Genomic DNA, 72089 nt, shown 5'->3' on the forward strand with positions numbered 1-72089 from the left:
AAGAAGATCTCACACAGCTGGGACTGCACAGCTGCCACACTGTGTAGAGGTTACAGAACAACGTCCTCCCTACAGAATTCATTAGTTTCAGAAAATTCTCGTATTGGAAAGAAGGGGTCGAAGTTTTTGTATATAGGAAAGATGAAGCACGAGTGAGACCTGGAAAGGAAAAAAGATCTCACACGTCTGGGACTGCACAGCTGCCACACTGTGTAGAGGTTACAGAACAACGTCCTCCCTACAGAATTCATTAGTTTCAGAAAATTCTCGTATTGGAAAGAAGGGGTCGAAGTTTTTGTATATAGGAAAGATGAAGCACGAGTGAGACCTGGAAAGGAAAAAAGATCTCACACGTCTGGGACTGCACAGCTGCCACACTGTGTAGAGCTTACAGAACAACGTCCTCTCTACGGAATTCATTAGTTTCAGAAAATTCTCGTATTGGAAAGAAGGGGTCGAATTTTTTGTATATAGAAAAGATGAAGCATGAGTGAGACCTGAAACAGAAAGAAGATCTCACACAGCTGGGACTGCACAGCTGCCACACTGTGTAGAGGTTACAGAACAACGTCCTCCCTACGGAATTCATTAGTTTCAGAAAATTCTCGTATTGGAAAGAAGGGGTCGAAGTTTTTGTATATAGGAAAGATGAAGCACGAGTGAGACCTGAAACGGAAAGAAGATCTCACACAGCTGGGACTGCACAGCTGCCACACTGTGTAGAGGTTGCAGAACAACCTCCTCCCTACAGAATTTATTAGTTTCAGAAAATTCTCGTATTGGAAAGAGGGGTCGAAATTTTTGTATATAGGAAAAATGAAGCATGAGTGAGACCTGAAACGGAAAGAAGATCTCACACAGCTGGGACTGCACAGCTGCCACACTGTGTAGAGCTTACAGAACAACGTCCTCCCTACAGAATTCATTAGTTTCAGAAAATTCTCGTATTGGAAAGAAGGGGTCGAAGTTTTTGTATATAGGAAAAATGAAGCACGAGTGAGACCTGAAACGGAAAGAAGATCTCACACAGCTGGGACTGCACAGCTGCCACACTGTGTAGAGGTTGCAGAACAACCTCCTCCCTACAGAATTTATTAGTTTCAGAAAATTCTCGTATTGGAAAGAGGGGTCGAAATTTTTGTATATAGGAAAAATGAAGCATGAGTGAGACCTGAAACGGAAAGAAGATCTCACACAGCTGGGACTGCACAGCTGCCACACTGTGTAGAGGTTACAGAACAACGTCCTCCCTACAGAATTCATTAGTTTCAGAAAATTCTCGTATTGGAAAGAAGGGGTCGAAGTTTTTGTATATAGGAAAGATGAAGCACGAGTGAGACCTGGAAAGGAAAAAAGATCTCACACGTCTGGGACTGCACAGCTGCCACACTGTGTAGAGGTTACAGAACAACCTCCTCCCTACAGAATTCACTAGTTTCAGAAAATTCTCGTATTGGAAGGAAGGGGTCGAAATTTTTGTATATAGGAAAGATGAAGCACGAGTGAGACCTGAAACGGAAAGAAGATCTCACACAGCTGGGACTGCACAGCTGCCACACTGTGTAGAGCTTACAGAACAACGTCCTCCCTACAGAATTCATTAGTTTCTGAAAATTCTCGTATTGGAAAGAAGGGGTCGAAATTATTGTGTATAGGAAAGATGATGCATGAGTGAGGCCTGAAACGGAAAGAAAATCTCACACAGCTGGGACTGCACAGCTGCCACACTGTGTAGAGCTTACAGAACAACGTCCTCCCTACAGAATTCATTAGTTTCAGATAATTCTCGTATTGGATAGAAGGGGTCGAAATTTTTGTATATAGGAAAGATGAAGTATGAGTGAGACCTCAAACGGAAAGAAGATCTCACACAGCTGGACCAGTACAACTGCCACACTGTGTAGAGGTTACATAACAACCTCCTCCCTACAGAATTCATTAGTTTCAGAAAATTCTCATATTGGAAAGAAGGGGTCGAAATTTTTGTATATAGGAAAGATGAGGCATGAGTGAGACCTGAAACGGAAAGAAGATCTCACACAGGTGGGACTGCACAGCTGCCACACTGTGTAGAGCTTACAGAACAACGTCCTCCCTACAGAATTCATTAGTTTCAGATAATTCTCGTATTGGATAGAAGGGGTCGAAATTTTTGTATATAGGAAAGATGAAGTATGAGTGAGACCTCAAACGGAAAGAAGATCTCACACAGCTGGACCAGTACAACTGCCACACTGTGTAGAGGTTACAGAACAACCTCCTCCCTACAGAATTCATTAGTTTCAGAAAATTCTCGTATTGGAAGGAAAGGGTCGAAATTTTTGTATATAGGAAAGATGAAGCATGAGTGAAACCTGAAACGGAAAGAAGATCTCACACAGCTGGGACTGCACAGCTGCCACACTGTGTAGAGGTTACAAAACAACGTCCTCCCTACAGAATTCATTAGTTTCAGAAAATTCTCGTATTGGAAAGAAGGGGTCGAAGTTTTTGTATATAGGAAAGATGAAGCATGAGTGAGACCTGAAACGGAAAGAAGATCTCACACAGCTGGGACTGCACAGCTGCCACACTGTGTAGAGGTTACAGAACAACGTCCTCCCTACAGAATTCATTAGTTTCAGAAAATTCTCGTATTGGAAAGAAGGGGTCGAAGTTTTTGTATATAGGAAAGATGAAGCATGAGTGAGACCTGAAACGGGAAGAAGATCTCACACAGCTGGGACTGCACAGCTGCCACACTGTGTAGAGGTTACAGAACAACGTCCTCCCTACAGAATTCATTAGTTTCAGATAATTCTCGTATTGGATAGAAGGGGTCGAAATTTTTGTATATAGGAAAGATGAAGCATGAGTGAGACCTCAAACGGAAAGAAGATCTCACACAGCTGGACCAGTACAACTGCCACACTGTGTAGAGGTTACATAACAACCTCCTCCCTACAGAATTCATTAGTTTCAGAAAATTCTCATATTGGAAAGAAGGGGTCGAAATTTTTGTATATAGGAAAGATGAGGCATGAGTGAGACCTGAAACGGAAAGAAGATCTCACACAGGTGGGACTGCACAGCTGCCACACTGTGTAGAGCTTACAGAACAACGTCCTCCCTACAGAATTCATTAGTTTCAGATAATTCTCGTATTGGATAGAAGGGGTCGAAATTTTTGTATATAGGAAAGATGAAGTATGAGTGAGACCTCAAACGGAAAGAAGATCTCACACAGCTGGGACTGCACAGCTGCCACACTGTGTAGAGCTTACAGAACAACGTCCTCCCTACAGAATTCATTAGTTTCAGAAAATTCTCGTATTGGAAAGAAGGGGTCGAAGTTTTTGTATATAGGAAAGATGAAGCATGAGTGAGACCTGAAACGGGAAGAAGATCTCACACAGCTGGGACTGCACAGCTGCCACACTGTGTAGAGGTTACAGAGCAACCACCTCCGTACAGAATTCATTAGTTTATAATTGGGTTGATAGCCATAACGGAAAATTTATTGTGTTGGAAAGAAGAGGTCGAAATTTTAGGTGGATAGGAAAGATGAAGAATGATTGATATCTGAAACGGAGAGAAGATCTCACACAGCTGGGACTGCACAGCTGCCACACTGTGTAGAGGTTACAAAACAACCTCCTCCCTACAGAATTCATTAGTTTCAGAAAATTCTCGTATTGGAAAGAAGGGGTCGAAGTTTTTGTATATAGGAAAGATGAAGCATGAATGAGACCTGAAACGGAAAGAAGATCTCACACGGCTGGGACTGCACAGCTGCCACACTGTGCAGAGGTTACAGAACAGCCTCCTCCCTACAGAATTCATTAGTTTCAGAAAATTCTCGTATTGGAAAGAAGGGGTCGAAGTTTTTGTATATAGGAAAGATGAAGCATGAGTGAGACCTGAAACGGAAAGAAAATCTCACACAGCTGGACCAGTACAACTGCCACACTGTGTAGAGGTTACATAACAACCTCCTCCCTACAGAATTCATTAGTCTCAGAAAACTCTCGTATTGGAAAGAAGGGGTCGAAGTTTTTGTATATAGGAAAGATGAAGCATGAGTGAGACCTCAAACGGAAAGAAGATCTCACACAGCTGGACCAGTACAACTGCCACACTGTGTAGAGGTTACATAACAACCTCCTCCCTACAGAATTCATTAGTTTCAGAAAATTCTCATATTGGAAAGAAGGGGTCGAAATTTTTATATATAGGAAAGATGAAGCATGAGTGAGACCTCAAACGGAAAGAAGATCTCACACAGCTGGACCAGTACAACTGCCACACTGTGTAGAGGTTACATAACAACCTCCTCCCTACAGAATTCATTAGTTTCGGAAAATTCTCGTATTGGAAAGAAGGGGTCGAAGTTTTTGTATATAGGAAAGATGAAGCATGAGTGAGACCTGAAACGGAAAGAAGATCTCACACAGCTGGACCAGTACAACTGCCACACTGTGTAGAGGTTACATAACAACCTCCTCCCTACAGAATTCATTAGTTTCAGAAAATTCTCGTATTGGAAAGAAGGGGTCGAAGTTTTTGTATATAGGAAAGATGAAGCATGAGTGAGACCTCAAACAGAAAGAAGATCTCACACAGCTGGACCAGTACAACTGCCACACTGTGTAGAGGTTACATAACAACCTCCTCCCTACAGAATTCATTAGTTTCAGAAAATTCTCGTATTGGAAAGAAGGGGTCGAAGTTTTTGTATATAGGAAAGATGAAGCATGAGTGAGACCTGAAACGGAAAGAAGATCTCACACAGCTGGACCAGTACAACTGCCACACTGTGTAGAGGTTACATAACAACCTCCTCCCTACAGAATTCATTAGTTTCAGAAAATTCTCAAATTGGAAAGAAGGGGTCGAAATTTTTGTATATAGGAAAGATGAAGCATGAGTGAGACCTCAAACGGAAAGAAGATCTCACACAGCTGGACCAGTACAACTGCCACACTGTGTAGAGGTTACAGAACAACCTCCTCCCTACAGAATTCATTAGTTTCAGAAAATTCTCGTATTGGAAGGAAAGGGTCGAAATTTTTGTATATAGGAAAGATGAAGCATGAGTGAAACCTGAAACGGAAAGAAGATCTCACACAGCTGGGACTGCACAGCTGCCACACTGTGTAGAGGTTACAAAACAACGTCCTCCCTACAGAATTCATTAGTTTCAGAAAATTCTCGTATTGGAAAGAAGGGGTCGAAGTTTTTGTATATAGGAAAGATGAAGCATGAGTGAGACCTGAAACGGAAAGAAGATCTCACACAGCTGGGACTGCACAGCTGCCACACTGTGTAGAGGTTACAGAACAACGTCCTCCCTACAGAATTCATTAGTTTCAGAAAATTCTCGTATTGGAAAGAAGGGGTCGAAGTTTTTGTATATAGGAAAGATGAAGCATGAGTGAGACCTGAAACGGGAAGAAGATCTCACACAGCTGGGACTGCACAGCTGCCACACTGTGTAGAGGTTACAGAGCAACCACCTCCGTACAGAATTCATTAGTTTATAATTGGGTTGATAGCCATAACGGAAAATTTATTGTGTTGGAAAGAAGAGGTCGAAATTTTAGGTGGATAGGAAAGATGAAGAATGATTGATATCTGAAACGGAGAGAAGATCTCACACAGCTGGGACTGCACAGCTGCCACACTGTGTAGAGGTTACAAAACAACCTCCTCCCTACAGAATTCATTAGTTTCAGAAAATTCTCGTATTGGAAAGAAGGGGTCGAAGTTTTTGTATATAGGAAAGATGAAGCATGAATGAGACCTGAAACGGAAAGAAGATCTCACACGGCTGGGACTGCACAGCTGCCACACTGTGCAGAGGTTACAGAACAGCCTCCTCCCTACAGAATTCATTAGTTTCAGAAAATTCTCGTATTGGAAAGAAGGGGTCGAAGTTTTTGTATATAGGAAAGATGAAGCATGAGTGAGACCTGAAACGGAAAGAAGATCTCACACAGCTGGACCAGTACAACTGCCACACTGTGTAGAGGTTACATAACAACCTCCTCCCTACAGAATTCATTAGTCTCAGAAAACTCTCGTATTGGAAAGAAGGGGTCGAAGTTTTTGTATATAGGAAAGATGAAGCATGAGTGAGACCTGAAACGGAAAGAAGATCTCACACGGCTGGTATTGCACAGCTGCCACACTGTGTAGAGGTTACAGAACAACCTCCTCCCTACAGAATTCATTAGTTTCAGAAAATTCTCGTATTGGAAAGAAGGGGTCGAAATTTTTGTATATAGGAAAGATGAAGCATGAGTGAGACCTGAAACGGAAAGAAGATCTCACACAGCTGGGACTGCACAGCTGCCACACTGTGTAGAGGTTACAGAACAACCTCCTCCCTACAGAATTCATTAGTTTCAGAAAATTCTCGTATTGGTAAGAAGGGGTCGAAGTTTTTGTATATAGAAAAGATGAAGCATGAGTGAGACCTGAAACGGAAAGTAGATCTCACACAGCTGGGACTGCACAGCTGCCACACTGTGTAGAGCTTACAGAACGACGTCCTCCCTACAGAATTCATTAGTTTCAGAAAATTCTCGTATTGGAAGGAAAGGGTCGAAATTTTTGTATACAGGAAAGATGAAGCACGAGTGAGACCTGAAACGGAAAGAAGATCTCACACAGCTGGGACTGCACAGCTGCCACACTGTGTAGAGCTTACAGAACAACGTCCTCCCTACAGAATTCATTAGTTTCAGAAAATTCTCGTATTGGAAGGAAGGGGTCGAAATATTTGTATATAGGAAAGATGAAGCACGAGTGAGACCTGAAACGGAAAGAAGATCTCACACGGCTGGGACTGCACAGCTGCCACACTGTGTAGAGCTTACAGAACAACGTCCTCTCTACGGAATTCATTAGTTTCAGAAAATTCTCGTATTGGAAAGAAGGGGTCGAATTTTTTGTATATAGAAAAGATGAAGCATGAGTGAGACCTGAAACAGAAAGAAGATCTCACACAGCTGGGACTGCACAGCTGCCACACTGTGTAGAGCTTACAGAACAACGTCCTCCCTACGGAATTCATTAGTTTCAGAAAATTCTCGTATTGGAAAGAAGGGGTCGAAGTTTTTGTATATAGGAAAGATGAAGCACGAGTGAGACCTGAAACGGAAAGAAGATCTCACACAGCTGGGACTGCACAGCTGCCACACTGTGTAGAGGTTGCAGAACAACCTCCTCCCTACAGAATTTATTAGTTTCAGAAAATTCTCGTATTGGAAAGAGGGGTCGAAATTTTTGTATATAGGAAAAATGAAGCATGAGTGAGACCTGAAACGGAAAGAAGATCTCACACAGCTGGGACTGCACAGCTGCCACACTGTGTAGAGGTTACAGAACAACGTCCTCCCTACAGAATTCATTAGTTTCAGAAAATTCTCGTATTGGAAAGAAGGGGTCGAAATTTTTGTATATAGGAAAAATGAAGCATGAGTGAGACCTGAAACGGAAAGAAGATCTCACACAGCTGGGACTGCACAGCTGCCACACTGTGTAGAGCTTACAGAACAACGTCCTCCCTACAGAATTCATTAGTTTCAGAAAATTCTCGTATTGGAAAGAAGGGGTCGAAATTTTTGTATATAGGAAAAATGAAGCACGAGTGAGACCTGAAACGGAAAGAAGATCTCACACAGCTGGGACTGCACAGCTGCCACACTGTGTAGAGGTTACAGAACAACGTCCTCCCTACAGAATTCATTAGTTTCAGAAAATTCTCGTATTGGAAAGAAGGGGTCGAAATTTTTGTATATAGGAAAAATGAAGCACGAGTGAGACCTGAAACGGAAAGAAGATCTCACACAGCTGGGACTGCACAGCTGCCACACTGTGTAGAGGTTACAGAACAACGTCCTCCCTACAGAATTCATTAGTTTCAGAAAATTCTCGTATTGGAAAGAAGGGGTCGAAATTTTTGTATATAGGAAAAATGAAGCACGAGTGAGACCTGAAACGGAAAGAAGATCTCACACAGCTGGGACTGCACAGCTGCCACACTGTGTAGAGGTTACAGAACAACGTCCTCCCTACAGAATTCATTAGTTTCAGAAAATTCTCGTATTGGAAAGAAGGGGTCGAAATTTTTGTATATAGGAAAAATGAAGCACGAGTGAGACCTGAAACGGAAAGAAGATCTCACACAGCTGGGACTGCACAGCTGCCACACTGTGTAGAGCTTACAGAACAACGTCCTCCCTACAGAATTCATTAGTTTCAGAAAATTCTCGTATTGGAAAGAAGGGGTCGAAATTTTTGTATATAGGAAAAATGAAGCACGAGTGAGACCTGAAACGGAAAGAAGATCTCACACAGCTGGGACTGCACAGCTGCCACACTGTGTAGAGGTTACAGAACAACGTCCTCCCTACAGAATTCATTAGTTTCAGAAAATTCTCGTATTGGAAAGAAGGGGTCGAAATTTTTGTATATAGGAAAAATGAAGCATGAGTGAGACCTGAAACGGAAAGAAGATCTCACACAGCTGGGACTGCACAGCTGCCACACTGTGTAGAGGTTGCAGAACAACCTCCTCCCTACAGAATTTATTAGTTTCAGAAAATTCTCGTATTGGAAAGAGGGGTCGAAATTTTTGTATATAGGAAAAATGAAGCATGAGTGAGACCTGAAACGGAAAGAAGATCTCACACAGCTGGGACTGCACAGCTGCCACACTGTGTAGAGGTTACAGAACAACGTCCTCCCTACAGAATTCATTAGTTTCAGAAAATTCTCGTATTGGAAAGAAGGGGTCGAAATTTTTGTATATAGGAAAAATGAAGCACGAGTGAGACCTGAAACGGAAAGAAGATCTCACACAGCTGGGACTGCACAGCTGCCACACTGTGTAGAGGTTACAGAACAACGTCCTCCCTACAGAATTCATTAGTTTCAGAAAATTCTCGTATTGGAAAGAAGGGGTCGAAATTTTTGTATATAGGAAAAATGAAGCACGAGTGAGACCTGAAACGGAAAGAAGATCTCACACAGCTGGGACTGCACAGCTGCCACACTGTGTAGAGCTTACAGAACAACGTCCTCCCTACAGAATTCATTAGTTTCAGAAAATTCTCGTATTGGAAAGAGGGGTCGAAATTTTTGTATATAGGAAAAATGAAGCATGAGTGAGACCTGAAACGGAAAGAAGATCTCACACAGCTGGGACTGCACAGCTGCCACACTGTGTAGAGGTTACAGAACAACGTCCTCCCTACAGAATTCATTAGTTTCAGAAAATTCTCGTATTGGAAAGAAGGGGTCGAAATTTTTGTATATAGGAAAAATGAAGCATGAGTGAGACCTGAAACGGAAAGAAGATCTCACACAGCTGGGACTGCACAGCTGCCACACTGTGTAGAGCTTACAGAACAACGTCCTCCCTACAGAATTCATTAGTTTCAGAAAATTCTCGTATTGGAAAGAAGGGGTCGAAATTTTTGTATATAGGAAAAATGAAGCACGAGTGAGACCTGAAACGGAAAGAAGATCTCACACAGCTGGGACTGCACAGCTGCCACACTGTGTAGAGGTTACAGAACAACGTCCTCCCTACAGAATTCATTAGTTTCAGAAAATTCTCGTATTGGAAAGAAGGGGTCGAAATTTTTGTATATAGGAAAAATGAAGCACGAGTGAGACCTGAAACGGAAAGAAGATCTCACACAGCTGGGACTGCACAGCTGCCACACTGTGTAGAGCTTACAGAACAACGTCCTCCCTACAGAATTCATTAGTTTCAGAAAATTCTCGTATTGGAAAGAGGGGTCGAAATTTTTGTATATAGGAAAAATGAAGCATGAGTGAGACCTGAAACGGAAAGAAGATCTCACACAGCTGGGACTGCACAGCTGCCACACTGTGTAGAGGTTACAGAACAACGTCCTCCCTACAGAATTCATTAGTTTCAGAAAATTCTCGTATTGGAAAGAAGGGGTCGAAATTTTTGTATATAGGAAAAATGAAGCACGAGTGAGACCTGAAACGGAAAGAAGATCTCACACAGCTGGGACTGCACAGCTGCCACACTGTGTAGAGCTTACAGAACAACGTCCTCCCTACAGAATTCATTAGTTTCAGAAAATTCTCGTATTGGAAAGAGGGGTCGAAATTTTTGTATATAGGAAAAATGAAGCACGAGTGAGACCTGAAACGGAAAGAAGATCTCACACAGCTGGGACTGCACAGCTGCCACACTGTGTAGAGGTTACAGAACAACGTCCTCCCTACAGAATTCATTAGTTTCAGAAAATTCTCGTATTGGAAAGAAGGGGTCGAAATTTTTGTATATAGGAAAAATGAAGCATGAGTGAGACCTGAAACGGAAAGAAGATCTCACACAGCTGGGACTGCACAGCTGCCACACTGTGTAGAGCTTACAGAACAACGTCCTCCCTACAGAATTCATTAGTTTCAGAAAATTCTCGTATTGGAAAGAAGGGGTCGAAATTTTTGTATATAGGAAAAATGAAGCACGAGTGAGACCTGAAACGGAAAGAAGATCTCACACAGCTGGGACTGCACAGCTGCCACACTGTGTAGAGGTTACAGAACAACGTCCTCCCTACAGAATTCATTAGTTTCAGAAAATTCTCGTATTGGAAAGAAGGGGTCGAAATTTTTGTATATAGGAAAAATGAAGCACGAGTGAGACCTGAAACGGAAAGAAGATCTCACACAGCTGGGACTGCACAGCTGCCACACTGTGTAGAGCTTACAGAACAACGTCCTCCCTACAGAATTCATTAGTTTCAGAAAATTCTCGTATTGGAAAGAGGGGTCGAAATTTTTGTATATAGGAAAAATGAAGCATGAGTGAGACCTGAAACGGAAAGAAGATCTCACACAGCTGGGACTGCACAGCTGCCACACTGTGTAGAGGTTACAGAACAACGTCCTCCCTACAGAATTCATTAGTTTCAGAAAATTCTCGTATTGGAAAGAAGGGGTCGAAATTTTTGTATATAGGAAAAATGAAGCATGAGTGAGACCTGAAACGGAAAGAAGATCTCACACAGCTGGGACTGCACAGCTGCCACACTGTGTAGAGCTTACAGAACAACGTCCTCCCTACAGAATTCATTAGTTTCAGAAAATTCTCGTATTGGAAAGAAGGGGTCGAAATTTTTGTATATAGGAAAAATGAAGCACGAGTGAGACCTGAAACGGAAAGAAGATCTCACACAGCTGGGACTGCACAGCTGCCACACTGTGTAGAGGTTACAGAACAACGTCCTCCCTACAGAATTCATTAGTTTCAGAAAATTCTCGTATTGGAAAGAAGGGGTCGAAATTTTTGTATATAGGAAAAATGAAGCACGAGTGAGACCTGAAACGGAAAGAAGATCTCACACAGCTGGGACTGCACAGCTGCCACACTGTGTAGAGCTTACAGAACAACGTCCTCCCTACAGAATTCATTAGTTTCAGAAAATTCTCGTATTGGAAAGAGGGGTCGAAATTTTTGTATATAGGAAAAATGAAGCATGAGTGAGACCTGAAACGGAAAGAAGATCTCACACAGCTGGGACTGCACAGCTGCCACACTGTGTAGAGGTTACAGAACAACGTCCTCCCTACAGAATTCATTAGTTTCAGAAAATTCTCGTATTGGAAAGAAGGGGTCGAAATTTTTGTATATAGGAAAAATGAAGCATGAGTGAGACCTGAAACGGAAAGAAGATCTCACACAGCTGGGACTGCACAGCTGCCACACTGTGTAGAGGTTGCAGAACAACCTCCTCCCTACAGAATTTATTAGTTTCAGAAAATTCTCGTATTGGAAAGAGGGGTCGAAATTTTTGTATATAGGAAAAATGAAGCATGAGTGAGACCTGAAACGGAAAGAAGATCTCACACAGCTGGGACTGCACAGCTGCCACACTGTGTAGAGCTTACAGAACAACCTCCTCCCTACAGAATTCATTAGTTTCAGAAAATTCTCGTATTGGAAAGAAGGGGTCGAAATTTTTGTATATAGGAAAAATGAAGCATGAGTGAGACCTGAAACGGAAAGAAGATCTCACACAGCTGGGACTGCACAGCTGCCACACTGTGTAGAGGTTGCAGAACAACCTCCTCCCTACAGAATTTATTAGTTTCAGAAAATTCTCGTATTGGAAAGAGGGGTCGAAATTTTTGTATATAGGAAAAATGAAGCATGAGTGAGACCTGAAACGGAAAGAAGATCTCACACAGCTGGGACTGCACAGCTGCCACACTGTGTAGAGCTTACAGAACAACGTCCTCCCTACAGAATTCATTAGTTTCAGAAAATTCTCGTATTGGAAAGAAGGGGTCGAAGTTTTTGTATATAGGAAAAATGAAGCACGAGTGAGACCTGAAACGGAAAGAAGATCTCACACAGCTGGGACTGCACAGCTGCCACACTGTGTAGAGGTTGCAGAACAACCTCCTCCCTACAGAATTTATTAGTTTCAGAAAATTCTCGTATTGGAAAGAGGGGTCGAAATTTTTGTATATAGGAAAAATGAAGCGTGAGTGAGACCTGAAACGGAAAGAAGATCTCACACAGCTGGGACTGCACAGCTGCCACACTGTGTAGAGGTTACAGAACAACGTCCTCCCTACAGAATTCATTAGTTTCAGAAAATTCTCGTATTGGAAAGAAGGGGTCGAAGTTTTTGTATATAGGAAAGATGAAGCACGAGTGAGACCTGGAAAGGAAAAAAGATCTCACACGTCTGGGACTGCACAGCTGCCACACTGTGTAGAGGTTACAGAACAACGTCCTCCCTACGGAATTCATTAGTTTCAGAAAATTCTCGTATTGGAAAGAAGGGGTCGAAATTTTTGTATATAGGAAAGATGAAGCACGAGTGAGACCTGAAACAGAAAGAAGATCTCACACAGCTGGGACTGCACAGCTGCCACACTGTGTAGAGGTTGCAGAACAACCTCCTCCCTACAGAATTTATTAGTTTCAGAAAATTCTCGTATTGGAAAGAGGGGTCGAAATTTTTGTATATAGGAAAAATGAAGCATGAGTGAGACCTGAAACGGAAAGAAGATCTCACACGGCTGGGACTGCACAGCTGCCACACTGTGTAGAGGTTACAGAACAACGTCCTCCCTACGGAATTCATTAGTTTCAGAAAATTCTCGTATTGGAAAGAAGGGGTCGAAGTTTTTGTATATAGGAAAGATGAAGCACGAGTGAGACCTGGAAAGGAAAAAAGATCTCACACGTCTGGGACTGCACAGCTGCCACACTGTGTAGAGCTTACAGAACAACGTCCTCCCTACAGAATTCATTAGTTTCAGAAAATTCTCGTATTGGAAAGAAGGGGTCGAAGTTTTTGTATATAGGAAAGATGAAGCACGAGTGAGACCTGGAAAGGAAAAAAGATCTCACACGTCTGGGACTGCACAGCTGCCACACTGTGTAGAGGTTACAGAACAACGTCCTCCCTACAGAATTCATTAGTTTCAGAAAATTCTCGTATTGGAAAGAAGGGGTCGAAGTTTTTGTATATAGGAAAGATGAAGCACGAGTGAGACCTGGAAAGCAAAAAAGATCTCACACGTCTGGGACTGCACAGCTGCCACACTGTGTAGAGCTTACAGAACAACGTCCTCTCTACGGAATTCATTAGTTTCAGAAAATTCTCGTATTGGAAAGAAGGGGTCGAATTTTTTGTATATAGAAAAGATGAAGCATGAGTGAGACCTGAAACAGAAAGAAGATCTCACACAGCTGGGACTGCACAGCTGCCACACTGTGTAGAGGTTACAGAACAACGTCCTCCCTACGGAATTCATTAGTTTCAGAAAATTCTCGTATTGGAAAGAAGGGGTCGAAGTTTTTGTATATAGGAAAGATGAAGCACGAGTGAGACCTGAAACGGAAAGAAGATCTCACACAGCTGGGACTGCACAGCTGCCACACTGTGTAGAGGTTGCAGAACAACCTCCTCCCTACAGAATTTATTAGTTTCAGAAAATTCTCGTATTGGAAAGAGGGGTCGAAATTTTTGTATATAGGAAAAATGAAGCATGAGTGAGACCTGAAACGGAAAGAAGATCTCACACAGCTGGGACTGCACAGCTGCCACACTGTGTAGAGGTTACACAACAACGTCCTCCCTACAGAATTCATTAGTTTCAGAAAATTCTCGTATTGGAAAGAAGGGGTCGAAGTTTTTGTATATAGGAAAGATGAAGCACGAGTGAGACCTGGAAAGGAAAAAAGATCTCACACGTCTGGGACTGCACAGCTGCCACACTGTGTAGAGGTTACAGAACAACCTCCTCCCTACAGAATTCACTAGTTTCAGAAAATTCTCGTATTGGAAGGAAGGGGTCGAAATTTTTGTATATAGGAAAGATGAAGCACGAGTGAGACCTGAAACGGAAAGAAGATCTCACACAGCTGGGACTGCACAGCTGCCACACTGTGTAGAGCTTACAGAACAACGTCCTCCCTACAGAATTCATTAGTTTCAGAAAATTCTCGAATTGGAAAGAAGGGGTCGAAGTTTTTGTATATAGGAAAGATGATGCATGAGTGAGGCCTGAAACGGAAAGAAAATCTCACAGAGCTGGGACTGCACAGCTGCCACACTGTGTAGAGGTTACAGAACAACGTCCTCCCTACAGAATTCATTAGTTTCAGAAAATTCTCGTATTGGAAAGAAGGGGTCGAAGTTTTTGTATATAGGAAAGATGAAGCACGAGTGAGACCTGGAAAGGAAAAAAGATCTCACACGTCTGGGACTGCACAGCTGCCACACTGTGTAGAGGTTACAGAACAACCTCCTCCCTACAGAATTCACTAGTTTCAGAAAATTCTCGTATTGGAAGGAAGGGGTCGAAATTTTTGTATATAGGAAAGATGAAGCACGAGTGAGACCTGAAACGGAAAGAAGATCTCACACAGCTGGGACTGCACAGCTGCCACACTGTGTAGAGCTTACAGAACAACGTCCTCCCTACAGAATTCATTAGTTTCTGAAAATTCTCGTATTGGAAAGAAGGGGTCGAAATTATTGTGTATAGGAAAGATGATGCATGAGTGAGGCCTGAAACGGAAAGAAAATCTCACACAGCTGGGACTGCACAGCTGCCACACTGTGTAGAGGTTACAGAACAACGTCCTCCCTACAGAATTCATTAGTTTCAGAAAATTCTCGTATTGGAAGGAAGGGGTCGAAATTTTTGTATATAGGAAAGATGAAGCACGAGTGAGACCTGAAACGGAAAGAAGATCTCACACGGCTGGGACTGCACAGCTGCCACACTGTGTAGAGCTCACAGAATAACGTCCTCCCTACAGAATTCATTAGTTTCAGAAAATTCTCGTATTGGAAAGAAGGGGTCGAAATTTTTGTATATAGGAAAGATGAAGCATGAGTGAGACCTGAAACGGAAAGAAGATCTCACACAGCTGGGACTGCACAGCTGCCACACTGTGTAGAGGTTAAAGAACAACGTCCTCCCTACAGAATTCATTAGTTTCAGAAAATTCTCGTATTGGAAAGAAGGGGTCGAAGTTTTTGTATATAGGAAAGATGAAGCATGAGTGAGACCTGAAACGGAAAGAAGATCTCACACAGCTGGGACTGCACAGCTGCCACACTGTGTAGAGGTTACAGAACAACCTCCTCCCTACAGAATTCATTACTTTCAGAAAATTATCGTATTGGAAAGAAGGGGTCGAAATTTTTGTATATAGGAAGGATGAAGCATGAGTGAGACCTGAAACGGAAAGAAGATCTCACACAGCTGGGACTGCACAGCTGCCACACTGTGTAGAGCTTACAGAACAACGTCCTCCCTACAGAATTCATTAGTTTCAGAAAATTCTCGAATTGGAAAGAAGGGGTCGAAGTTTTTGTATATAGGAAAGATGAAGCATGAGTGAGACCTGAAACGGAAAGAAGATCTCACACAGCTGGGACTGCACAGCTGCCACACTGTGTAGAGGTTACAGAACAACGTCCTCCCTACAGAATTCATTAGTTTCAGAAAATTCTCGAATTGGAAAGAAGGGGTCGAAGTTTTTGTATATAGGAAAGATGATGCATGAGTGAGGCCTGAAACGGAAAGAAAATCTCACAGAGCTGGGACTGCACAGCTGCCACACTGTGTAGAGGTTACAGAACAACCTCCTCCCTACAGAATTCACTAGTTTCAGAAAATTCTCGTATTGGAAGGAAGGGGTCGAAATTTTTGTATATAGGAAAGATGAAGCACGAGTGAGACCTGAAACGGAAAGAAGATCTCACACAGCTGGGACTGCACAGCTGCCACACTGTGTAGAGCTTACAGAACAACGTCCTCCCTACAGAATTCATTAGTTTCTGAAAATTCTCGTATTGGAAAGAAGGGGTCGAAATTATTGTGTATAGGAAAGATGATGCATGAGTGAGGCCTGAAACGGAAAGAAAATCTCACACAGCTGGGACTGCACAGCTGCCACACTGTGTAGAGGTTACAGAACAACGTCCTCCCTACAGAATTCATTAGTTTCAGAAAATTCTCGTATTGGAAGGAAGGGGTCGAAATTTTTGTATATAGGAAAGATGAAGCACGAGTGAGACCTGAAACGGAAAGAAGATCTCACACGGCTGGGACTGCACAGCTGCCACACTGTGTAGAGCTCACAGAATAACGTCCTCCCTACAGAATTCATTAGTTTCAGAAAATTCTCGTATTGGAAAGAAGGGGTCGAAATTTTTGTATATAGGAAAGATGAAGCATGAGTGAGACCTGAAACGGAAAGAAGATCTCACACAGCTGGGACTGCACAGCTGCCACACTGTGTAGAGGTTAAAGAACAACGTCCTCCCTACAGAATTCATTAGTTTCAGAAAATTCTCGTATTGGAAAGAAGGGGTCGAAGTTTTTGTATATAGGAAAGATGAAGCATGAGTGAGACCTGAAACGGAAAGAAGATCTCACACAGCTGGGACTGCACAGCTGCCACACTGTGTAGAGGTTACAGAACAACCTCCTCCCTACAGAATTCATTACTTTCAGAAAATTATCGTATTGGAAAGAAGGGGTCGAAATTTTTGTATATAGGAAGGATGAAGCATGAGTGAGACCTGAAACGGAAAGAAGATCTCACACAGCTGGGACTGCACAGCTGCCACACTGTGTAGAGCTTACAGAACAACGTCCTCCCTACAGAATTCATTAGTTTCAGAAAATTCTCGAATTGGAAAGAAGGGGTCGAAGTTTTTGTATATAGGAAAGATGAAGCATGAGTGAGACCTGAAACGGAAAGAAGATCTCACACAGCTGGGACTGCACAGCTGCCACACTGTGTGGAGGTTACAGAACAACGTCCTCCCTACAGAATTCATTAGTTTCAGAAAATTCTCGAATTGGAAAGAAGGGGTCGAAGTTTTTGTATATAGGAAAGATGATGCATGAGTGAGGCCTGAAACGGAAAGAAAATCTCACAGAGCTGGGACTGCACAGCTGCCACACTGTGTAGAGGTTACAGAACAACGTCCTCCCTACAGAATTCATTAGTTTCAGAAAATTCTCGTATTGGAAGGAAGGGGTCGAAATTTTTGTAAATAGGAAAGATGAGGCATGAGTGAGTCCTGAAACGGAAAGAAGATCTCACACAGCTGGGACTGCACAGCTGCCACACTGTGTAGAGCTTACAGAACAACGTCCTCCCTACAGAATTCATTAGTTTCAGAAAATTCTCGTATTGGAAAGAATGGGTCGAAATTATTGTGTATAGGAAAGATGAAGCATGAGTGAGGCCTGAAACGGAAAGAAAATCTCACACAGCTGGGGCTGCACAGCTGCCACACTGTGTAGAGGTTACAGAACAACCTCCTCCCTACAGAATTCATTAGTTTCAGAAAATTCTCGTATTGGAAGGAAGGAGTCGAAATTTTTGTATATAGGAAAGATGAAGCACGAGTGAGACCTGAAACGGAAAGAAGATCTCACACGGCTGGGACTGCACAGCTGCCACACTGTGTAGAGCTTACAGAACAACGTCCTCCCTACAGAATTCATTAGTTTCAGAAAATTCTCGTATTGGAAAGAAGGGGTCGAAATTTTTGAATATAGAAAAGATGAAGCATGAGTGAGACCTGAAACGGAAAGAAGATCTCACACAGCTGGGACTGCACAGCTGCCACACTGTGTAGAGCTTACAGAACAACGTCCTCCCTACAGAATTCATTAGTTTCAGAAAATTCTCGTATTGGAAAGAAGGGGTCGAAGTTTTTCTATATAGGAAAGATGAAGCATGAGTGAGACCTGAAACGGAAAGAAGATCTCACACAGCTGGGACTGCACAGCTGCCACACTGTGTAGAGGTTACAGAACAACCTCCTCCCTACAGAATTCATTAGTTTCAGAAAATACTCGTATTGGAAGGAAGGGGTCGAAATTTTTGTATATAGGAAAGATGAAGCACGAGTGAGACCTGAAACGGAAAGAAGATCTCACACGGCTGGGACTGCACAGCTGCCACACTGTGTGGAGCTTACAGAACAACGTCCTCCCTACAGAATTCATTAGTTTCAGAAAATTCTCGTATTGGAAAGAAGGGGTCGAAATTTTTGTATATAGAAAAGATGAAGCATGAGTGAGACCTGAAACGGAAAGAAGATCTCACACAGCTGGGACTGCACAGCTGCCACACTGTGTAGAGCTTACAGAATAACGTCCTCCCTACAGAATTCATTAGTTTCAGAAAATTCTCGTATTGGAAAGAAGGGGTCGAAGTTTTTGTATATAGGAAAGATGAAGCATGAGTGAGACCTGAAACGGAAAGAAGATCTCACACAGCTGGGACTGCACAGCTGCCACATTGTGTAGAGGTTACAGAACAACGTCCTCCCTACAGAATTCATTAGTTTCAGAAAATTCTCGTATTGGAAGGAAGGGGTCGAAATTTTTGTATATAGGAAAGATGAAGCACGAGTGAGACCTGAAACGGAAAGAAGATCTCACACAGCTGGGACTGCACAGCTGCCACACTGTGTAGAGCTTACAGAACAACGTCCTCCTTACAGAATTCATTAGTTTCAGAAAATCCTCGTATTGGAAAGAAGGGGTCGAAATTATTGTATATAGAAAAGATGAAGCATGAGTGAGACCTGAAACGGAAAGAAGATCTCACACAGCTGGGACTGCACAGCTGCCACACTGTGTAGCGCTTACAGAACAACGTCCTCCCTACAGAATTCTTTAGTTTCAGAAAATCCTCGTATTGGAAAGAAGGGGTCGAAATTATTGTGTATAGAAAAGATGAAGCATGAGTGAGACCAGAAACGGAAAGAAGATCTCACACAGCTGGGACTGCACAGCTGCCACACTGTGTAGAGCTTACAGAACAACGTCCTCCCTACAGAATTCATTAGTTTCAGAAAATTCTCGTATTGGAAAGAAGGGGTCTAAATTAGTGTGTATAGGAAAGATGAAGCATGAGTGAGGCCTGAAACGGAAAGAAAATCTCACACAGCTGGGACTGCACAGCTGCCACACTGTGTAGAGGTTACAGAACAACGTCCTCCCTACAGAATTCATTAGTTTCAGAAAATTCTCGTAATGGAAGGAAGGGGTCGAAATTTTTGTATATAGGAAAGATGAAGCACGAGTGAGACCTGAAACGGAAAGAAGATCTCACACAGCTGGGACTGCACAGCTGCCACACTGTGTAGAGCTTACAGAACAACGTCCTCCCTACAGAATTCATTAGTTTCAGAAAATTCTCGTATTGGAAAGAAGGGGTCTAAATTAGTGTGTATAGGAAAGATGAAGCATGAGTGAGGCCTGAAACGGAAAGAAAATCTCACACAGCTGGGACTGCACAGCTGTCACACTGTGTAGAGCTTACAGAACAACGTCCTCCCTACAGAATTCATTAGTTTCAGAAAATTCTCGTAATGGAAGGAAGGGGTCGAAATTTTTGTATATAGGAAAGATGAAGCACGAGTGAGACCTGAAACGGAAAGAAGATCTCACACAGCTGGGACTGCACAGCTGCCACACTGTGTAGAGCTTACAGAACAACGTCCTCCCTACAGAATTCATTAGTTTCAGAAAATTCTCGTAATGGAAAGAAGGGGTCGAAATTTTTGTATATAGGAAAGATGAAGCACGAGTGAGACCTGAAACGGAAAGAAGATCTCACACAGCTGGGACTGCACAGCTGCCACACTGTGTAGAGCTTACAGAACAACGTCCTCCCTACAGAATTCTTTAGTTTCAGAAAATCCTCGTATTGGAAAGAAGGGGTCGAAATTATTGTGTATAGAAAAGATGAAGCATGAGTGAGACCAGAAACGGAAAGAAGATCTCACACAGCTGGGACTGCACAGCTGCCACACTGTGTAGAGCTTACAGAACAACGTCCTCCCTACAGAATTCTTTAGTTTCAGAAAATTCTCGTATTGGAAAGAAGGGGTCGAAATTATTGTGTATAGGAAAGATGAAGCATGAGTGAGGCCTGAAACGGAAAGAAAATCTCACACAGCTGGGACTGCACAGCTGTCACACTGTGTAGAGCTTACAGAACAACGTCCTCCCTACAGAATTCATTAGTTTCAGAAAATTCTCGTATTGGAAAGAAGGGGTCGAAATTATTGTATATAAGAAAGATGAAGCATGAGTGAGGCCTGAAACGGAAAGAAGATCTCACACAGGTGGGACTGCACAGCTGCCACATTGTGTAGAGGTTACAGAACAACGTCCTCCCTACAGAATTCATTAGTTTCAAAAAATTCTCGTATTGGAAGGAAGGGGTCGAAATTTTTGTATATAGGAGAGATGAAGCACGAGTGAGACCTGAAACGGAAAGAAGATCTCACACAGCTGGGACTGCACAGCTGCCACACTGTGTAGAGCTTACAGAACAACGTCCTCCCTACAGAATTCATTAGTTTCAGAAAATCCTCGTATTGGAAAGAAGGGGTCGAAATTATTGTATATAGAAAAGATGAAGCATGAGTGAGATCTGAAACGGAAAGAAGATCTCACACAGCTGGGACTGCACAGCTGCCATACTGTGTAGAGCTTACAGAACAACGTCCTCCCTACAGAATTCTTTAGTTTCAGAAAATCCTCGTATTGGAAAGAAGGGGTCGAAATTATTGTGTATAGAAAAGATGAAGCATGAGTGAGACCAGAAACGGAAAGAAGATCTCACACAGCTGGGACTGCACAGCTGCCACACTGTGTAGAGCTTACAGAACAACGTCCTCCCTACAGAATTCATTAGTTTCAGAAAATTCTCGTATTGGAAAGAAGGGGTCGAAATTATTGTGTATAGGAAAGATGAAGCATGAGTGAGGCCTGAAACGGAAAGAAAATCTCACACAGCTGGGACTGCACAGCTGCCACACTGTGTAGAGGTTACAGAACAACGTCCTCCCTACAGAATTCATTAGTTTCAGAAAATTCCCGTATTGGAAGGAAGGGGTCGAAATTTTTGTATATAGGAAAGATGAAGCACGAGTGAGACCTGAAACGGAAAGAAGATCTCACACAGCTGGGACTGCATAGCTGCCACACTGTGTAGAGCTTACAGAACAACGTCCTCCCTACAGAATTCTTTAGTTTCAGAAAATCCTCGTATTGGAAAGAAGGGGTCGAAATTATTGTGTATAGAAAAGATGAAGCATGAGTGAGACCAGAAATGGAAAGAAGATCTCACACAGCTGGGACTGCACAGCTGCCACACTGTGTAGAGCTTACAGGACAACGTCCTCCCTACAGAATTCATTAGTTTCAGAAAATTCTCGTATTGGAAAGAAGGGGTCGAAATTATTGTGTATAGGAAAGATGAAGCATGAGTGAGGCCGGAAACGGAAAGAAAATCTCACACAGCTGGGACTGCACAGCTGCCTCACTGTGTAGAGCTTACAGAACAACGTCCTCCCTACAGAATTCATTAGTTTCAGAAAATTCTCGTATTGGAAAGAAGGGGTCGAAATTATTGTGTATAGGAAAGATGAAGCATGAGTGAGGCCTGAAACGGAAAGAAAATCTCACACAGCTGGGACTGCACAGCTGCCACACTGTGTAGAGGTTACAGAACAACGTCCTCCCTACAGAATTCATTAGTTTCAGAAAATTCTGGTATTGGAAGGAAGGGGTCGAAATTTTTGTATATAGGAAAAATGAAGCATGAGTGAGACCTGAAACGGAAAGAAGATCTCACACAGCTGGGACTGCACAGCTGCCACACTGTGTAGAGGTTGCAGAACAACCTCCTCCCTACAGAATTCATTAGTTTCAGAAAATTCTCGTATTGGAAAGAGGGGTCGAAATTTTTGTATATAGGAAAAATGAAGCATGAGTGAGACCTGAAACGGAAAGAAGATCTCACACAGCTGGGACTGCACAGCTGCCACACTGTGTAGAGGTTACAGAACAACGTCCTCCCTACAGAATTCATTAGTTTCAGAAAATTCTGGTATTGGAAGGAAGGGGTCGAAATTTTTGTATATAGGAAAAATGAAGCATGAGTGAGACCTGAAACGGAAAGAAGATCTCACACAGCTGGGACTGCACAGCTGCCACACTGTGTAGAGGTTGCAGAACAACCTCCTCCCTACAGAATTCATTAGTTTCAGAAAATTCTCGTATTGGAAAGAGGGGTCGAAATTTTTGTATATAGGAAAAATGAAGCATGAGTGAGACCTGAAACGGAAAGAAGATCTCACACAGCTGGGACTGCACAGCTGCCACACTGTGTAGAGGTTGCAGAACAACCTCCTCCCTACAGAATTCATTAGTTTCAGAAAATTCTCGTATTGGAAAGAGGGGTCGAAATTTTTGTATATAGGAAAGATGAAGCATGAGTGAGACCTGAAACGGAAATAAGATCTCACACAGCTGGGACTGCACAGCTGCCACACTGTGTAGAGGTTACAGAACAACGTCCTCCCTACAGAATTCATTAGTTTCAGAAAATTCTCGTATTGGAAAGAAGGGGTCGAAGTTTTTGTATATAGGAAAGATGAAGCACGAGTGAGACCTGGAAAGGAAAAAAGATCTCACACAGCTGGGACTGCACAGCTGCCACACTGTGTAGAGGTTACAGAACAACCTCCTCCCTACAGAATTCACTAGTTTCAGAAAATTCTCGTATTGGAAAGAGGGGTCGAAATTTTTGTATATAGGAAAGATGAAGCACGAGTGAGACCTGGAAAGGAAAAAAGATCTCACACAGCTGGGACTGCACAGCTGCCACACTGTGTAGAGGTTACAGAACAACGTCCTCCCTACAGAATTCATTAGTTTCAGAAAATTCTCGTATTGGAAAGAAGGGGTCGAAGTTTTTGTATATAGGAAAGATGAAGCACGAGTGAGACCTGGAAAGGAAAGAAGATCTCACACAGCTGGGACTGCACAGCTGCCACACTGTGTAGAGGTTACAGAACAACCTCCTCCCTACAGAATTCATTAGTTTCAGAAAATTCTCGTATTGGAAAGAAGGGGTCGAAGTTTTTGTATATAGGAAAGATGAAGCACGAGTGAGACCTGGAAAGGAAAAAAGATCTCACACAGCTGGGACTGCACAGCTGCCACACTGTGTAGAGGTTGCAGAACAACCTCCTCCCTACAGAATTCATTAGTTTCAGAAAATTCTCGTATTGGAAAGAGGGGTCGAAATTTTTGTATATAGGAAAGATGAAGCATGAGTGAGACCTGAAACGGAAATAAGATCTCACACAGCTGGGACTGCACAGCTGCCACACTGTGTAGAGGTTACAGAACAACGTCCTCCCTACAGAATTCATTAGTTTCAGAAAATTCTCGTATTGGAAAGAAGGGGTCGAAGTTTTTGTATATAGGAAAGATGAAGCACGAGTGAGACCTGGAAAGGAAAGAAGATCTCACACAGCTGGGACTGCACAGCTGCCACACTGTGTAGAGGTTACAGAACAACCTCCTCCCTACAGAATTCACTAGTTTCAGAAAATTCTCGTATTGGAAGGAAGGGGTCGAAATTTTTGTATATAGGAAAGATGAAGCACGAGTGAGACCTGGAAAGGAAAAAAGATCTCACACAGCTGGGACTGCACAGCTGCCACACTGTGTAGAGGTTGCAGAACAACCTCCTCCCTACAGAATTCATTAGTTTCAGAAAATTCTCGTATTGGAAAGAGGGGTCGAAATTTTTGTATATAGGAAAGATGAAGCATGAGTGAGACCTGAAACGGAAATAAGATCTCACACAGCTGGGACTGCACAGCTGCCACACTGTGTAGAGGTTACAGAACAACGTCCTCCCTACAGAATTCATTAGTTTCAGAAAATTCTCGTATTGGAAAGAAGGGGTCGAAGTTTTTGTATATAGGAAAGATGAAGCACGAGTGAGACCTGGAAAGGAAAGAAGATCTCACACAGCTGGGACTGCACAGCTGCCACACTGTGTAGAGGTTACAGAACAACCTCCTCCCTACAGAATTCATTAGTTTCAGAAAATTCTCGTATTGGAAAGAAGGGGTCGAAGTTTTTGTATATAGGAAAGATGAAGCACGAGTGAGACCTGGAAAGGAAAAAAGATCTCACACAGCTGGGACTGCACAGCTGCCACACTGTGTAGAGGTTGCAGGACAACCTCCTACCTACAGAATTCATTAGTTTCAGAAAATTCTCGTATTGGAAAGAGGGGTCGAAATTTTTGTATATAGGAAAGATGAAGCATGAGTGAGACCTGAAACGGAAATAAGATCTCACACAGCTGGGACTGCACAGCTGCCACACTGTGTAGAGGTTACAGAACAACGTCCTCCCTACAGAATTCATTAGTTTCAGAAAATTCTCGTATTGGAAAGAAGGGGTCGAAGTTTTTGTATATAGGAAAGATGAAGCACGAGTGAGACCTGGAAAGGAAAAAAGATCTCACACAGCTGGGACTGCACAGCTGCCACACTGTGTAGAGGTTACAGAACAACCTCCTCCCTACAGAATTCACTAGTTTCAGAAAATTCTCGTATTGGAAAGAGGGGTCGAAATTTTTGTATATAGGAAAGATGAAGCACGAGTGAGACCTGGAAAGGAAAAAAGATCTCACACAGCTGGGACTGCACAGCTGCCACACTGTGTAGAGGTTACAGAACAACGTCCTCCCTACAGAATTCATTAGTTTCAGAAAATTCTCGTATTGGAAAGAAGGGGTCGAAGTTTTTGTATATAGGAAAGATGAAGCACGAGTGAGACCTGGAAAGGAAAGAAGATCTCACACAGCTGGGACTGCACAGCTGCCACACTGTGTAGAGGTTACAGAACAACGTCCTCCCTACAGAATTCATTAGTTTCAGAAAATTCTCGTATTGGAAAGAAGGGGTCGAAGTTTTTGTATATAGGAAAGATGAAGCACGAGTGAGACCTGGAAAGGAAAAAAGATCTCACACAGCTGGGACTGCACAGCTGCCACACTGTGTAGAGGTTGCAGAACAACCTCCTCCCTACAGAATTCATTAGTTTCAGAAAATTCTCGTATTGGAAAGAGGGGTCGAAATTTTTGTATATAGGAAAGATGAAGCATGAGTGAGACCTGAAACGGAAATAAGATCTCACACAGCTGGGACTGCACAGCTGCCACACTGTGTAGAGGTTACAGAACAACGTCCTCCCTACAGAATTCATTAGTTTCAGAAAATTCTCGTATTGGAAAGAAGGGGTCGAAGTTTTTGTATATAGGAAAGATGAAGCACGAGTGAGACCTGGAAAGGAAAGAAGATCTCACACAGCTGGGACTGCACAGCTGCCACACTGTGTAGAGGTTACAGAACAACCTCCTCCCTACAGAATTCACTAGTTTCAGAAAATTCTCGTATTGGAAGGAAGGGGTCGAAATTTTTGTATATAGGAAAGATGAAGCACGAGTGAGACCTGAAACGGAAAGAAGATCTCACACAGCTGGGACTGCACAGCTGCCACACTGTGTAGAGCTTACAGAACAACGTCCTCCCTACAGAATTCATTAGTTTCTGAAAATTCTCGTATTGGAAAGAAGGGGTCGAAATTATTGTGTATAGGAAAGATGATGCATGAGTGAGGCCTGAAACGGAAAGAAAATCTCACACAGCTGGGACTGCACAGCTGCCACACTGTGTAGAGGTTACAGAACAACGTCCTCCCTACAGAATTCATTAGTTTCAGAAAATTCTCGTATTGGAAGGAAGGGGTCGAAATTTTTGTATATAGGAAAGATGAAGCACGAGTGAGACCTGAAACGGAAAGAAGATCTCACACGGCTGGGACTGCACAGCTGCCACACTGTGTAGAGCTCACAGAATAACGTCCTCCCTACAGAATTAATTAGTTTCAGAAAATTCTCGTATTGGAAAGAAGGGGTCGAAATTTTTGTATATAGGAAAGATGAAGCATGAGTGAGACCTGAAACGGAAAGAAGATCTCACACAGCTGGGACTGCACAGCTGCCACACTGTGTAGAGGTTAAAGAACAACGTCCTCCCTACAGAATTCATTAGTTTCAGAAAATTCTCGTATTGGAAAGAAGGGGTCGAAGTTTTTGTATATAGGAAAGATGAAGCATGAGTGAGACCTGAAACGGAAAGAAGATCTCACACAGCTGGGACTGCACAGCTGCCACACTGTGTAGAGGTTACAGAACAACCTCCTCCCTACAGAATTCATTACTTTCAGAAAATTATCGTATTGGAAAGAAGGGGTCGAAATTTTTGTATATAGGAAGGATGAAGCATGAGTGAGTCCTGAAACGGAAAGAAGATCTCACACAGCTGGGACTGCACAGCTGCCACACTGTGTAGAGCTTACAGAACAACGTCCTCCCTACAGAATTCATTAGTTTCAGAAAATTCTCGTATTGGAAGGAAGGGGTCGAAATTTTTGTAAATAGGAAAGATGAGGCATGAGTGAGTCCTGAAACGGAAAGAAGATCTCACACAGCTGGGACTGCACAGCTGCCACACTGTGTAGAGCTTACAGAACAACGTCCTCCCTACAGAATTCATTAGTTTCAGAAAATTCTCGTATTGGAAAGAATGGGTCGAAATTATTGTGTATAGGAAAGATGAAGCATGAGTGAGGCCTGAAACGGAAAGAAAATCTCACACAGCTGGGGCTGCACAGCTGCCACACTGTGTAGAGGTTACAGAACAACCTCCTCCCTACAGAATTCATTAGTTTCAGAAAATTCTCGTATTGGAAGGAAGGGGTCGAAATTTTTGTATATAGGAAAGATGAAGCACGAGTGAATCCTGAAACGGAAAGAAGATCTCACACGGCTGGGACTGCACAGCTGCCACACTGTGTAGAGCTTACAGAACAACGTCCTCCCTACAGAATTCATTAGTTTCAGAAAATTCTCGTATTGGAAAGAAGGGGTCGAAATTTTTGTATATAGAAAAGATGAAGCATGAGTGAGACCTGAAACGGAAAGAAGATCTCACACAGCTGGGACTGCACAGCTGCCACACTGTGTAGAGCTTACAGAACAACGTCCTCCCTACAGAATTCATTAGTTTCAGAAAATTCTCGTATTGGAAAGAAGGGGTCGAAGTTTTTCTATATAGGAAAGATGAAGCATGAGTGAGACCTGAAACGGAAAGAAGATCTCACACAGCTGGGACTGCACAGCTGCCACACTGTGTAGAGGTTACAGAACAACCTCCTCCCTACAGAATTCATTAGTTTCAGAAAATACTCGTATTGGAAGGAAGGGGTCGAAATTTTTGTATATAGGAAAGATGAAGCACGAGTGAGACCTGAAACGGAAAGAAGATCTCACACGGCTGGGACTGCACAGCTGCCACACTGTGTGGAGCTTACAGAACAACGTCCTCCCTACAGAATTCATTAGTTTCAGAAAATTCTCGTATTGGAAAGAAGGGGTCGAAATTTTTGTATATAGAAAAGATGAAGCATGAGTGAGACCTGAAACGGAAAGAAGATCTCACACAGCTGGGACTGCACAGCTGCCACACTGTGTAGAGCTTACAGAATAACGTCCTCCCTACAGAATTCATTAGTTTCAGAAAATTCTCGTATTGGAAAGAAGGGGTCGAAGTTTTTGTATATAGGAAAGATGAAGCATGAGTGAGACCTGAAACGGAAAGAAGATCTCACACAGCTGGGACTGCACAGCTGCCACATTGTGTAGAGGTTACAGAACAACGTCCTCCCTACAGAATTCATTAGTTTCAGAAAATTCTCGTATTGGAAGGAAGGGGTCGAAATTTTTGTATATAGGAAAGATGAAGCACGAGTGAGACCTGAAACGGAAAGAAGATCTCACACAGCTGGGACTGCACAGCTGCCACACTGTGTAGAGCTTACAGAACAACGTCCTCCTTACAGAATTCATTAGTTTCAGAAAATCCTCGTATTGGAAAGAAGGGGTCGAAATTATTGTATATAGAAAAGATGAAGCATGAGTGAGACCTGAAACGGAAAGAAGATCTCACACAGCTGGGACTGCACAGCTGCCACACTGTGTAGCGCTTACAGAACAACGTCCTCCCTACAGAATTCTTTAGTTTCAGAAAATCCTCGTATTGGAAAGAAGGGGTCGAAATTATTGTGTATAGAAAAGATGAAGCATGAGTGAGACCTGAAACGGAAAGAAGATCTCACACAGCTGGGACTGCACAGCTGCCACACTGTGTAGAGCTTACAGAACAACGTCCTCCCTACAGAATTCATTAGTTTCAGAAAATTCTCGTATTGGAAAGAAGGGGTCTAAATTAGTGTGTATAGGAAAGATGAAGCATGAGTGAGGCCTGAAACGGAAAGAAAATCTCACACAGCTGCGACTGCACAGCTGCCACACTGTGTAGAGGTTACAGAACAACGTCCTCCCTACAGAATTCATTAGTTTCAGAAAATTCTCGTATTGGAAAGAAGGGGTCGAAGTTTTTGTATATAGGAAAGATGAAGCACGAGTGAGACCTGGAAAGGAAAGAAGATCTCACACAGCTGGGACTGCACAGCTGCCACACTGTGTAGAGGTTACAGAACAACGTCCTCCCTACAGAATTCATTAGTTTCAGAAAATTCTCGTATTGGAAAGAAGGGGTCGAAGTTTTTGTATATAGGAAAGATGAAGCACGAGTGAGACCTGGAAAGGAAAAAAGATCTCACACAGCTGGGACTGCACAGCTGCCACACTGTGTAGAGGTTGCAGAACAACCTCCTCCCTACAGAATTCATTAGTTTCAGAAAATTCTCGTATTGGAAAGAGGGGTCGAAATTTTTGTATATAGGAAAGATGAAGCATGAGTGAGACCTGAAACGGAAATAAGATCTCACACAGCTGGGACTGCACAGCTGCCACACTGTGTAGAGGTTACAGAACAACGTCCTCCCTACAGAATTCATTAGTTTCAGAAAATTCTCGTATTGGAAAGAAGGGGTCGAAGTTTTTGTATATAGGAAAGATGAAGCACGAGTGAGACCTGGAAAGGAAAGAAGATCTCACACAGCTGGGACTGCACAGCTGCCACACTGTGTAGAGGTTACAGAACAACCTCCTCCCTACAGAATTCACTAGTTTCAGAAAATTCTCGTATTGGAAGGAAGGGGTCGAAATTTTTGTATATAGGAAAGATGAAGCACGAGTGAGACCTGAAACGGAAAGAAGATCTCACACAGCTGGGACTGCACAGCTGCCACACTGTGTAGAGCTTACAGAACAACGTCCTCCCTACAGAATTCATTAGTTTCTGAAAATTCTCGTATTGGAAAGAAGGGGTCGAAATTATTGTGTATAGGAAAGATGATGCATGAGTGAGGCCTGAAACGGAAAGAAAATCTCACACAGCTGGGACTGCACAGCTGCCACACTGTGTAGAGGTTACAGAACAACGTCCTCCCTACAGAATTCATTAGTTTCAGAAAATTCTCGTATTGGAAGGAAGGGGTCGAAATTTTTGTATATAGGAAAGATGAAGCACGAGTGAGACCTGAAACGGAAAGAAGATCTCACACGGCTGGGACTGCACAGCTGCCACACTGTGTAGAGCTCACAGAATAACGTCCTCCCTACAGAATTAATTAGTTTCAGAAAATTCTCGTATTGGAAAGAAATGGTCGAAATTTTTGTATATAGGAAAGATGAAGCATGAGTGAGACCTGAAACGGAAAGAAGATCTCACACAGCTGGGACTGCACAGCTGCCACACTGTGTAGAGGTTAAAGAACAACGTCCTCCCTACAGAATTCATTAGTTTCAGAAAATTCTCGTATTGGAAAGAAGGGGTCGAAGTTTTTGTATATAGGAAAGATGAAGCATGAGTGAGACCTGAAACGGAAAGAAGATCTCACACAGCTGGGACTGCACAGCTGCCACACTGTGTAGAGGTTACAGAACAACCTCCTCCCTACAGAATTCATTACTTTCAGAAAATTATCGTATTGGAAAGAAGGGGTCGAAATTTTTGTATATAGGAAGGATGAAGCATGAGTGAGTCCTGAAACGGAAAGAAGATCTCACACAGCTGGGACTGCACAGCTGCCACACTGTGTAGAGCTTACAGAACAACGTCCTCCCTACAGAATTCATTAGTTTCAGAAAATTCTCGTATTGGAATTAAGGGGTCGAAATTTTTGTAAATAGGAAAGATGAGGCATGAGTGAGTCCTGAAACGGAAAGAAGATCTCACACAGCTGGGACTGCACAGCTGCCACACTGTGTAGAGCTTACAGAACAACGTCCTCCCTACAGAATTCATTAGTTTCAGAAAATTCTCGTATTGGAAAGAATGGGTCGAAATTATTGTGTATAGGAAAGATGAAGCATGAGTGAGGCCTGAAACGGAAAGAAAATCTCACACAGCTGGGGCTGCACAGCTGCCACACTGTGTAGAGGTTACAGAACAACCTCCTCCCTACAGAATTCATTAGTTTCAGAAAATTCTCGTATTGGAAGGAAGGGGTCGAAATTTTTGTATATAGGAAAGATGAAGCACGAGTGAATCCTGAAACGGAAAGAAGATCTCACACGGCTGGGACTGCACAGCTGCCACACTGTGTAGAGCTTACAGAACAACGTCCTCCCTACAGAATTCATTAGTTTCAGAAAATTCTCGTATTGGAAAGAAGGGGTCGAAATTTTTGTATATAGAAAAGATGAAGCATGAGTGAGACCTGAAACGGAAAGAAGATCTCACACAGCTGGGACTGCACAGCTGCCACACTGTGTAGAGCTTACAGAACAACGTCCTCCCTACAGAATTCATTAGTTTCAGAAAATTCTCGTATTGGAAAGAAGGGGTCGAAGTTTTTCTATATAGGAAAGATGAAGCATGAGTGAGACCTGAAACGGAAAGAAGATCTCACACAGCTGGGACTGCACAGCTGCCACACTGTGTAGAGGTTACAGAACAACCTCCTCCCTACAGAATTCATTAGTTTCAGAAAATACTCGTATTGGAAGGAAGGGGTCGAAATTTTTGTATATAGGAAAGATGAAGCACGAGTGAGACCTGAAACGGAAAGAAGATCTCACACGGCTGGGACTGCACAGCTGCCACACTGTGTGGAGCTTACAGAACAACGTCCTCCCTACAGAATTCATTAGTTTCAGAAAATTCTCGTATTGGAAAGAAGGGGTCGAAATTTTTGTATATAGAAAAGATGAAGCATGAGTGAGACCTGAAACGGAAAGAAGATCTCACACAGCTGGGACTGCACAGCTGCCACACTGTGTAGAGCTTACAGAATAACGTCCTCCCTACAGAATTCATTAGTTTCAGAAAATTCTCGTATTGGAAAGAAGGGGTCGAAGTTTTTGTATATAGGAAAGATGAAGCATGAGTGAGACCTGAAACGGAAAGAAGATCTCACACAGCTGGGACTGCACAGCTGCCACATTGTGTAGAGGTTACAGAACAACGTCCTCCCTACAGAATTCATTAGTTTCAGAAAATTCTCGTATTGGAAGGAAGGGGTCGAAATTTTTGTATATAGGAAAGATGAAGCACGAGTGAGACCTGAAACGGAAAGAAGATCTCACACAGCTGGGACTGCACAGCTGCCACACTGTGTAGAGCTTACAGAACAACGTCCTCCTTACAGAATTCATTAGTTTCAGAAAATCCTCGTATTGGAAAGAAGGGGTCGAAATTATTGTATATAGAAAAGATGAAGCATGAGTGAGACCTGAAACGGAAAGAAGATCTCACACAGCTGGGACTGCACAGCTGCCACACTGTGTAGCGCTTACAGAACAACGTCCTCCCTACAGAATTCTTTAGTTTCAGAAAATCCTCGTATTGGAAAGAAGGGGTCGAAATTATTGTGTATAGAAAAGATGAAGCATGAGTGAGACCTGAAACGGAAAGAAGATCTCACACAGCTGGGACTGCACAGCTGCCACACTGTGTAGAGCTTACAGAACAACGTCCTCCCTACAGAATTCATTAGTTTCAGAAAATTCTCGTATTGGAAAGAAGGGGTCTAAATTAGTGTGTATAGGAAAGATGAAGCATGAGTGAGGCCTGAAACGGAAAGAAAATCTCACACAGCTGCGACTGCACAGCTGCCACACTGTGTAGAGGTTACAGAACAACGTCCTCCCTACAGAATTCATTAGTTTCAGAAAATTCTCGTAATGGAAGGAAGGGGTCGAAATTTTTGTATATAGGAAAGATGAAGCACGAGTGAGACCTGAAACGGAAAGAAGATCTCACACAGCTGGGACTGCACAGCTGCCACACTGTGTAGAGCTTACAGAACAACGTCCTCCCTACAGAATTCTTTAGTTTCAGAAAATCCTCGTATTGGAAAGAAGGGGTCGAAATTATTGTGTATAGAAAAGATGAAGCATGAGTGAGACCAGAAACGGAAAGAAGATCTCACACAGCTGGGACTGCACAGCTGCCACACTGTGTAGAGCTTACAGAACAACGTCCTCCCTACAGAATTCATTAGTTTCAGAAAATTCTCGTATTGGAAAGAAGGGGTCGAAATTATTGTGTATAGGAAAGATGAAGCATGAGTGAGGCCTGAAACGGAAAGAAAATCTCACACAGCTGGGACTGCACAGCTGTCACACTGTGTAGAGCTTACAGAACAACGTCCTCCCTACAGAATTCATTAGTTTCAGAAAATTCTCGTATTGGAAAGAAGGGGTCGAAGTTTTTGTATATAAGAAAGATGAAGCATGAGTGAGACCTGAAACGGAAAGAAGATCTCACACAGCTGGGACTGCACAGCTGCCACATTGTGTAGAGCTTACAGAACAACGTCCTCCCTACAGAATTCATTAGTTTCAGAAAATCCTCGTATTGGAAAGAAGGGGTCGAAATTATTGTATATAGAAAAGATGAAGCATGAGTGAGATCTGAAACGGAAAGAAGATCTCACACAGCTGGGACTGCACAGCTGCCACACTGTGTAGAGCTTACAGAACAACGTCCTCCCTACAGAATTCATTAGTTTCAGAAAATCCTCGTATTGGAAAGAACGGGTCGAAATTATTGTATATAGAAAAGATGAAGCATGAGTGAGATCTGAAACGGAAAGAAGATCTCACACAGCTGGGACTGCACAGCTGCCATACTGTGTAGAGCTTACAGAACAACGTCCTCCCTACAGAATTCTTTAGTTTCAGAAAATCCTCGTATTGGAAAGAAGGGGTCGAAATTATTGTGTATAGAAAAGATGAAGCATGAGTGAGACCAGAAACGGAAAGAAGATCTCACACAGCTGGGACTGCACAGCTGCCACACTGTGTAGAGCTTACAGAACAACGTCCTCCCTACAGAATTCATTAGTTTCAGAAAATTCTCGTATTGGAAAGAAGGGGTCGAAATTATTGTGTATAGGAAAGATGAAGCATGAGTGAGGCCTGAAACGGAAAGAAAATCTCACACAGCTGGGACTGCACAGCTGCCACACTGTGTAGAGGTTACAGAACAACGTCCTCCCTACAGAATTCATTAGTTTCAGAAAATTCCCGTATTGGAAGGAAGGGGTCGAAATTTTTGTATATAGGAAAGATGAAGCACGAGTGAGACCTGAAACGGAAAGAAGATCTCACACAGCTGGGACTGCACAGCTGTCACACTGTGTAGAGCTTACAGAACAACGTCCTCCCTACAGAATTCATTAGTTTCAGAAAATTCTCGTATTGGAAGGAAGGGGTCGAAATTTTTGTATATAGGAAAGATGAAGCACGAGTGAGACCTGAAAAAAAAAAAAAGATCTCACACGGCTGGGACTGCACAGCTGCCATACTGTGTAGAGGTTACAGAACAACCTCCTCCCTACAGAATTCATTAGTTTCAGAAAATTCTCGTATTGGAAAGAAGGGGTCGAAATTTTTGTATATAGGAAAGATGAAGCATGAGTGAGACCTGAAACGGAAAGAAGATCTCACACAGCTGGGACTGCACAGCTGCCACACTGTGTAGAGCTTACAGAATAACGTCCTCCCTACAGAATTCATTAGTTTCAGAAAATTCTCGTATTGGAAAGAAGGGGTCGAAGTTTTTGTATATAGGAAAGATGAAGCATGAGTGAGACCTGAAACGGAAAGAAGATCTCACACAGCTGGGACTGCACAGCTGCCACATTGTGTAGAGGTTACAGAACAACGTCCTCCCTACAGAATTCATTAGTTTCAGAAAATTCTCGTATTGGAAGGAAGGGGTCGAAATTTTTGTATATAGGAAAGATGAAGCACGAGTGAGACCTGAAACGGAAAGAAGATCTCACACAGCTGGGACTGCACAGCTGCCACACTGTGTAGAGCTTACAGAACAACGTCCTCCTTACAGAATTCATTAGTTTCAGAAAATCCTCGTATTGGAAAGAAGGGGTCGAAATTATTGTATATAGAAAAGATGAAGCATGAGTGAGACCTGAAACGGAAAGAAGATCTCACACAGCTGGGACTGCACAGCTGCCACACTGTGTAGCGCTTACAGAACAACGTCCTCCCTACAGAATTCTTTAGTTTCAGAAAATCCTCGTATTGGAAAGAAGGGGTCGAAATTATTGTGTATAGAAAAGATGAAGCATGAGTGAGACCTGAAACGGAAAGAAGATCTCACACAGCTGGGACTGCACAGCTGCCACACTGTGTAGAGCTTACAGAACAACGTCCTCCCTACAGAATTCATTAGTTTCAGAAAATTCTCGTATTGGAAAGAAGGGGTCTAAATTAGTGTGTATAGGAAAGATGAAGCATGAGTGAGGCCTGAAACGGAAAGAAAATCTCACACAGCTGGGACTGCACAGCTGCCACACTGTGTAGAGGTTACAGAACAACGTCCTCCCTACAGAATTCATTAGTTTCAGAAAATTCTCGTAATGGAAGGAAGGGGTCGAAATTTTTGTATATAGGAAAGATGAAGCACGAGTGAGACCTGAAACGGAAAGAAGATCTCACACAGCTGGGACTGCACAGCTGCCACACTGTGTAGAGCTTACAGAACAACGTCCTCCCTACAGAATTCTTTAGTTTCAGAAAATCCTCGTATTGGAAAGAAGGGGTCGAAATTATTGTGTATAGAAAAGATGAAGCATGAGTGAGACCAGAAACGGAAAGAAGATCTCACACAGCTGGGACTGCACAGCTGCCACACTGTGTAGAGCTTACAGAACAACGTCCTCCCTACAGAATTCATTAGTTTCAGAAAATTCTCGTATTGGAAAGAAGGGGTCGAAATTATTGTGTATAGGAAAGATGAAGCATGAGTGAGGCCTGAAACGGAAAGAAAATCTCACACAGCTGGGACTGCACAGCTGTCACACTGTGTAGAGCTTACAGAACAACGTCCTCCCTACAGAATTCATTAGTTTCAGAAAATTCTCGTATTGGAAAGAAGGGGTCGAAGTTTTTGTATATAAGAAAGATGAAGCATGAGTGAGACCTGAAACGGAAAGAAGATCTCACACAGCTGGGACTGCACAGCTGCCACATTGTGTAGAGCTTACAGAACAACGTCCTCCCTACAGAATTCATTAGTTTCAGAAAATCCTCGTATTGGAAAGAAGGGGTCGAAATTATTGTATATAGAAAAGATGAAGCATGAGTGAGATCTGAAACGGAAAGAAGATCTCACACAGCTGGGACTGCACAGCTGCCACACTGTGTAGAGCTTACAGAACAACGTCCTCCCTACAGAATTCATTAGTTTCAGAAAATCCTCGTATTGGAAAGAACGGGTCGAAATTATTGTATATAGAAAAGATGAAGCATGAGTGAGATCTGAAACGGAAAGAAGATCTCACACAGCTGGGACTGCACAGCTGCCATACTGTGTAGAGCTTACAGAACAACGTCCTCCCTACAGAATTCTTTAGTTTCAGAAAATCCTCGTATTGGAAAGAAGGGGTCGAAATTATTGTGTATAGAAAAGATGAAGCATGAGTGAGACCAGAAACGGAAAGAAGATCTCACACAGCTGGGACTGCACAGCTGCCACACTGTGTAGAGCTTACAGAACAACGTCCTCCCTACAGAATTCATTAGTTTCAGAAAATTCTCGTATTGGAAAGAAGGGGTCGAAATTATTGTGTATAGGAAAGATGAAGCATGAGTGAGGCCTGAAACGGAAAGAAAATCTCACACAGCTGGGACTGCACAGCTGCCACACTGTGTAGAGGTTACAGAACAACGTCCTCCCTACAGAATTCATTAGTTTCAGAAAATTCCCGTATTGGAAGGAAGGGGTCGAAATTTTTGTATATAGGAAAGATGAAGCACGAGTGAGACCTGAAACGGAAAGAAGATCTCACACAGCTGGGACTGCACAGCTGTCACACTGTGTAGAGCTTACAGAACAACGTCCTCCCTACAGAATTCATTAGTTTCAGAAAATTCTCGTATTGGAAGGAAGGGGTCGAAATTTTTGTATATAGGAAAGATGAAGCACGAGTGAGACCTGAAAAAAAAAAAAGATCTCACACGGCTGGGACTGCACAGCTGCCATACTGTGTAGAGGTTACAGAACAACCTCCTCCCTACAGAATTCATTAGTTTCAGAAAATTCTCGTATTGGAAAGAAGGGGTCGAAATTTTTGTATATAGGAAAGATGAAGCATGAGTGAGACCTGAAACGGAAAGAAGATCTCACGCAGCTGGGACTGCACAGCTGCCACACTGTGTAGAGCTTACAGAACAACGTCCTCCCTACAGAATTCATTAGTTTCAGAAAATTCTCGTATTGGAAAGACGGGGTCGAATTTTTGTATATAGGAAAGATGAAGCATGAGTGAGACCTGAAACGGAAAGGAGATCTCACACAGCTGGGACTGCACAGCTGCCACACTGTGTAGAGCTTACAGAACAACGTCCTCCGTACAGAATTCATTAGTTTCAGAAAATTCTCGTATTGGAAGGAAGAGGTCGAAATTTTTGTATATAGGAAAGATGAAGCACGAGTGAGACCTGAAAAGGAAAAAAGATCTCACACGGCTGGGACTGCACAGCTGCCACACTGTGTAGAGCTTACAGAACAACCTCCTCCCTACAGAATTCATTAGTTTCAGAAAATTCTCGTATTGGAAAGAAGGTGTCGAAATTTTTGTATATAGGACAGATGAAGCATGAGTGAGACCTGAAACGGAAAGAAGATCTCACACAGCTGGGACTGCACAGCTGCCACACTGTGTAGAGCTTACAGAACAACCTCCTCCCTACAGAATTCATTAGTTTCAGAAAATTCTCGTATTGGAAAGAAGGGGTCGAAGTTTTTGTATATAGGAAAGATGAAGCATGAGTGAGACCTGAAACGGAAAGAAGATCCCACACAGCTGGGACTGCACAGCTGCCACACTGTGTAGAGGTTACAGAACAACCTCCTCCCCACAGAATTCATTAGTTTCAGATAATTCTCGTATTGGAAAGAAGGGGTCGAAATTTTTGTGTATATGAAAGATGAAGCATGAGTGAGACCTGAAACGGAAAGAGGATCTCACACAGCTGGGACTGCACAGCTGCCACACTGTGTAGAGCTTACAGAACAAAGTCCTCCCTACAGAATTCATTAGTTTCAGAAAATTCTAGTATTGGAAAGAAGGGGTCGAAATTATTGTGTATAGGAAAGATGAAGCATGAGTGAGGCCTGAAACGGAAAGAAAATCTCACACAGCTGGGACTGCACAGCTGCCACACTGTGTAGAGGTTACAGAACAACCTTCTCCCTACAGAATTCATTAGTTTCAGAAAATTCTCGTATTGGAAAGAAGGGGTCGGAGTTTTTGTATATAGGAAAGATGAAGCATGAGTGAGACCTGAAACGGAAAGAAGATCTCACACAGCTGGGACTGCACAGCTGCCACACTCTGTAGAGGTTACAGAACAACCTCCTCCTTACAGAATTCATTAGTCTCAGAAAATTCTCGTATTGGAAAGAAGGGGTCGAAATTTTTGTATATAGGAAAGATGAAGCATGAGTGAGACCTGAAACGGAAAGAAGATCTTACACAGCTGGGACTGCACAGCTGCCACACTGTGTAGAGCTTACAGAACAACGTCCTCCCTACAGAATTCATTAGTTTCAGAAAATTCTCGTATTGGAAAGAAGGGGTCGAAGTTTTTGTATATAGGAAAGATGAAGCACGAGTGAGACCTGAAAAGGAAAGAAGATCTCACACGGCTGGGACTGCACAGCTGCCACACTGTGTAGAGGTTACAGAACAACCTCCTCCCTACAGAATTCATTAGTTTCAGAAAATTCTCGTATTGGAAAGAAGGTGTCGAAATTTTTGTATATAGGAAAGATGAAGCATGAGTGAGACCTGAAACGGAAAGATGATCTCACACAGCTGGGACTGCACAGCTGCCATACTGTGTAGAGGTTACAGAACAACGTCCCCCCTACAGAATTCATTAGTTTCAGAAAATTCTCGTATTGGAAAGAAGGGGTCGAAGTTTTTGTATATAGGAAAGATGAAGCATGAGTGAGACCTGAAACGGAAAGAAGATCTCACACAGCTGGGACTGCACAGCTGCCACACTGTGTAGAGCTTACAGAACAACGCCCTCCCTACAGAATTCATTAGTTTCAGAAAATTCTCGTATTGGAAAGAAGGGGTCGAAATTTTTGTATATAGGAAAGATGAAGCAAGAGTGAGACTTGAAAAGGAAACAAGATCTCACACGGCTGGGACTGCACAGCTGCCACACTGTGTAGAGCTTACAGAACAACGCCCTCCATACAGAATTCATTAGTTTCAGAAAAATCTCGTATTGGAAGGAAGGGGTCGAAATTTTTGTATATAGGAAAGATGGCGCACGAGTGAGACCTGAAACGGAAGGAAGATCTCACATAGCTGGGACCGCACAGCTGCCACACTGTGTAGAGCTTACAGAACAACGTCCTCCCTACAGAATTCATTAGTTTCAGAAAATTCTCGTATTGGAAAGAAGGGGTCGAAGTTTTTGTATATAGGAAAGATGAAGCACGAGTGAGACCTGAAAAGGAAAGAAGATCTCACACGGCTGGGACTGAACAGCTGCCACACTGTGTAGAGGTTGCAGAACAACCTCCTCCCTACAGAATTCATTAGTTTCAGAAAATTCTCGTATTGGAAAGAAGGTGTCGAAATTTTTGTATATAGGAAAGATGAAGCATGAGTGAGACCTGAAACGGAAAGAAGATCTCACACAGCTGGGACTGCACAGCTGCCACACTGTGTAGAGGTTACAGAACAACGTCCTCCCTACAGAATTTATTAGTTTCAGAAAATTCTCGTATTGGAAAGAAGGGGTCGAAGTTTTTGTATATAGGAAAGATGAAGCATGAGTGAGACCTGAAACGGAAAGAAGATCTCACACAGCTGGGACTGCACAGCTGCCACACTGTGTAGAGCTTACAGAACAACGTCCTAACTACAGAATTCATTAGTTTCAGAAAATTCTCGTATTGGAAAGAAGGGGTCGAAGTTTTTGTATATAGGAAAGATGAAGCACGAGTGAGACCTGAAAAGGAAAGAAGATCTCACACGGCTGGGACTGCACAGCTGCCACACTGTGTAGAGGTTACAGAACAACCTCCTCCCTACAGAATTCATTAGTTTCAGAAAATTCTCGTATTGGAAGGAAGGGGTCGAAATTTTTGTATATAGGAAAGATGAAGCACGAGTGAGACCTGAAAAGGAAAAAAGATCTCACACGGCTGGGACTGCACAGCTGCCACACTGTGTAGAGGTTACAGAACAACCTCCTCCCTACAGAATTCATTAGTCTCAGAAAATTCTCGTATTGGAAGGAAGGGGTCGAAATTTTTGTATATAGGAAAGATGAAGCAAGAGTGAGACTTGAAAAGGAAAGAAGATCTCACACGGCTGGGACTGCACAGCTGCCACACTGTGTAGAGGTTACAGAACAACCTCCTCCCTACAGAATTCATTAGTCTCAGAAAATTCTCGTATTGGAAGGAAGGGGTCGAAATTTTTGTATATAGGAAAGATGAAGCAAGAGTGAGACTTGAAAAGGAAACAAGATCTCACACGGCTGGGACTGCACAGCTGCCACACTGTTTAGAGGTTACAGAACAACCTCCTCCCTACAGAATTCATTAGTTTCAGAAAATTCTCGTATTGGAAAGAAGATGTCGAAATTCTTGTATATAGGAAATATGAAGCATGAGTGAGACCTGAAACGGAAAGAAGATCTCACACAGCTGGGACTGCACAGCTGCCACACTGTGTAGAGCTTACAGAACAACGTCCTCCCTACAGAATTCATTAGTTTCAGAAAATTCTCGTATTGGAAAGAAGGTGTCGAAATTTTTGCATATAGGAAAGATGAAGCATGAGTGAGACCTGAAACGGAAAGAAGATCTCACACAGCTGGGACTGCACAGCTGCCACACTGTGTAGAGCTTACAGAACAACGTCCTCCCTACAGAATTCATTAGTTTCAGAAAATTCTCGTATTGGAAAGAAGGGGTCGAAATTATTGTGTATAGGAAAGATGAAGCATGAGTGAGGCCTGAAACGGAAAGAAAATCTCACACAGCTGGGACTACACAGCTCCCACACTGTGTAGAGGTTACAGAACAACCTCCTCCCTACAGAATTCATTAGTTTCAGAAAATTCTCGTATTGGAAAGAAGGGGTCGAAGTTTTTGTATATAGGAAAGATGAAGCATGAGTGAGACCTGAAACGGAAAGAAAATCTCACACAGCTGGGACTGCACAGCTGCCACACTGTGTAGAGGTTACAGAACAACCTCCTCCCTACAGAATTCATTAGTCTCAGAAAATTCTCGTATTGGAAGGAAGGGGTCGAAATTTTTGTATATAGGAAAGATGAAGCACGAGTGAGACCTGAGAAGGAAAGAAGATCTCACACGGCTGGGACTGTACAGCTGCCACACTGTGTAGAGCTTACAGAACAACGTCCTCCCTACAGAATTCATTAGTTTCAGAAAATTCTCGGATTGGAAAGAAGGTGTCGAAATTTTTGTATATAGGAAAGATGAAGCATGAGTGAGACCTGAAACGGAAAGAAAATCTCACACGGCTGGGACTGCACAGCTGCCACACTGTGTAGAGCTTACAGAACAACGTCCTCCCTACAGAATTCATTAGTTTCAGAAAATTCTCGTATTGGAAAGAAGGGGTCGAAGTTTTTGTATATAGGAAAGATGAAGCATGAGTGAGACCTGAAACGGAAAGAAAATCTCACACAGCTGGGACTGCACAGCTGCCACACTGTGTAGAGGTTACAGAACAACCTCCTCCCTACAGAATTCATTAGTTTCAGAAAATTCTCGTATTGGAAAGAAGGGGTCGAAGTTTTTGTATATAGGAAAGATGAAGCGTGAGTGAGACCTGAAACGGAAAGAAAATCTCACACAGCTGGGACTGCACAGCTGCCACACTGTGTAGAGGTTACAGAACAACCTCCTCCCTACAGAATTCATTAGTTTCAGAAAATTCTCGTATTGGAAAGAAGGGGTCGAAGTTTTTGTATATAGGAAAGATGAAGCATGAGTGAGACCTGAAACGGAAAGAAGATCTCACACAGCTGGGACTGCACAGCTGCCACACTGTGTAGAGCTTACAGAACAACGTCCTAACTACAGAATTCATTAGTTTCAGAAAATTCTCGTATTGGAAAGAAGGGGTCGAAGTTTTTGTATATAGGAAAGATGAAGCACGAGTGAGACCTGAAAAGGAAAGAAGATCTCACACGGCTGGGACTGTACAGCTGCCACACTGTGTAGAGCTTACAGAACAACGTCCTCCCTACAGAATTCATTAGTTTCAGAAAATTCTCGGATTGGAAAGAAGGTGTCGAAATTTTTGTATATAGGAAAGATGAAGCATGAGTGAGACCTGAAACGGAAAGAAAATCTCACACGGCTGGGACTGCACAGCTGCCACACTGTGTAGAGCTTACAGAACAACGTCCTCCCTACAGAATTCATTAGTTTCAGAAAATTCTCGTATTGGAAAGAAGGGGTCGAAGTTTTTGTATATAGGAAAGATGAAGCATGAGTGAGACCTGAAACGGAAAGAAAATCTCACACAGCTGGGACTGCACAGCTGCCACACTGTGTAGAGGTTACAGAACAACCTCCTCCCTACAGAATTCATTAGTTTCAGAAAATTCTCGTATTGGAAAGAAGGGGTCGAAGTTTTTGTATATAGGAAAGATGAAGCATGAGTGAGACCTGAAACGGAAAGAAAATCTCACACAGCTGGGACTGCACAGCTGCCACACTGTGTAGAGGTTACAGAACAACCTCCTCCCTACAGAATTCATTAGTTTCAGAAAATTCTCGTATTGGAAAGAAGGTGTCGAAATTTTTGTATATAGGAAAGATGAAGCACGAGTGAGACCTGAAACGGAAAGAAGATCTCACACAGCTGGGACTGCACAGCTGCCACACTGTGTAGAGCTTACAGAACAACGTCCTCCCTACAGAATTCATTAGTTTCAGAAAATTCTCGTATTGGAAAGAAGGGGTCGAAATAATTTTGTATAGGAAAGATGAAGCATGAGTGAGGCCTGAAACGGAAAGAAAATTTCACACAGCTGGGACTGCACAGCTGCCACACTGTGTAGAGGTTACAGAACAACCTCCTCCCTACAGAATTCATTAGTTTCAGAAAATTCTCGTATAGGAAAGAAGGGGTCGAAATTTTTGTATATAGGAAAGATGAAGCATGAGTGAGACCTGAAACGGAAAGAAGATCTCACACAGCTGGGACTGCACAGCTGCCACACTGTGTAGAGCTTACAGAACAACGTCCTCCCTACAGAATTCATTAGTTTCAGATAATTCTCGTATTGGAAAGAAGGTGTCGAAATTATTGTGTATAGGAAAGATGAAGCATGAGTGAGGCCTGAAACGGAAAGAAAATCTCACACAGCTGGGACTGCACAACTGCCACACTGTGTAGAGGTTACAGAACAACCTCCTCCCTACAGAATTCATTACTTTCAGAAAATTCTCGTTTTGGAAAGAAGGGGTCGAAGTTTTTGTATATAGGAAAGATGAAGCATGAGTGCGACCTGAAACGGAAAGAAGATCTCACACAGCTGGGACTGCACAGCTGCCACACTGTGTAGAGGTTACAGAACAACCTCCTCCCTACAGAATTCATTAGTCTCAGAAAATTCTCGTATTGGAAAGAAGGGGTCGAAATTTTTGTGTATAGGAAAGATGAAGCATGAGTGAGACCTGAAACGGAAAGAAGATCTCACACAGCTGGGACTGCACAGCTGCCACACTGTGTAGAGCTTACAGAACAACGTCTTCCCTACAGAATTCATTAGTTTCAGAAAATTCTTGTATTGGAAAGAAGGGGTCGAAGTTTTTGTATATAGGAAAGATGAAGCACGAGTGAGACCTGAAAAGGAAAGAAGATCTCACGCGGCTGGGACTGCACAGCTGCCACACTGTGTAGAGGTTACAGAACAACCTCCTCCCTACAGAATTCATTAGTTTCAGAAAATTCTCGTATTGGAAAGAAGGTGTCGAAATTTTTGTATATAGGAAAGATGAAGCATGAGTGAGACCTGAAACGGAAAGAAGATCTCACACAGCTGGGACTGCACAGCTGCCACACTGTGTAGAGGTTACAGAACAACCTCCTCCCTACAGAATTCATTAGTCTCAGAAAATTCTCGTATTGGAAAGAAGGGGTCGAAGTTTTTGTATATAGGAAAGATGAAGCACGAGTGAGACCTGAAAAGGAAAGAAGATCTCACACGGCTGGGACTGCACAACTGCCACACTGTGTAGAGGTTACAGAACAACCTCCTCCCTACAGAATTCATTAGTTTCAGAAAATTCTCGTATTGGAAAGAAGGTGTCGAAATTTTTGTATATAGGAAAGATGAAGCATGAGTGAGACCTGAAACGGAAAGAAGATCTCACACAGCTGGGACTGCACAGCTGCCACACTGTGTAGAGCTTACAGAACAACGTCTTCCCTACAGAATTCATTAGTTTCAGAAAATTCTTGTATTGGAAAGAAGGGGTCGAAGTTTTTGTATATAGGAAAGATGAAGCACGAGTGAGACCTGAAAAGGAAAGAAGATCTCACACGGCTGGGACTGCACAGCTGCCACACTGTGTAGAGGTTACAGAACAACCTCCTCCCTACAGAATTCATTAGTTTCAGAAAATTCTCGTATTGGAAAGAAGGTGTCGAAATTTTTGTATATAGGAAAGATGAAGCATGAGTGAGACCTGAAACGGAAAGAAGATCTCACACAGCTGGGACTGCACAGCTGCCACACTGTGTAGAGGTTACAGAACAACCTCCTCCCTACAGAATTCATTAGTTTCAGAAAATTCTTGTATTGGAAAGAAGGGGTCGAAGTTTTTGTATATAGGAAAGATGAAGCACGAGTGAGACCTGAAAAGGAAAGAAGATCTCACACGGCTGGGACTGCACAGCTGCCACACTGTGTAGAGGTTACAGAACAACCTCCTCCCTACAGAATTCATTAGTTTCAGAAAATTCTCGTATTGGAAAGAAGGTGTCGAAATTTTTGTATATAGGAAAGATGAAGCATGAGTGAGACCTGAAACGGAAAGAAGATCTCACACAGCTGGGACTGCACAGCTGCCACACTGTGTAGAGGTTACAGAACAACCTCCTCCCTACAGAATTCGTTAGTTTCAGAAAATTCTCGTATTGGAAAGAAGGTGTCGAAATTTTTGTATATAGGAAAGATGAAGCATGAGTGAGACCTGAAAAGGAAAGAAGATCTCACACGGCTGGGACTGCACAGCTGCCACACTGTGTAGAGGTTACAGAACAACCTCCTCCCTACAGAATTCATTAGTTTCAGAAAATTCTCGTATTGGAAAGAAGGTGTCGAAATTTTTGTATATAGGAAAGATGAAGCATGAGTGAGACCTGAAACGGAAAGAAGATCTCACACAGCTGGGACTGCACAGCTGCCACACTGTGTAGAGCTTACAGAACAACGTCTTCCCTACAGAATTCATTAGTTTCAGAAAATTCTTGTATTGGAAAGAAGGGGTCGAAGTTTTTGTATATAGGAAAGATGAAGCACGAGTGAGACCTGAAAAGGAAAGAAGATCTCACACGGCTGGGACTGCACAGCTGCCACACTGTGTAGAGGTTACAGAACAACCTCCTCCCTACAGAATTCATTAGTTTCAGAAAATTCTCGTATTGGAAAGAAGGTGTCGAAATTTTTGTATATAGGAAAGATGAAGCATGAGTGAGACCTGAAACGGAAAGAAGATCTCACACAGCTGGGACTGCACAGCTGCCACACTGTGTAGAGCTTACAGAACAACGTCTTCCCTACAGAATTCATTAGTTTCAGAAAATTCTTGTATTGGAAAGAAGGGGTCGAAGTTTTTGTATATAGGAAAGATGAAGCACGAGTGAGACCTGAAAAGGAAAGAAGATCTCACACGGCTGGGACTGCACAGCTGCCACACTGTGTAGAGGTTACAGAACAACCTCCTCCCTACAGAATTCATTAGTTTCAGAAAATTCTCGTATTGGAAAGAAGGTGTCGAAATTTTTGTATATAGGAAAGATGAAGCATGAGTGAGACCTGAAACGGAAAGAAGATCTCACACAGCTGGGACTGCACAGCTGCCACACTGTGTAGAGCTTACAGAACAACGTCTTCCCTACAGAATTCATTAGTTTCAGAAAATTCTTGTATTGGAAAGAAGGGGTCGAAGTTTTTGTATATAGGAAAGATGAAGCACGAGTGAGACCTGAAAAGGAAAGAAGATCTCACACGGCTGGGACTGCACAGCTGCCACACTGTGTAGAGGTTACAGAACAACCTCCTCCCTACAGAATTCATTAGTTTCAGAAAATTCTCGTATTGGAAAGAAGGTGTCGAAATTTTTGTATATAGGAAAGATGAAGCATGAGTGAGACCTGAAACGGAAAGAAGATCTCACACAGCTGGGACTGCACAGCTGCCACACTGTGTAGAGCTTACAGAACAACGTCTTCCCTACAGAATTCATTAGTTTCAGAAAATTCTTGTATTGGAAAGAAGGGGTCGAAGTTTTTGTATATAGGAAAGATGAAGCACGAGTGAGACCTGAAAAGGAAAGAAGATCTCACACGGCTGGGACTGCACAGCTGCCACACTGTGTAGAGGTTACAGAACAACCTCCTCCCTACAGAATTCATTAGTTTCAGAAAATTCTCGTATTGGAAAGAAGGTGTCGAAATTTTTGTATATAGGAAAGATGAAGCATGAGTGAGACCTGAAACGGAAAGAAGATCTCACACAGCTGGGACTGCACAGCTGCCACACTGTGTAGAGGTTACAGAACAACCTCCTCCCTACAGAATTCATTAGTTTCAGAAAATTCTTGTATTGGAAAGAAGGGGTCGAAGTTTTTGTATATAGGAAAGATGAAGCACGAGTGAGACCTGAAAAGGAAAGAAGATCTCACACGGCTGGGACTGCACAGCTGCCACACTGTGTAGAGGTTACAGAACAACCTCCTCCCTACAGAATTCATTAGTTTCAGAAAATTCTCGTATTGGAAAGAAGGTGTCGAAATTTTTGTATATAGGAAAGATGAAGCATGAGTGAGACCTGAAACGGAAAGAAGATCTCACACAGCTGGGACTGCACAGCTGCCACACTGTGTAGAGGTTACAGAACAACCTCCTCCCTACAGAATTCATTAGTTTCAGAAAATTCTTGTATTGGAAAGAAGGGGTCGAAGTTTTTGTATATAGGAAAGATGAAGCATGAGTGAGACCTGAAACGGAAAGAAGATCTCACACAGCTGGGACTGCACAGCTGCCACACTGTGTAGAGGTTACATAACAACCTCCTCCCTACAGAATTCGTTAGTTTCAGAAAATTCTCGTATTGGAATGAAGGGGTCGAAGTTTTTGTATATAGGAAAGATGAAGCATGAGTGAGACCTGAAACGGAAAGAAGATCTCACACAGCTGGGACTGCACAGCTGCCACACTGTGTAGAGGTTACATAACAACCTCCTCCCTACAGAATTCATTAGTTTCAGAAAATTCTCGTATTGGAAAGAAGGTGCCGAAATTTTTGTATATAGGAAAGATGAAGCATGAGTGAGACCTGAAACGGAAAGAAGATCTCACACAGCTGGGACTGCACAGCTGCCACACTGTGTAGAGCTTACAGAACAACGTCTTCCCTACGGAATTCATTAGTTTCAGAAAATTCTTGTATTGGAAAGAAGGGGTCGAAGTTTTTGTATATAGGAAAGATGAAGCACGAGTGAGACCTGAAAAGGAAAGAAGATCTCACACAGCTGGGACTGCACAGCTGCCACACTGTGTAGAGGTTACAGAACAACCTCCTCCCTACAGAACTCATTAGTTTCAGAAAATTCTCGTATTGGAAAGAAGGTGTCGAAATTTTTGTATATAGGAAAGATGAAGCATGAGTGAGACCTGAAACGGAAAGAAGATCTCACACAGCTGGGACTGCACAGCTGCCACACTGTGTAGAGGTTACATAACAACCTCCTCCCTACAGAATTCATTAGTTTCAGAAAATTCTCGTATTGGAAAGAAGGGGTCGAAGTTTTTGTATATAGGAAAGATGAAGCATGAGTGAGACCTGAAACGGAAAGAAGATCTCACACAGCTGGGACTGCACAGCTGCCACACTGTGTAGAGGTTACAGAACAACCTCCTCCCTACAGAATTCGTTAGTTTCAGAAAATTCTCGTATTGGAAAGAAGGTGTCGAAATTTTTGTATATAGGAAAGATGAAGCATGAGTGAGACCTGAAACGGAAAGAAGATCTCACACAGCTGGGACTGCACAGCTGCCACACTGTGTAGAGGTTACAGAACAACCTCCTCCCTACAGAATTCGTTAGTTTCAGAAAATTCTCGTATTGGAAAGAAGGTGTCGAAATTTTTGTATATAGGAAAGATGAAGCATGAGTGAGACCTGAAACGGAAAGAAGATCTCACACAGCTGGGACTGCACAGCTGCCACACTGTGTAGAGGTTACATAACAACCTCCTCCCTACAGAATTCATTAGTTTCAGAAAATTCTCGTATTGGAAAGAAGGTGTCGAAATTTTTGTATATAGGAAAGATGAAGCATGAGTGAGACCTGAAACGGAAAGAAGATCTCACACAGCTGGGACTGCACAGCTGCCACACTGTGTAGAGGTTACATAACAACCTCCTCCCTACAGAATTCATTAGTTTCAGAAAATTCTCGTATTGGAAAGAAGGTGTCGAAATTTTTGTATATAGGAAAGATGAAGCATGAGTGAGACCTGAAACGGAAAGAAGATCTCACACAGCTGGGACTGCACAGCTGCCACACTGTGTAGAGGTTACATAACAACCTCCTCCCTACAGAATTCATTAGTTTCAGAAAATTCTCGTATTGGAAAGAAGGTGTCGAAATTTTTGTATATAGGAAAGATGAAGCATGAGTGAGACCTGAAACGGAAAGAAGATCTCACACAGCTGGGACTGCACAGCTGCCACACTGTGTAGAGGTTACAGAACAACCTCCTCCCTACAGAATTCGTTAGTTTCAGAAAATTCTCGTATTGGAAAGAAGGTGTCGAAATTTTTGTATATAGGAAAGATGAAGCATGAGTGAGACCTGAAACGGAAAGAAGATCTCACACAGCTGGGACTGCACAGCTGCCACACTGTGTAGAGGTTACATAACAACCTCCTCCCTACAGAATTCATTAGTTTCAGAAAATTCTCGTATTGGAAAGAAGGTGTCGAAATTTTTGTATATAGGAAAGATGAAGCATGAGTGAGACCTGAAACGGAAAGAAGATCTCACACAGCTGGGACTGCACAGCTGCCACACTGTGTAGAGGTTACATAACAACCTCCTCCCTACAGAATTCGTTAGTTTCAGAAAATTCTCGTATTGGAAAGAAGGGGTCGAAGTTTTTGTATATAGGAAAGATGAAGCACGAGTGAGACCTGAAAAGGAAAGAAGATCTCACACAGCTGGGACTGCACAGCTGCCACACTGTGTAGAGGTTACATAACAACCTCCTCCCTACAGAATTCGTTAGTTTCAGAAAATTCTCGTATTGGAAAGAAGGGGTCGAAGTTTTTGTATATAGGAAAGATGAAGCATGAGTGAGACCTGAAACGGAAAGAAGATCTCACACAGCTGGGACTGCACAGCTGCCACACTGTGTAGAGGTTACATAACAACCTCCTCCCTACAGAATTCGTTAGTTTCAGAAAATTCTCGTATTGGAAAGAAGGGGTCGAAGTTTTTGTATATAGGAAAGATGAAGCATGAGTGAGACCTGAAACGGAAAGAAGATCTCACACAGCTGGGACTGCACAGCTGCCACACTGTGTAGAGCTTACAGAACAACGTCTTCCCTACAGAATTCATTAGTTTCAGAAAATTCTTGTATTGGAAAGAAGGGGTCGAAGTTTTTGTATATAGGAAAGATGAAGCACGAGTGAGACCTGAAAAGGAAAGAAGATCTCACACGGCTGGGACTGCACAGCTGCCACACTGTGTAGAGGTTACAGAACAACCTCCTCCCTACAGAATTCATTAGTTTCAGAAAATTCTCGTATTGGAAAGAAGGTGTCGAAATTTTTGTATATAGGAAAGATGAAGCATGAGTGAGACCTGAAACGGAAAGAAGATCTCACACAGCTGGGACTGCACAGCTGCCACACTGTGTAGAGGTTACAGAACAACCTCCTCCCTACAGAATTCATTAGTTTCAGAAAATTCTCGTATTGGAAAGAAGGTGTCGAAATTTTTGTATATAGGAAAGATGAAGCATGAGTGAGACCTGAAACGGAAAGAAGATCTCACACAGCTGGGACTGCACAGCTGCCACACTGTGTAGAGGTTACAGAACAACCTCCTCCCTACAGAATTCGTTAGTTTCAGAAAATTCTCGTATTGGAAAGAAGGTGCCGAAATTTTTGTATATAGGAAAGATGAAGCATGAGTGAGACCTGAAACGGAAAGAAGATCTCACACAGCTGGGACTGCACAGCTGCCACACTGTGTAGAGGTTACATAACAACCTCCTCGCTACAGAATTCATTAGTTTCAGAAAATTCTCGTATTGGAAAGAAGGGGTCGAAATTTTTGTATATAGGTAAGATGAAGCATGAGTGAGACCTGAAACGGAAAGAAGATCTCACTCAGCTGGGACTGCACAGCTGCCACACTGTGTAGAGGTTACATAACAACCTCCTCCCTACAGAATTCATTAGTTTCAGAAAATTCTCGTATTGGAAAGAAGGGGTCGAAATTTTTGTATATAGGAAAGATGAAGCATGAGTGAGACCTGAAACGGAAAGAAGATCTCACACAGCTGGGACTGCACAGCTGCCACACTGTGTAGAGCTTACAGAACAACCTCCTCCCTACAGAATTCATTAGTTTCAGAAAATTCTCGTATTGGAAAGAAGGTGTCGAAATTTTTGTATATAGGAAAGATGAAGCATGAGTGAGACCTGAAACGGATGGAAGATCTCACACAGCTGGAACTGCACAGCTGCCACACTGTGTAGAGCTTACAGAACAACGTCCTCCCTACAGAATTCATTAGTTTCAAAAATTCTCGTATTGGAAAGAAGGGGTCGAAATTATTGTGTATAGGAAAGATGAAGCATGAGTGAGGCCAGAAACGGAAAGAAAATCTCACACAGCTGGGACTGCACAGCTGCCACACTGTGTAGAGGTTACATAACAACCTCCTCCCTACAGAATTCATTAGTTTCAGAAAATTCTCGTATTGGAAAGAAGGTGTCGAAATTTTTGTATATAGGAAAGATGAAGCATGAGTGAGACCTGAAACGGAAAGAAGATCTCACACAGCTGCTACTGCACAGCTGCCACACTGTGTAGAGGTTACAGAACAACGTCCTCCCTACAGAATTCATTAGTTTCAGAAAATTCTCGTATTGGAAAGAAGGTGTCGAAGTTTTTGTACATAGGAAAGATGAAGCATGAGTGAGACCTGAAACGGAAAGAAGATCTCACACAGCTGGGCTTGCACAGCTGCCACACTGTGTAGAGCTTACAGAACAACGTCCTCCCTACAGAATTCATTAGTTTCAAAAATTCTCGTATTGGAAAGAAGGGGTCGAAATTATTGTGTATAGGAAAGATGAAGCATGAGTGAGGCCAGAAACGGAAAGAAAATCTCACACAGCTGGGACTGCACAGCTGCCACACTGTGTAGAGGTTACATAACAACCTCCTCCCTACAGAATTCATTAGTTTCAGATAATTCTCGTATTGGAAAGAAGGGGTCGAAATTTTTGTATATAGGAAAGATGAAGCATGAGTGAGACCTGAAACGGAAAGAAGATCTCACACAGCTGGGACTGCACGGCTGCCACACTGTGTAGAGCTTACAGAACAACGTCTTCCCTACAGAATTCATTACTTTCAGATAATTCTCGTATTGGAAAGAAGGGGTCGAAATTTTTGTATATAGGAAAGATGAAGCATGAGTGAGACCTGAAACGGAAAGAAGATCTCACACAGCTGGGACTGCACGGCTGCCACACTGTGTAGAGCTTACAGAACAACGTCCTCCCTACAGAATTCATTACTTTCAGATAATTCTCGTATTGGAAAGAAGGGGTCGAAATTTTTGTATATAGGAAAGATGAAGCATGAGTGAGACCTGAAACGGAAAGAAGATCTCACACAGCTGGGACTGCACGGCTGCCACACTGTGTAGAGCTTACAGAACAACGTCCTCCCTACAGAATTCATTACTTTCAGATAATTCTCGTATTGGAAAGAAGGGGTCGAAATTTTTGTATATAGGAAAGATGAAGCATGAGTGAGACCTGAAACGGAAAGAAGATCTCACACAGCTGGGACTGCACGGCTGCCACACTGTGTAGAGCTTACAGAACAACGTCCTCCCTACAGAATTCATTAGTTTCAGAAAATTCTCGTATTGGAAAGAAGGGGTCGAAATTTTTGTATATAGGAAAGATGAAGCATGAGTGAGACCTGAAACGGAAAGAAGATCTCACACAGCTGGGACTGCACGGCTGCCACACTGTGTAGAGCTTACAGAACAACGTCCTCCCTACAGAATTCATTACTTTCAGATAATTCTCGTATTGGAAAGAAGGGGTCGAAATTTTTGTATATAGGAAAGATGAAGCATGAGTGAGACCTGAAACGGAAAGAAGATCTCACACAGCTGGGACTGCACAGCTGCCACACTGTGTAGAGGTTACATAACAACCTCCTCCCTACAGAATTCATTAGTTTCAGAAAATTCTCGTATTGGAAAGAAGGGGTCGAAATTTTTGTATATAGGAAAGATGAAGCATGAGTGAGACCTGAAACGGAAAGAAGATCTCACACAGCTGGGACTGCACGGCTGCCACACTGTGTAGAGCTTACAGAACAACGTCCTCCCTACAGAATTCATTACTTTCAGATAATTCTCGTATTGGAAAGAAGGGGTCGAAATTTTTGTATATAGGAAAGATGAAGCATGAGTGAGACCTGAAACGGAAAGAAGATCTCACACAGCTGGGACTGCACAGCTGCCACACTGTGTAGAGGTTACATAACAACCTCCTCCCTACAGAATTCATTAGTTTCAGAAAATTCTCGTATTGGAAAGAAGGGGTCGAAATTTTTGTATATAGGAAAGATGAAGCATGAGTGAGACCTGAAACAGAAAAAAAGATCTCACACGGCTGGGACTGCACAGCTGCCACACTGTGTAGAGGTTACAGAACAACCTCCTCCCTACAGAATTCATTAGTTTCAGAAAATTCTCGTATTGGAAAGAAGGTGTCGAAATTTTAGTATATAGGAAAGATGAAGCACGAGTGAGACCTGAAACGGAAAGAAGATCTCACACAGCTGGGACTGCACAGCTGCCACACTGTGTAGAGCTTACAGAACAACGTCCTCCCTACAGAATTCATTAGTCTCAGAAAATTCTCGTATTGGAAAGAAGTGGTCGAAATTTTGTATATAGGAAAGATGAAGCATGAGTGAGACCTGAAACGGAAAAAAGATCTCACACGGCTGGGACTGCACAGCTGCCACACTGTGTAGAGGTTACATAACAACCTCCTCCCTACAGAATTCATTAGTCTCAGAAAATTCTCGTATTGGAAAGAAGGGGTCGAAATTTTTGTATATAGGAAAGATGAAGCATGAGTGAGACCTGAAACGGAAAAAAGATCTCACACGGCTGGGACTGCACAGCTGCCACACTGTGTAGAGCTTACAGAACAACCTCCTCCCTACAGAATTCATTAGTTTCAGAAAATCCTCGTATTGGAAAGAAGGGGTCGAAATTTTTGTATATAGGAAAGATGAAGCACGAGTGAGACCTGAAAAGGAAAAAAGATCTCACACGGCTGGGACTGCACAGCTGCCACACTGTGTAGAGGTTACATAACAACCTCCTCCCTAAAGAATTCATCAGTTTCAGAAAATCCTCGTATTGGAAAGAAGGGGTCGAAATTTTTGTGTATAGGAAAGATGAAGCATGAGTGAGACCTGAAACGGAAAGAAAATCTCACACAGCTGGGACTGCACAGCTGCCACACTGTGTAGAGGTTACATAACAACCTCCTCCCTACAGAATTCATTAGTTTCAGAAAATTCTCGTATTGGAAAGAAGGGGTCGAAATTTTTGTATATAGGAAAGATGAAGCATGAGTGAGACCTGAAACGGATGGAAGATCTCACACAGCTGGAACTGCACAGCTGCCACACTGTGTAGAGCTTACAGAACAACCTCCTCCCTACAGAATTCATTAGTTTCAGAAAATTCTCGTATTGGAAAGAAGGGGTCGAAATTTTTGTATATAGGAAAGATGAAGCACGAGTGAGACCTGAAAAGGAAAAAAGATCTCACACGGCTGGGACTGCACAGCTGCCACACTGTGTAGAGGTTACATAACAACCTCCTCCCTACAGAATTCATTAGTTTCAGAAAATCCTCGTATTGGAAAGAAGGGGTCGAAATTTTTGTGTATAGGAAAGATGAAGCATGAGTGAGACCTGAAACGGAAAGAAAATCTCACACAGCTGGGACTGCACAGCTGCCACACTGTGTAGAGGTTACATAACAACCTCCTCCCTACAGAATTCATTAGTTTCAGAAAATTCTCGTATTGGAAAGAAGGGGTCGAAATTTTTGTATATAGGAAAGATGAAGCATGAGTGAGACCTGAAACGGATGGAAGATCTCACACAGCTGGGACTGCACAGCTGCCACACTGTGTAGAGCTTACAGAACAACGTCCTCCTTACAGAATTCATTAGTTTCAGAAAATTCTCGTATTGGAAAGAAGGGGTCGAAATTTTTGTATATAGGAAAGATGAAGCACGAGTGAGACCTGAAAAGGAAAAAAGATCTCACACGGCTGGGACTGCACAGCTGCCACACTGTGTAGAGGTTACATAACAACCTCCTCCCTACAGAATTCATTAGTTTCAGAAAATCCTCGTATTGGAAAGAAGGGGTCGAAATTTTTGTGTATAGGAAAGATGAAGCATGAGTGAGACCTGAAACGGAAAGAAAATCTCACACAGCTGGGACTGCACAGCTGCCACACTGTGTAGAGGTTACATAACAACCTCCTCCCTACAGAATTCATTAGTTTCAGAAAATTCTCGTATTGGAAAGAAGGGGTCGAAATTTTTGTATATAGGAAAGATGAAGCATGAGTGAGACCTGAAACGGAAAGAAGACCTCACACAGCTGGGACTGCACAGCTGCCACACTGTGTAGAGCTTACAGAACAACGTCCTCCTTACAGAATTCATTAGTTTCAGAAAATTCTCGTATTGGAAAGAAGGGGTCGAAATTTTTGTATATAGGAAAGATGAAGCATGAGTGAGACCTGAAACGGAAAGAAAATCTCACACAGCTGGGAGTGCACAGCTGCCACACTGTGTAGAGGTTACATAACAACGTCCTCCCTACAGAATTCATTAGTTTCAGAAAATTCTCGTATTGGAAAGAAGGGGTCGAAATTTTTGTATATAGGAAAGATGAAGCATGAGTGAGACCTGAAACGGAAAGAAGATCTCACACAGCTGGGACTGCACAGCTGCCACACTGTGTAGAGGTTACAGAACAACCTCCTCCCTACAGAATTCATTAGTCTCAGAAAATTCTCGTATTGGAAAGAAGATGTCAAAATTTTTGTATATAGGAAAGATGAAGCATGAGTGAGACCTGAAACGGAAAGAAGATCTCACACAGCTGGAACTGCACAGCTGCCACACTGTGTAGAGGTTACAGAACAACCTCCTCCCTACAGAATTCATTAGTTTTAGAAAATCCTCGTATTGGAAAGAAGGGGTCGAAATTTTTGTATATAGGAAAGATGAAGCATGAGTGAGACCTGAAACGGAAAGAAGATCTCACACAGCTGGAACTGCACAGCTGCCACACTGTGTAGAGGTTACAGAACAACCTCTTCGCTACAGAATTCATTAGTCTCAGAAAATTCTCGTACTGGAAAGAAGGGGTCGAAATTTTTGTATATAGGAAAGATGAAGCATGAGTGAGACCTGAAACGGAAAGAAGATCTCACACAGCTGGAACTGCACAGCTGCCACACTGTGTAGAGGTTACAGAACAACCTCCTCCCTACAGAATTCATTAGTTTCAGAAAATCCTCGTATTGGAAAGAAGGGGTCGAAATTTTTGTATATAGGAAAGATGAAGCATGAGTGAAACCTGAAACGGAAAGAAGACCTCACACAGCTGGAACTGCACAGCTGCCACACTGTGTAGAGCTTACAGAACAACGTCCTCCCTACAGAATTCATTAGTTTCAGAAAATCCTCGTATTGGAAAGAAGGGGTCGAAATTTTTGTATATAGGAAAGATGAAGCATGAGTGAGACCTGAAGCGGAAAGAATATCTCACACAGCTGGAAGTGCACAGCTGCCACACTGTGTAGAGCTTACAGAACAACGTCCTCCCTACAGAATTCATTAGTTTCAGAAAATCCTCGTATTGGAAAGAAGGGGTCGAAATTTTTGTATATAGGAAAGATGAAGCATGAGTGAGACCTGAAACGGAAAGAAGATCTCACACAGCTGGGACAGTACAACTGCCACACTGTGTAGAGGTTACAGATCAACCTCCTCCCTACAGAAATCATTAGTTTCAGAAAATTCTCGTATTGGAAAGAAGAGGTCGAAATTATTGTGTATAGGAAAGATGTAGCATGAGTGAGGCCTGAAACGGAAAGAAAATCTCACACAGCTGGGACTGCACAGCTGCCACACTATGTAGAGGTTACAGAACAACCTCCTCCCTACAGAATTCATTAGTTTTAGAAAATCCTCGTATTGGAAAGAAGGGGTCGAAATTTTTGTATATAGGAAAGATGAAGCATGAGTGAGACCTGAAACGGAAAGAAGATCTCACACAGCTGGAACTGCACAGCTGCCACACTGTGTAGAGGTTACAGAACAACCTCTTCGCTACAGAATTCATTAGTCTCAGAAAATTCTCGTACTGGAAAGAAGGGGTCGAAATTTTTGTATATAGGAAAGATGAAGCATGAGTGAGACCTGAAACGGAAAGAAGATCTCACACAGCTGGAACTGCACAGCTGCCACACTGTGTAGAGGTTACAGAACAACCTCCTCCCTACAGAATTCATTAGTTTCAGAAAATCCTCGTATTGGAAAGAAGGGGTCGAAATTTTTGTATATAGGAAAGATGAAGCATGAGTGAGACCTGAAACGGAAAGAAGACCTCACACAGCTGGAACTGCACAGCTGCCACACTGTGTAGAGCTTACAGAACAACGTCCTCCCTACAGAATTCATTAGTTTCAGAAAATCCTCGTATTGGAAAGAAGGGGTCGAAATTTTTGTATATAGGAAAGATGAAGCATGAGTGAGACCTGAAGCGGAAAGAATATCTCACACAGCTGGAAGTGCACAGCTGCCACACTGTGTAGAGCTTACAGAACAACGTCCTCCCTACAGAATTCATTAGTTTCAGAAAATCCTCGTATTGGAAAGAAGGGGTCGAAATTTTTGTATATAGGAAAGATGAAGCATGAGTGAGACCTGAAACGGAAAGAAGATCTCACACAGCTGGAACTGCACAGCTGCCACACTGTGTAGAGGTTACAGAACAACCTCTTCGCTACAGAATTCATTAGTCTCAGAAAATTCTCGTACTGGAAAGAAGGGGTCGAAATTTTTGTATATAGGAAAGATGAAGCATGAGTGAGACCTGAAACGGAAAGAAGATCTCACACAGCTGGAACTGCACAGCTGCCACACTGTGTAGAGGTTACAGAACAACCTCCTCCCTACAGAATTCATTAGTTTCAGAAAATCCTCGTATTGGAAAGAAGGGGTCGAAATTTTTGTATATAGGAAAGATGAAGCATGAGTGAGACCTGAAACGGAAAGAAGACCTCACACAGCTGGAACTGCACAGCTGCCACACTGTGTAGAGCTTACATAACAACGTCCTCCCTACAGAATTCATTAGTTTCAGAAAATTCTCGTATTGGAAAGAAGGGGTCGAAATTTTTGTATATAGGAAAGATGAAGCATGAGTGAGACCTGAAACGGAAAGAAGATCTCACACAGCTGGGACTGCACAGCTGCCACACTGTGTAGAGGTTACAGAACAACCTCCTCCCTACAGAATTCATTAGTCTCAGAAAATTCTCGTATTGGAAAGAAGATGTCAAAATTTTTGTATATAGGAAAGATGAAGCATGAGTGAGACCTGAAACGGAAAGAAGATCTCACACAGCTGGAACTGCACAGCTGCCACACTGTGTAGAGGTTACAGAACAACCTCCTCCCTACAGAATTCATTAGTTTTAGAAAATCCTCGTATTGGAAAGAAGGGGTCGAAATTTTTGTATATAGGAAAGATGAAGCATGAGTGAGACCTGAAACGGAAAGAAGATCTCACACAGCTGGAACTGCACAGCTGCCACACTGTGTAGAGGTTACAGAACAACCTCTTCGCTACAGAATTCATTAGTCTCAGAAAATCCTCGTATTGGAAAGAAGGGGTCGAAATTTTTGTATATAGGAAAGATGTAGCATGAGTGAGGCCTGAAACGGAAAGAAGATCTCACACAGCTGGAACTGCACAGCTGCCACACTGTGTAGAGGTTACAGAACAACCTCCTCCCTACAGAATTCATTAGTTTCAGAAAATCCTCGTATTGGAAAGAAGGGGTCGAAATTTTTGTATATAGGAAAGATGAAGCATGAGTGAGACCTGAAACGGAAAGAAGACCTCACACAGCTGGAACTGCACAGCTGCCACACTGTGTAGAGCTTACAGAACAACGTCCTCCCTACAGAATTCATTAGTTTCAGAAAATCCTCGTATTGGAAAGAAGGGGTCGAAATTTTTGTATATAGGAAAGATGAAGCATGAGTGAGACCTGAAGCGGAAAGAATATCTCACACAGCTGGAAGTGCACAGCTGCCACACTGTGTAGAGCTTACAGAACAACCTCCTCCCTACAGAATTCATTAGTTTCAGAAAATCCTCGTATTGGAAAGAAGGGGTCGAAATTTTTGTATATAGGAAAGATGAAGCATGAGTGAGACCTGAAACGGAAAGAAGATCTCACACAGCTGGGACAGTACAACTGCCACACTGTGTAGAGCTTACAGATCAACCTCCTCCCTACAGAAATCATTAGTCTCAGAAAATCCTCGTATTGGAAAGAAGGGGTCGAAATTTTTGTATATAGGAAAGATGAAGCATGAGTGAGACCTGAAGCGGAAAGAATATCTCACACAGCTGGAAGTGCACAGCTGCCACACTGTGTAGAGCTTACAGAACAACGTCCTCCCTACAGAATTCATTAGTTTTAGAAAATCCTCGTATTGGAAAGAAGGGGTCGAAATTTTTGTATATAGGAAAGATGAAGCATGAGTGAGACCTGAAACGGAAAGAAGATCTCACACAGCTGGAACTGCACAGCTGCCACACTGTGTAGAGGTTACAGAACAACCTCTTCGCTACAGAATTCATTAGTCTCAGAAAATTCTCGTACTGGAAAGAAGGGGTCGAAATTTTTGTATATAGGAAAGATGAAGCATGAGTGAGACCTGAAACGGAAAGAAGATCTCACACAGCTGGAACTGCACAGCTGCCACACTGTGTAGAGGTTACAGAACAACCTCCTCCCTACAGAATTCATTAGTTTCAGAAAATCCTCGTATTGGAAAGAAGGGGTCGAAATTTTTGTATATAGGAAAGATGAAGCATGAGTGAGACCTGAAACGGAAAGAAGACCTCACACAGCTGGAACTGCACAGCTGCCACACTGTGTAGAGCTTACAGAACAACGTCCTCCCTACAGAATTCATTAGTTTCAGAAAATCCTCGTATTGGAAAGAAGGGGTCGAAATTTTTGTATATAGGAAAGATGAAGCATGAGTGAGACCTGAAGCGGAAAGAATATCTCACACAGCTGGAAGTGCACAGCTGCCACACTGTGTAGAGCTTACAGAACAACGTCCTCCCTACAGAATTCATTAGTTTCAGAAAATCCTCGTATTGGAAAGAAGGGGTCGAAATTTTTGTATATAGGAAAGATGAAGCATGAGTGAGACCTGAAACGGAAAGAAGATCTCACACAGCTGGGACAGTACAACTGCCACACTGTGTAGAGGTTACAGATCAACCTCCTCCCTACAGAAATCATTAGTTTCAGAAAATTCTCGTATTGGAAAGAAGAGGTCGAAATTATTGTGTATAGGAAAGATGTAGCATGAGTGAGGCCTGAAACGGAAAGAAAATCTCACACGGCTGGGACTGCACAGCTGCCACACTGTGTAGAGGTGGCTGACATTTTTGCGTTACTGCTTTTGACCTCAGTTATTTCAGACTTTAATTCAGCTGTCATTCTAGCATTACTGGCAGCTATTGCTTGTAATATAACATTTAAATCAATAGCCCCAGTATCTTTGGGTTGCTCACTAGCTGACTTTTTACCACACTCAGGTGACGAAAAACGAGCTCCAACACCAGAATCATCAAAACTAAATGAAACTTCTGATTGATCAGTCATATCTAACTTATCCTTTTTAAACTCTACTATCTCTGATGACTGTTTCGTTTTTAACTCATCAGATAAACTATCATACAATACATTAACAATTTCTGATTTGTGCTATACTACAGGGTCTCTATTATTGAATCATTGCCCCTTTTCACACTACTGTCAGGAGACAATACTTCATATTTCACTTTAACATTACTATTTTCATACATATTTACACTTGGACAGTTGTCTGGATTTACAGTTCCCTCAACAGACATAGGTTCTGTTTTAAGTTTAACCTCGGTTTCTTCTGACAGTTCCATCTCTGACAGTCTTTTAGTGCAGGTCAGTAAAATTTTTAACAGCTTTTCACCTAACTTAGTTCCTTCTGCACGACGTATGGCGTTGCCGGCCTTGCCTTGCTGCTCCTTTGATGACCTCCTCACTGCGAGGAGGTTCGGTTGGAAGTTTGTGGCCTGTTGGCCTTTACTCCTCTGGGAATCTTGACGAATCTTCTTTCTGTACTGGTAGGTTTTTCTGGACTGGCAAGGAGTGCCGATGACCTATTTCCTGTACTTGTCGGTGTGACGATTTTTCTTCTTCTTCTTGGCTGTTGCTGAGGGTTCTCCCTCGGTTGGGATACTGGGAATAGTGTATCCTGCTTTTTCGTATTCTCTGTTGACCAGAGCGAAGATGATGTAGCGCATTTGCCACTCGGTAAAGATAGGGTAGGAATTAATCAGAACGTAATCCTCCCTAGAAAGACCTACAAGGCCTTCTGGGTACTCAATTGGTTGATGTGGGGGTTGAGGTTTGGTATGGTTAGGTGGAACGAAAGGATAAGGGTTGTCGTGGTGGGGGTACATACCATCGCGAAGCGATGCAGCGATCTTCTGCGTTACAGCGCTTGCGCTGTACATATCTGGAAACGGGAGGAATGGGACTTCTTCCCACTCTTCTTCTTGCGCTGCTGCTTCGGTGTCCGTCTTGGGCTGTGTTGCCTCCCCTTCGGCAGGCACGTCGGTCTGCGTGGCCACCGTCGCGAGCTCCTTCTCACACGGAGGAGTCGTCTGGGCGGCGGTGTCTGTTGTGGCGGAAGCTTCCTTGGCTGATCGAAGCTCCTGCGTCAGCTCAGCAATCTGACGCCGAGCCTCGCCCAGGTCCGCCAGCATGGCCGCCCTCTCTTCCGCCATGGCGGATTTGAAGGCGGACATGGCTTCTTGGACGGCGTCGTTAAGGCGCCTGGTACCGACGTCTTCGGTGCAAGTGACCACCTCTTCGAGTGTGGTGGTCACTTGCTTCTGCGTCTTCTTCTCCGGTCCGCGCCAGTTTCTTCTGTAGGCGCAGGAACAGGCGTTGGCCGCGTGTGCGCCGCCGCAGTTGGCGCAGGTACAGGGGGCGCCCTTCTGCTTCTTGCAGTCGCGTGTGTCGTGTGCTTGCGCACACTTCAAGCACGCAACTGCTCCGCTGCAGTGCTTGGCGACGTGGCCAAGCTTTTGGCAGCGAAAGCACTGCGTTGTAGTCTTCTTCTTCTTCTTCTTGCCGGATGTTCCTGCTAGCGTGAGCAGCAACTCCGCCAAGGCAGCAGCTTTGCGTCCCCTTCCGCGTCCCGACATCTCGAGTAGCGACAGCGACAATCAGCTTATGCGTAACTCACCGCAGCGTGAGCGGGAATGGGCGTTGCTGGCACGGCGTACCGGGATTACTGATGCGACGCAGCGCGTTGAACTGCAGACGGCCCACCGACGGCTGTTGTGTGTTTGCGTGGCCCGCAACTGCCGGTGCGGCTCCGGTTGCTCCGGCGGACGACTGCGGTGAGGCGAAACTGGCTTCTCGCGATGCCAGCAGCGCTGCTAGACTCAGTGCCAGCTCTGTTAATTCAGATGCGTTGTTAATCCAATTGCGTCGTCCACGTGCACAGGTAACACTATCACTGTTCTATTACTCAGTTGCGTGTCGCATTTCACTCCCGAATCTGAATATTTAAAAATCACTTTCACCTTTACTCAGTTTCTTTCACAGTCGATGCACCATATGTGGGGCGGCAGGTGGAATTATTATGTTGTTATTTAAATGTTTTGTTTTTCTCAGCCGATGCACCATATGTGGGGCGGCAGGTGGATTTTATGCTGTTATATACTGTTTGGTTTGTAATGTAGAAAAGATGCATTTCCCTGCCGTTTAACCATATGCGGGGCGGCGGGTGGAATTAATTGTTATATAAATGTTCCTATTAATTATGCTTTCTTTTGCCATTCTCAACACTGGCTCTCTAACTACAATATGTAACTGTCGTGTAACCACTCGGCCACAGGCCATTCATTATGAAGAGGTGCTCGATCATGTTCCACTAAAATTTTAATTTGTGAGATCCGAAGCACTGTTTCTATTAAATTATTATGAAAAAGAAATCTAAATATAAAATTTTAAGTCTCTAGCTCTTTTCTGTTGCGCCAATGATTTTTACAGAGAAACGTCCAAATTTCAAAAATGGTTAAAGTTATTGAACTGATATTTAACATATTTTGATTTAGTATTACTCCTGACACGCTAGAACCGTTTCAGGTTATTTACTTGATTTTAAAAGTATTGCGCAACATTTATGACGTCAGAGCTAGTTACAGCGGACTAGGCTGGCACGCAATGGAAAGACTGATGTGAATTTTATACGGCGTGAGTAGGCTGCTTCGCTACAGGGCATCAAATGGGCCAATTTGGAGCAGGAGAGGCACCACAGGACATTTTAATTTCCACTGTCTATACTTTTACGAGTAAATTCATTAAACTTTGTCAGCACGACAAGGAATAATTCAGGATTCACACTCGCAGCAGTGAATGTTCAAAAACATACCAAAATATTTTTATTACATGTGAAGTTTCATCATTTTTTCAATTACTATTGGCTGCATTTGTTGCTACAGGCACACTTTTCTTCATAAGAGAGAGAGAGATTCTTTGATGAATTTTGCACAGCATACAAACGACACTTACAGGTGTAAGAAACTATAGAATTTATTTGATTTATGAAAAAACAAATGAGCTATTACTTTTTAAACTACATTTCTAGAAAAAAATCTCAAATTTTATTGTTAATTATCTCAGTTTTTAATAGATTTGGAAAATTCTAGAGTTTTATACATCTGTAAGTATGGTTTGTATGCTGTGCAAAATTCATCGCAGAATCTCTCTTACTTATTAAGAAAAGTGTGCCTACAGCAACAAATGCAGCCAATAGTACGTGAAAAAATGATGAAATTTCACGTGTAAAAGAAGGTATTTTGTTATGTTTTTGACCTTCCACTGCTATGAGTGTGAGTCCTGAATCGTTCCTGGTCATGCTGACGAAGTTTTATGGATTTATTTGTAAAAGTAAAGACAGTGGAAATTAAATGTGCTGTGGTGCCTCTCCTGCGACAAGTCAGCCCGTTTGACGAACTAAAAGCAGAATATATTCTCTTTTTTTCCCTTTAAAGTCAGTACCACCACTAGACTGGTTTTTATTTGCAGTGTTACATTCACAAGATCATGATTTCGGCTTTAAAGTACCATTATCAAGTGTTTTAATGCTATACGGTGCCTAAGATGGCATACTGTCGTATTTAAAATACACTATTAGACACATTGTCTAAGGGTCGTATTTTAAATACGACAGTATTTACATCTACATCCATACTCCGCAAGCCACCTGACGGTGTGTGGTGGAGGGTACCTTGAGTACCTCTATCGGTTCTCCCTTCTATTCCAGTCTCGTATTGTTCGTGGAAAGAAAGCTTGTTGGTATGGCTCTGTGTTGGCTCTAATCTCTCTGATTTTATCCTCACGGTCTCTTCGCGAGATATACGTAGGAGGGAGCAATATACTGCTTGACTCTTCGGTGAAGGTATGTTCTCGAAACTTTAACAAAAGCCCGTACCGAGCTACTGAGCGCCTCTCCTGCAGAGTCTTCCACTGGAGTTTATCTATCATCTCCGTAACGCTTTCGCGATTACTAAATGATCCTGTAACGAAGCGCGCTGCTCTCCGCTGGATTTTCTCTATCTCTTCTATCAATCCTATCTGGTAAGTATCCCACACCGGTGAGCAGTATTCATGCAGTGGGAGAACAAGTGTACTGTACCCTACTTCCTTTGTTTTCGGATTGCATTTTCTTAGGATTCTTCCAATGAATCTCAGTCTGGCATGTGCTTTACCGACGATCAACTTTATATGATCATTCCATTTTAAATCACTCCTAATGCCTACTCCCAGATAACTTATGGAACTAACTGATTCCAGTTGATGACCTGCTATACTGTAGCTAAATGATAAAGGATCTTTCTTTCTACGTATTCGCAACGCATTACACTTGTCTACATTGAGATTCAATTGCCATTCCCTGCACCATGCGTCAATTCGCTGCAGAACCTCCTGCGTTTCAGTACAATTTTCCATTGTTACAACCTCTCTATATACCGCAGCATCATCGGCAAAAAGCCCAAGTGAACTTCCGATGTCATCTACAGGGTCATTTATGTATATTGTGAATAGCAACGGTCTTACGACACTCCCCTGCAGCACACCTGAAATCACTCTTACTTCGGAAGACTTCTCTCCACTGAGAATGACATTCTGCGTTCTGTTATTTAGGAACTCTTCAATCCAGTTACACAATTGGTCTGATAGTCCATATGCTCTTACTTTGTTCATTAAACGACTGTGGGGAACTGTATCGAACGCCTTGCGGAATTCAAGAAACACGGCATCTACCTGGGAACCCGTGTGTGTCTATGGCCCTCTGAGTCTCGTGGACGAATAGCGCGAGCTGGGTTTCACACGATCGTGTTTTTCTAAACCCATGCTGATTCCTACAGAGTAGATTTCTAGCCTCCAGAAAGTCATTATACTCGAACATAATACCTGTTCCAAAATTCTACAACTGATCAACGTTAGAGAGCATTTATTACTGTCAGCATAATTTCCTTCGTCTTCTCTTATTTCATAGAAGTGGCGGACAAATCGTTACTCTTTTAAGGCAAGTCAGACACTGTACTTCACTGCTATTTAGGATCCACTCTAGCATTAACGCCGCCCCGGACCGAAAGCGCACATCCAAGGGGACGGGCGGCTGGAGATGTTGGATGTGTCCACACATTATAATAAAATATTTATATTTCTGATTTACAAATTTCTAGACTTTGTCAATTATTATTAATATTATTATTACTACTGCTGTTGTTATTGTTGTATTCATTTCCCACTAAATGACTATTCTGAATCACAACCCTCTCAAAATTGAAAGCCAGGGTGGTGGCCTTTCCCATCTGCGCCTGCCCCCTTGTAATTACCTAATTTAAATATTTTATTTATTAAACGAAAATTTAAGTCTTTTAAATAATATAAAAATCATGTTTTTAAATAGATGTAATTATTTATGAATAATAACGTAAGCTGTTTATATTTTATCTCATTCATGATGAGCCCATTTCGACAAACTGCCATCGTCAGATGCTCTGTAAATACACGGATAAGCGAAGGTTAATACAGTGGTTTTGTAATATATCATTAGGTGTTTTACCTTACACGTAACGTCGTTGCTGTCATGTCCTGTGTGTTTTGGAATTATTACTTTCTTCCAGGTGTAGAATGGATATGTGTATCGGATGTTACTTGCTTCCATGTATTCTACTTTTCTGACAGCCTGGATGACAGTGGGTCGGCGATGCTACATGTTTGCATAGTTACCATTATAAACAAGTGTTGTGTGAAATTCAGTTGTTCATTATTATTTTTCATGTAGGTTTGTTTCTAATTATTTTTCTGCCTAAAGTTAGTTTTAATTTTATACGACATTACGTTTTTACGTTTTTAATTTTTTCGTAATAATTGTTGTTGTCTATGATTTATGTTGGTGTTCTGTCATGTTGTTCAAATGGTTTAAATGGCTCTGAGCACTATGGGACTTAACATCTATGGTCATCAGCCCCCTAGAACTTAGAAGTACTTAAACCTAACTAACCTAAGGACATCACACAACACCCAGTCATCACGAGGCAGAGAAAATCCCTGACACCGCTGGGAATCGAACCCGGGAACCCGGGCGTGGGAAGCGAGAACGCTACCGCACGACCACGAGCTGCGGACCTGTCATGTTGTTATCGCCGTTACTATAGATATGTGTTGTTTAGAATCACTGATGTTAATATTTTACCCGTTTTCCCGATGTATAATGTGAATATACTTTTTGTGCTTTAGGTCGGTTTGTTCGTTCAGTGAATTGGTAATTTTCAAGAATGATTGCCTATCGATGTCGCGGGGTCCAAACGATGCATGTCGAACGTACGATCGTAAATCGATCATGCAACAACGGTGACGGGCGTTGTGATCGTCATTTTTATCTGTTTTCCGTCGTTCCCTTACTTGCTCTAAATTACATACCTCCGTGAATTATTTGTGAGTTGCTAGGGAAACCCATACGATTTACGTCGTTAGTGAGTGGGATGTCTGGTGTTCTTGACGTTTCTTCGGCAGATTCTCTCACATGGAAGAATCTAATTCAATTTTTATGCAGCGTACAAAATTATTCGACTTTTTGTAGCAAATATGGAGTACTACCGGACGAGGAAAGAATGGACTGTGTAGACTGTGGTGGTGCAGGATACGTAAAACTTCGTAAGAACAGTTTCGATGCTGAAATACCGTTACAATTTCATTGCGGACAGTGCGAAAAACGAACGAGTATCAGGAAGAATACATGGTTCGTCTCTTTCAAATTATCCATCCACACCACCGTAATGGACTTTCACATGACAGCAACACCGACGACGAGTAAGATAAGTCGTCTCCTTTGCAATTACTAGTATTTTTGTAACGCTCTTCTTTTGTCGTTGCTGTAGTGACCAACGTAAACATCCTCATAAAGCCCGGTCCACACGCAACGATCTGTCTGCGCAGACATCGGCGCAGATGTCTGTACATGCAAAAGATCGCTGCAAATGTGGTGTGTTCACACGACACAAACCCCAATCTACTACTCGCCCGCCATCTGTCGGTATAGAAAAGAAATATCAGTGGCAAGCGACTACGCTCCCCGAAAACGTCAAAATTTAATTCAGTTATTTTGAAAAATAGAAATGGAGGAAGTTCTGTTGTGGTCTGTGTTCGCAACTTGTGTTGCAAAAAACATTCAGACCAACCGCAAGAAACAGAGAAAGCGGTCAAAATGGTGCAGACAGTGGCTGCTAAAGCGAAAGCAGTTTTGTCACGTAAATTTACTGCGAGAGTTGCAGGGCGAACCTGTTTTGTTTTACATAACCTCGTGTTGCATTTCCTCGCACATTGGCACTCCAATTTCATCTTCAATTGTACTCCTGCTTGGTCTTGGCGTTTCTTGATCACTAAGAAAGCCAAGTAGATCAAAATACCATAACGTTGGCTGGTATACTTGATCTACTCCTACACCAGATCTTCTAGATTTCTGAACTTTGGATAACTCTTTTCGGTAAACAGTTCGCTGACAGACTAATTTACTTGACTTGCCTTCATGAACTCATCTTTCAGGAAAGCGTAAATAGCTTCACATGTGTTGGGTATTATTTCACTCAATGCTTGTTTCGATATTGCAGATGAAAATTCCAAATCATTGTAGCTCCTTCCTGTTGCTAGGAATCTTAATGTTACTGCCAGGCGTTCATGAGGAGAAATTTCCCTTCTCATACAAGTATTTTTCTCATAATATGAGGGGTTACATGCTTTAAGAGATAATTATAAGTTTCGACATCCATCCGCAAATAATTTCGCCAGTTCGCAACGAAATTATTTTTTTATTACCGTTTCTCTGTTTGCCGAGGCGCCAACTGCCCGCAATTTTTCAATTAGAGCATTGTATGCTGCTGTCTTTTTGTCTCGGTCACTATATTCTTTACTTTTAATCTTCCACAAACATGGGTGGTTTCTGTATATTTCAATGAATTCACTTACAAACTCTCGAGAACACTGACGAGTATCAGCCATTTTAATGCCCTGTGCACACAAATACAAACACTAGACTGAGCAAACAGCTGTTTCGCGCCAGATTTGGGACGATCTCCTGTCCACACGCTCCAACTTGTCTGCGCAGATGTGGTTTGAACCGACAGATTTGAGAGGTTTCGCTCAAACCTCCAACTCCAACTTCCAGGTTTGCACACACCTCAGGTTGGTGCAAATCTTCTGTTCACACGCAACGATCTGTCTGCGCAGATGTGATGTGCGCAGACATTTGCGCAGACAGATCGTTGCGTGTGGACGGGCCTTAACGCCCGCCAGAGTCGCATGATCGATTTACGATCGGACGTTCGATATGTATCGTTGGACCCCGCGACTTCGATAGGCAATCATTCTTGGAAATTACCAGTAAAATTGTTGGGTTGCTGTATTCATGTAAAATATCTCTATTTCCTCAAGGATGTTCATCAATGTTCCCTTTTGCGTAATACGGAGGATTTATAGTGCTTCGACTATGGGTTTTACATAGTGTTTCTCTGCTTGTAAATGCTGAAAAAATGTGGATGGGTTGTTTTCACTTTTCTTTACATCTAGTTTTGAATTTTCTACCTGTTTGTCCTATGTAGAATTTGTGACATGTGTTACACGAAATTTTGTAAACGCCGCGATTGTTGTGTACGGGAATTCTCGAACTGCTTTTGTGAATTTTGTGTTTGAGACTGTGTGTTTTGAAATGCGAATGCGATGTCGGCAGAAAAGTAGCATATATGAAAAACAAGTAACATCCGATATACATCTCCACTGTACTCTGCGAGAAAGTAATAATTCCAAAACACACAGGCCATGACAGCAGCGATGTAGCGTGTAAGGTGAAGCACCTAATGTTACATTGTAAATTTTTGGATCATAATTACAAAACTATTATATTACGACCATCCCTTATCTATGTATTTGCAGAGCACCTGAGGATGGCAATTTGCCGAAATAGGCTCATTGTGAATGAAATAAAATATAAACAACTTACATAGCAGTATTATTCATAAATAATCATGTCATTAAAAGAGGTATTTGGCACTGCATGCCCCAAATAACAAAAGAAATGGATATAAGTTACAAAATTACATTCTGTGCAAGACAGAAAGCGACGCATCACTAGAATAAACGAGTACAGCATTATATTACAGTTACACAAGACATAGTTACACTAGACTAGACCAACATTCTTCAAACTGATCTTCGGACCGGTTCCAATCCACGAAAATTTCGTGCCAGTCCACCAAGAACTTTTCTGTTGGTGACTATCGCCACACCAAATTATTTCCTAATATTGTGTATCTCTTTTTTGCCGATACTATGTACATCGATTCTGGGGTCCTACGACCAATTTTTTTTAGTGGCACGAAAGAGAGTATAGGAGCTTTCACACAGGTCGATCATGGCATGGCGTTCATTCCAGCATGGTGTTCATTCACATCTTTCTTTGGCAGTTGGTACGACCAAAAGTCACAACAGTAGTGTTATTTTCTGTCGAGAACGAAGACTTAAATCGTTCTGATTGTTGCAGCCGTTAAAAAACCGGTACGACAGTTCTATGTACGGAAAGAAATCAGGAGAAAAGTAATGATGACATCTAAAATATGCCACGAAAAAGTTATACCACTGGATGTAGTAGGTAAAGTGCTACCTGCATTCGCTTTCGCCTCTGTTTCCGTCTTAGTCAGTCCTCCAAAAATTTTTCCTAGCTTCTGCGAAACGCGGCAATAAGTTTGAAGAGCACTAGTCTACATCGCTCTTAGCATAACAGACACCGAATATTTTAGTGAAAAGGATTCAACATTTTTCCCCACTTTGATGTTGCAAACATCTTTCTGGCTTTGGATTGCTAATGTAGGGATAGATACAGAATTTATAACATTCAGATTAGCTAAATGACTCATTTAAGTGTTAGGGATCTGTACTGCGAACTGAACTATTAAAGAGAGCCAATATAGTTTATCTCGCAACAATGGCAGGCGTGAATGCTTGATAATCGTGATCGCGTAGTTTCCTTGCAATTTATGCATAGAATATTTGATCAGATGTTCAATCAGGATATAATGCCCAGCAAGTTAATTGATGTGTTTTTCCTGTGGCGTAGCATTGCAGTTGAATACCTACAAAGGGAAGATACTAGTTAAATGATTACATATGTTAAGAAAACACCTCCGTGTTTTATCACGGCACTCCTACAGTGGTTACATTACACCTGAAAACTAAAACAAAATTTACACCAATTTCCGTATCGATTCCGTCTGATAGAATGAAACAGTATTCTTTATAAATCTTACTTCCCCCTCAACTATTTTAAAACAACACATCCCAAAGTTTTTTGAAATTAAATAATACAGTCTATCTGTTCCTAGAGAATAAGAAGATACTATGTAAAAAGCTTGGGAAAATTCGGTTGGGAGAGGGAGTGCACCGACCACAGCTATCACGTAATCAACCTATTTCTAGGTCGCCGTGACCTAGTGTTGGTAAGTACCTACCACAAATAAGCAGAATTTTGGAACACACATGCAGGTATCAGGTAGATTCCAGCAATACCAAATACTCAGATGTGACGCAAGTCAATAACTATTTATACAATGAACTCAAATCCACGTAGGCTAATTTCACTAGAAAATTTTATGAGAGTTCTACAACTTGGGATCAAACAAGAGATCCAGTCACTTGCAGTAAAGAAGAGAATCAGTCTTTTGCTTATTTCCTGAGGTTTGCCCTAACGGACATTTCCCCTTTAACGGATGCCTGTTCACAAAAGAAATACGTTTTCGAAATAATTTTACAGATCCAGTATCTTTTGTTTAGGAGTTATATTACTTATATACATGTAGACTTGGTGTCCCGACCGACACGGTGGACGTTAGCAGAAATCACTACAACCGGAAGTGACACTACTGTGAATGAACCGCGTCTCGCGACCCGCTGGTCACGATGTTGATTGGCTGAAATTAAATTCGTGACGTCATACACAGTAGCCAATCAGAAGTACGGGGGAGATCTGAACGAATGCAACATCTCTGCTATACTCATTCTCGTATTCACACTTGATGCGACCGAATATCTTTGCAACTTGTGAGACTGAGTTATTTCGTTGAAATGGCTGGTTATATTTCGTGTTATGTATGTGATAGAGAATATTCAGCCAGAAAGCATTTGAATGCTCATTTGAGAATAGTGCATAAAATACAGCCAGGTGAAGAAGCTACTATAAAGTGCTCAAAAAGTGGCTGCAGCTTTAAATCTAATTTTTTGGCAAAGTTGCGACTACAAGATTAGATTAGATTAGATTAGTACTTGTTCCATAGATCGTGAATACGACACTTCGTAATGATGTGGAACGTTTCAGGTTATTAGACGGTGTCTATACAAGATATTACATTACACAAAGTATTACAAGACACTTAATATTTTTAATTTTTTCGTGGGTGTTGGGAAAATTACCCACTTACTATATCCGAAAATTCATCTAATGAGTAGAAGGAGTTGCCATTAAGAAATTCTTTTAATTTCCTTTTAAATGATATATGGCTATCTGCCAGACTTTTGATGCTATTAGGTAGGTGACCGAAGACTTTTGTGGCAGCATAATTTACTCCCTTCTGAGCTAAAGTTAGATTTAACCTTGAGTAGTGAAGATCATCCTT

Source organism: Schistocerca americana, chromosome 11 (assembly GCF_021461395.2).
Source record: "Schistocerca americana isolate TAMUIC-IGC-003095 chromosome 11, iqSchAmer2.1, whole genome shotgun sequence".
NCBI lineage: Eukaryota > Metazoa > Arthropoda > Insecta > Orthoptera > Acrididae > Schistocerca > Schistocerca americana.